This window comes from Manduca sexta, unplaced genomic scaffold (assembly GCF_014839805.1).
Source record: "Manduca sexta isolate Smith_Timp_Sample1 unplaced genomic scaffold, JHU_Msex_v1.0 HiC_scaffold_1188, whole genome shotgun sequence".
In the NCBI taxonomy this organism is placed as follows: Eukaryota; Metazoa; Arthropoda; class Insecta; order Lepidoptera; family Sphingidae; genus Manduca; species Manduca sexta.
This window is the reverse complement of record NW_023592028.1, coordinates 1-54336: the sequence shown is the minus strand read 5'-3', so window position 1 is coordinate 54336 and position 54336 is coordinate 1. Positions and strand designations below refer to the sequence as shown.

Here is a 54336-nt window from a genome sequence, read left to right as displayed (position 1 = left end):
AAAAAGATTTTTTCAGTTTGGACCGGTAGTTCCTGAGATTAGCCATTACTGCTCCGCCCCTATTGGTCATAGCGTGATGATATATAGCCTATAGCCCACAAATAAAGGGCTATCCAAACAAAAACGAATTTTTCAGTTGAAACCGGTAGTTCCTGAGATTACCCATTACTGCTCCGCCTCTACTGGTCATCATAGCGTGATGATATATAGCCTATAGCAGTCCACAACCAAGGACTATTCAACACAAAAATATATTTTTCGGTTCGAATCGGTAGTTCTATTACTGCCCGCTCCTATTAGGTATAGCGTGATTATACATAGCCTATAGCACTCCAGGATCAAAGGGCTACGCAACGCAAAATTTTTTTCAGTTTGGACCGGTAGTTCCTGAGATTAGCCATTACTGCTCCGCCCTATTGGGTATAGCGTGATGATATATAGCCTATAGCACTCCACGAACAAAGGGCTATCCAAGCCAGTTTGGCCGGTAGTTCCTGAGATTAGCGCGTTCAAACAAATAAACTCCTCAGCTTTATATAATAGTATAGATTCAAATTCAAGTTTACACTTAGACTAGAGTTCTTACTTCATGAGTGCCACTCTGTACACAACCACAAACTGTCAATATTGACCATGGTAAAGTCAGTTCGAATGCAGTTCAATTCAGTTGAATACAGTGAATGCAGAACACCAAATCTAGTATATAGTACATATTATATATCGATGATCCAAAACGTTAGCACCAGAAATTATAACCTTCCTTAAATCTGTTATCATATTAGGTCACCTTAATGGCGTATGACCTTAATAGCTCTTCTGTCTGATGCGTTAGTGTTTGGCTGGAGAGCAGCTTGCAGTTTGTAAAACAACCACTTTCTAAAATGTGAAAATTATTTTTCAAGATGTACATTAAAGTTTTACAATGGTCGGCATACTGAAGCTTGCATTAGAGCCCGTCACTAAGGCTTTTACCAACATATGTAGTGACATCTTACAATTAAAATTTTATAATATGCATCAGGTTTGAAAATTGCAATTTAAAGTAAAGCGGCGATGCGTTAATTAGGGTTGGGAATGTATTGCCGAAACGAATGTTCCCAGAGGATCAAGAACCAAGGACACGCATCTCTAACTTGACTATGGTTATATGTGTTTCCTTAGTGAATTATCGCCTGCTTTAATGGTGAAGGAAAGCATCATGAGGAAACCTGCATACCTGAGAAATTCTCTATAAGAATTTTTAGTGTATGTGAAGTCTGCAAATTTGGACTAGGTCAGTGTGGCGGACTAAAAATAAAATACAGTGCTGATATTATTATTAATTAAAGGTTTTATACTAAATTATTTAGCCGAACACATAATTGTGACGTGTTATATACATCTATCTTCTGTTTTTTCTTGACCTTGTGCTTGTCCAGGCATGTATGTATCCTATATATTCGTACTAGATGATATAAACGTTATTTCTCGTGCAGGTCCCAGCGCCGGTGCCAAACGCACAATGAGCAAAATGGACATCGTAATACCCCGAAGAAGCGCATCCGGCATTCTTTCGACTCGTCGTTCCTCCGGCGCGACTCGATCATCGACACGATGTTCGGCGGCGTGCTGATCACGCGTGTCGAGTGTACAGTCTGTCACTCATCATCGCTGTCGCGCGACGTGTTCCGCGACCTGCAGCTAGCGTTCCCCGACAAGCCAGACAGCTCGCAGCACAGCGTGCAGAGCTTGCTCGAGTACTACTGCTCCAAGGAGAGCCTCTCCGGCGACAACAAGTACCAGTGTCGCGACTGCGGCTGCCTGCGGGACGCCGAGCGCAGCGTGCTCATAGAGACGACGCCCAAGTATCTCATACTCGTACTCAAAAACTTCAAGTAAGCATCTAACACTCATCTATACTATTATATAAAGCTGAAGAGTTTGTTTGTTTGTATGTTTGAACGCGCTAATCTCAGGAACTACTGGTCCAAACTGAAAAATTCTTTTTGCGTTGGATAGCCCTATGTTCGTGGAGTGCTATAGGCTATATATCATCACGCTATACCCAATAGGAGCAGAGCAGTAATGGCTAATCTCAGGAACTACCGGTTCGAACTAAAAATCATTTTGTATTGGATAGCCCTTTGTTCGTGAAGTGCTATAGGCTATATATCATCACGCTATGACCAATAGGAGCAGAGCAGTAACGGCTAATCTCAGAAACTAGGAGTTTGAACTGAATAATTCTTTTTGTGTTGGATAGCCCTTTGTTCCTGGAGTGCTATAGGTTATATATCGTCACGCTATGACCAATAGGAGCGGAGCAGTAATGAAACATGATGCAAAAACGGGGACAATTTATTAGTTTTGAGAGCTTCTGTTGCGTGCGCTGCGTAAACGGTTAAAGTTATGCAACAATAATGTATGACGGGATTGTTCCTCTTAAAAGTTCTACAAAAATATATCATAAAACAAAGTCCCCCGCTGCATCGGTCTGCCCGAACGTGTTAAACTCAAAAACTACCCAACGTATTAGGATAAAATTTGGTATGGAGACAGATTGAGACCCTGGGAAGAACATAGGCTCGCGGGAAAATATATAGCGTGACTTTTATAACGGAAAACTTTAGCCCGAAAAACTTTATAACGCGGGCGGATCCGCGGGCAAAAGCTAGTGTTTTATATTATAGTATGGACATTTGTGTAAGAGCTGTGTTTATAATTTGTTAATGCTTGTCAACCGGGTGCGCAGGTTCGAGCCGAAGGTACAAGTGCAGACAAAGCTGATGCAGCCAATGCACCACAACCAGACGGTGAACTTGCCGACGGTGCGCAACAATCACTCGCAGCACTCGTCGTACTCGCTGTTCGCGGCGGTGATTCACAACGGCACCACGCTCGACTCGGGTCACTACTACACGCTGGCTAAGGACAACGACCAGTGGCACATCTATAACGATGAGATCGTGACGAGCGCAGACGAGGCGGAGTTCAGCAAGCTGCACCCTAACTGCACGCCCTACATACTGTTCTACCGGCGAAGCGACGTGGAAGAGGGCACCGCGCCCGCGCTGGAGGACCTGCCGCCCAAGGTGCAAGAGTCCGTCATGGCGCACAATAAACACTACATCGAGAACGTGCGCTCCATACATCTTACAAGGCCATGACGGTTAAGATCGGACAAATCCATAGATTTCTCGGTACTGGATTATCCCGAACTGAAATAAATTGATACAAATCAGTCATCAGAAATGTTTTCATCAGCGTTTCACGAACATGTTGAACGGTTGCGACGGCAACGGTGTCGGTCTAAGAACACTATTTTATCTTACATTCTAAACATATAGCCTACAAGTGATTAAGGATTAGGGGTAAAACCCATTTACAATTTTTTGATTAGATGTACACACGGTGTAACGTGCAAGTAGTTAGTATGCGCAATGGAACCGTTGCGAACCTCATGGACTGCAGAACGCTGCAGCAGAGCGGTTTTGTTATCGACATATTGTGTAATCTCAAGTGTTATATTTAAATATTGGACGGGCATGTCGTCGCTACAAACGGTGGCTACGGATGCAAAACATTCTGATGTAAGGGGAAGGCGTGGCGGATGATTGGCAACATGGTGTGGAGGTGGAGCACGGGACCGCGAGCAGCGGGCCTGCGAGATGTCTAAATGACATTTTAACATGATTCATATATCCATAGGGTTTAAAATATCGAACATAAGTGTTTCATCTTATTATACAAGACTATGAGGTACTATTGTCGTACTAAATACGTACATAGTTTGATATAAAATGATAACAATATGTAAATAATAATTTCTTTATATTTTATTTTTAACAGATATTCTGTAGGAATAATATATTTTATTTATGAAATGGGGCCCTAGAGCAAGGACAAGGAAATATTTTAAATATTTTAATGTTTTTATTTGTCTACATACTTGATAAATTTTACATTTTGCCTTTAGTTTAGTGTTTCTTGGATCGTTCTTGTTCTGGCGCCCTACATTATGGATTCAATGAAGTTTGATATTATATGACACGATTTAATGCAATTAATTATTTATTTATTCCTCTATTGGTACATTTGTGAAAATAAATATTGGATGAATTCATAATTTCTTACATGACAGAACAAGGACGGCCTATGCGCTAAAACAACACGACATGACACATTTTAAACATTGTATTTCTTCATATTTAAATATGTTTATTGCTTGCCTTTGAATTTAGTAACGCTCGGGCCGTTCTTGCATTAGTGAGTTTGATATAAAGTGATTTTAATGGCAATGAATTGAAAATATTTATTTATTCGTATATTGGTACGTTGGCGTATTTACATAATGCAGTGAATAAATAATTTCTTATATAATTTGTTTAGCAAGAAGACTATCATAGTATCTGGTGACACTCAATACATATTTCATCCGTAGTTGTGCACAATCATTACACACTGCTTGTGGGTGTTAATATAAATAGAAGTACATGTTTAATGTCGGAACTATCTTTATACATTTTATTTTAAATATCAGACTCGTAGTCGGTTGTAATTTTAATGTTTGTACACATTTTGAATTTTACATCGTTTGGTAAGAATTTCAAATAGATACATTTGAAAAAGCTAAAGTATTTATATTGTACTATATTTACAATGATTTGAGTTCGTGGTAAATAGTTACGTTTTGGTAAGGATAACTGTGAGAGTTTAGTTTATGTACCGCCCTATAGGGTCGCGTAATGTAAGGATGTACAGTGGTGTCGCGCAACTGACGGCGCGAGTGTCACTTCACACAGAGACCAACTATGCATTGGATTGTAAGTCACATCGTTAGAGTTGCTGTATTTATTTCACGCCGTGGATATTTAAATATCATATACTTAATATTTTCAATTATAGCGTAAGATTGTCTTTGCATAAATGCATGAAATAATCGTATCATTATCGATGTTAGTTTCTGTGTTCGTTTCTGCATGGGTCGATTGGAGCCGACGGATGACACCTGCTGCTGCTGTCGTGGACACCGGAGACGCGGCGGGCTCTCGGTCCGCTAATGACCGATATGGAAACCGTTATATTGGTGCAGTACGCAATGTTTTTTAATGGTTCAAGTAGTTAGGCTTTATGTGACCATCGATGGCGCTCCACTAATGTCTTGTCTACTGTTGGAATGCGGCCGCGACTCACTAATGGACACTTACGTAACCGTACAACTTAATGTTAGTCATCATAACTTTGCCGGAATTGCACTATGACGTCGATAAATGGATACTTTTTATTTAATATGTCATACCTAAAGAATTTCCTCGTTTTAAATCAGCATTATTATTTGTATTGATATATATTTGTACGTTATTATTATTTGTATTAGTTATATTTTTGTTTAATTTTTATGGCATTGTGTAAATATAGCATTTACATTATAAGCTAGTTGTAGGAGCCTGTTGAGAACATGTTTCATTTGTGTAAGTAGTCGACCGAGGTTGATTCTCGGCGAGCTATCGACTCAGTTATTAGTTACAAATTGTTAATTTGCCGATTCTGTTTACAATAAGTTTTTTTTTTGTATTTTTAATGTAAGCCAGAAATATCCGGTCTTGGTTTTCACTTCAAGTTTTATCTAAAACAGCGCATGGATACATTTTGTTACGATTAATCGTAGATATTCGCTTCCGTTTTGTAATATAAACTAACTAAAGTCACTGTGCACATGTTGGCACTGGGACATTTAGCTGGTAAGCCGAATTGCCTTCGTGCATGTCATCATTTTTGTTGCGCGAACATTGTTATTTGTTTGTTGATACATTATTAACATACGCAATATTTTAACAGCCCTCGGTACGATTTATTTGATTTAGTTGTTACGCATTTGTGGAAATTGATCAGTATTTTTTACTGTTATTTACTTTGAAGTAGTTTCACGAATGTCAGTTTTGTCTTTACATGTGCCGTTGAGATTGATATCATGTTCAGCTGAACAATATGTATTGCGCTGGATTTTCCATTTCTACCATCACTTACTTCTGCTATGGATGTAGTGTAACTATCTTTATGGTTAAAAAGAAATAAACTTTTCGGAATACAAATATTTTTTATTTGTTTTTCACATTTTATTAGAAAGAAAGAAAGAAAGAAAGAAAAACGATTTATTATTATTAAATCTATTTACTGTGCGCTTGGTTCAGAAATGTGGAGCAATTATGAAGAATATATTTTACATACATACATACATACATACATAACATCACGCATTTTATCCCCGAAGGTATGCAGAGGCGCAACTAGGGCACCCACTTTTCGCCAAGTATGTTCCGTCCAATGATTTGATATGGGGCGAGCCTATCGACATATCTGGCAGAAATTCCAGACTCCGGGCTGATACTGAGCAGAAAAATCCAAATATCACTTTACCCGACCCGGGATTCGAACCCAGGACCTCAGAGCGCTATTGTACCGGACGTGCAATACAACTACGCCACCGAGGCAGTCATATATTTTCTTAGTGATATTAAATATCTATGAATTTGTCTCAACAAAGACTCGTCAAACTGTAATAATAAAATATCTCTTGAGTCTACCTTAGATTTGGTCATAGATGTCAGCGTACAAAACCTAACCCTCCCAATGATTGTATAAAATGTCCTATATTCTAGATAATTATAAATTATACAAAATATATCTACATTGTACTTAGCGGTTTCCTCTTAATATGATATAAATCATTATAACCCAACGAGTTTCCCGCCCAAATTGTTTAGCTTCTCTGTGGCCACTCTTGAGATCTTCCTTAGGATGGTTCCGGGATCTGTAAATATAAATACTCTAATGAGCACCATAATCGAAAAAAGTCGAGGTATTTTCTCACTAAATATTTGATTTGGGTAACATGTCGAAACATCATAATTAATGTTTGCCAAGTGTCCACGAAAGTACTGTCTCATTTTGAGCAACCATGGAAAAAATATTAGACTTACTATTTTTTATATAAATAAATAGGTTACAAATAAATGTATATCTGTCAATTCTTTTGCTTTACCATAAAATACTATATTTTTATAAAGTATGCTGTGTTTTTATAGCTTATTTTGAAAAATACTATATTGCACCGAAGAAGTATAGGAAATCCTAGTTAGAGTGTCATGAGATCAGAGATATTGCAAAGTAAACAGCAAGGTATTACGCGCCAAGTATTAAAAACAATTTATTGTTAAACGTCAAGTCAACTAAAGGCTCCCTTTTGCTGAGCTTATTGCCTTGGAAAGTACTTGTTTCGAGAGAACTGCCAATAGGTAGGTATCTTATCAGTTGTAAATACGTATACTATATCTACTTGAAAGAATAAATTGAGGATGAATAATGAAAATAATGTGTGTTATATATATACCTACCGATTTCATTGAGGTTTTCTTATTTAGATATAAGAGCAGCAGAGTTTTTTTTTAATTAATAACACCGACTAGAAATGCTTTCATAAATAAATGAACATGGATATTTGCCCCTCTAATTTTGTTTACATTAAGTACTTAAGTATACTTCGGCGGCTTCTTCTTTTGCATTTGTTTAAATTATTTATCAGACTACCTAAATATCTGGTTGCCTGTGTGCAAATCTCATATAAGAATTTACCATATGAACATTACTTGACAATAATATTCTTATATAGGCATTATAGAATATTTTTTTTTACAGCTCCCTTATACCTACAACATTTGAATATAAACGTGCAATAGACAATATTAGTTTTTTTTTCACGCTCGTAATGGAGCAGCTAGAAGGTTACTATTAAACCATTTAAACTAGGTCATAATACTAATTGCATCTATTACGTACATCTAAAACAGAATTCACTATGTTGGATACTCCTTGCGCCCCGCCGACTAACACTTGTCCCGCTCCATAAAACTTGTCTCCAGTGTTACCATACTTTTCAGATTCGCTTATAGTATCAACTATGGGCTTCGGCTGAAAAAAAAAACTATATATTAGACAGAATAAAAGCTGAGGCTGCATTAAAATTAAACGGGCTAGTATGGATTGTTCGTGCGGTAATAACGCACAAACTATTTTTAAGTCATAGCTAATGTGTAAATGACAACAGTTACGTATGCTTCCGCTTCTGGTAGTTTGAAATGACCTGTCAAAGAGCAAATTACCTTCCACGTCATAAGGCATGCGCAATTTAAGCTAGTCCTAGGGTACACGTACGAAATATACACGCATAGGTTGTAGGCATGCAACACACCGACACTGTGCATGTAAGTCTTGCAGTCGCACTCACACACGTATAATAGGTAGGATATGGCTGGGATCATTGCAATGTACACACGGACAATCGCGCAGCTCCCGGGGCTCGTCGGCCTGCGCGGGTTCTAGGGCTTGCACACACACCTTTATACCTATGCGGGTATCAGCGGAAATGCCGAATAAATGCAGATGCCTCTGAGCTTCGAAAGGCAAAACACGCATCGAGGGTCTCTTTTCCTAAGGCCTGAAAGAACACTGACCCTGTTTTACAGCCGCACGGCCACAATGGAATTTCATAAAGATCAAAAGAAAATTTCGTTTGTCGTTTTTAAAAATAAGATAAAAAGTGAAGCGAAGTAGTGTACATACACAGTGAACATTAGTGTAAAGCTGTCGCAAGTCATTAAGGCACTGGAACAGGACCAAGCAGAAGTGTAAAGTAACAGTGAGGGTGAAAATAATTTGTCAATAGCTGAGTACTAAATAACAGTGAAAAACAATTATTGTTCATCACGCATCAACATCTACGGCATTCGAACTGGTATTTACTTCCACTCTTATTACCTATTGGTCGTCTTCTACTGTTTAATCTGAAGTGACCAACTACTCATACCTGATATGACACCCACTACAATAAAAAATAAACTAGTATGTGGTGGCTGCAAATGTAAATTACAACGAAATGAGATTTACCTTGCATGTGCTGTATGCAATATAAAATTTGATTTGTGGTGTGCAGTTATATCCAAGAAGCGATACTTAGCAATGGAAAAAGAAACAAGGGAAAACTGGAAATGCCACGATTGCACTGCCGAAGCGTTGTGTGGATATCATGCTAAGTCACAGAATTCTCAAGCATTTGAAACGCCTCAGATGGCTATGGTACCATACACCAGACGCGAGATGCCACAAAGGTCCGGTTTTGGCTCCGATGCTCCCAAATCTCAAAGTGAAAGATATCGTACTCAGCCGCCAGAGGGAGATGGATCCTAAGCAAATCCAAGGGCGATTCATAGAGGCTAAAAGCATCTGTAAAACAAAATACCTTACGAGCAAACGATGTAAATGATAGGATGGATTCGTTGGAACAGAAGGTTGACCTTATCGATCGCCAAAAGCTGAAGGGGTTAGAGTATACTCTAACACAGCTAAAAAATCATATGCGTGCAATTGATCAAGATTTGTTAGTGAATGATATAGAGATCACGGGAATCCCTGAAGCTCGTGGAGAAAGGATTAATAGTATCGTGCTTGCCGTGGCCAGAAGGCTCAGAGTATCTATGGGAGATCGCGATATCGTGGCCGCTTTTCGCCTCACACTGCCTCGTCCACAGTTTGCTGGCGCCGTTATCACCCGACCACGCCCTATTGCTGTCACGCTTGCGCATCCGGCACTCAAGATGTCCCTGCTTGAAGCTGCACGTGCACGGCCCGATGTTTCCATCGCGGATTTAGGCTTCTATGGATTGCCAAATCATTTTCACGTCAATCACAGGTTGTCCAAGTACAACCACCAGCTGTACCATAAAGTAAAAGAGGCCGCAAGAATCAAGAAATGGCGTTTTGTATGGAGCAAGAATGGAAAGATTTTTAGCAGGGAGGATACAGGTTCGGTAATTCACAGATTATCCTCAGAAGCTGATATTGAGAGGGTTTTCGGCATCACACTTAGAGCCCCAGAGGCACATCGAGCGGCAAATCGGCGTTTCAGACCTTATTAATTTTGAGATAATTTTTTCTTGTTCATTTGTTTTTATTAAGTTTTTTAAGGGATTATATTAAGATTGTTTTTTGAAATGTAAGGGTATTTTAGTAGGATAAGAACATATATTTTTTTAGTACTTATTCTTCTTCAACATGAAATTTATAATTGCGAATAAAGAACATACACTAATAAAAGTTACCCATTGGCTGCTGTGTAAGATTAAATACGGAAAATATTTGTATTCAACGGTTCTGCTACACCTTGAGCAGTTAACATAAAACGTGATGTGGATACCTCACAGCTGTTAGATATTTAAGTATCTACTTAGATCTCTGGCCGATGCGATTGATGTTTTTAATGACTCGGAGTTTTTCCTTTGCACGTAGTTATTTATTTATTTTTACACGTGTTGGTATCACAAAATACATCTTTGGTTTGTCCACAACTGCTTTAGGCCGTGACCATTATGTAATACCTATACGTTCAAAGTTTAAATATCTAATTTATTGGCTTCAAAAATTATAGGTGGGCCGTATACTGTATAGCAATCATTAAAAAAAGCCAAAGCGAAATTTATTTTACTTTCCTGCGCATGCGCTTCATCGAAGAGTCTTTATAGAGATCAACACGAAGTTCGATTCAGTATATCTCCATTAATTACCATAAATAAAGCATAGCGAATTAGAATAACCGAGAGTCCAAATTATGTGGATAAAAAATTGAAATAATTTAAGTTGTTATTAATTTTTCAAAATTTAATTTTGTTGTATTAAGAAATAAAACGCAATTTACGATTCACGATGAGTAAATTGTAATTAGTATTGACAAATAATAATTGTAGAAAATGCAGTGCCAAAACAAATTACTTATTTTCGTAAAATTTCGGCATTAAAATGAAAAAAAAAAATATATATCATACAAGTAATAAAAGTTAAAATAAATCGGGATTCAATGTAAACTGCACTACACGAAGCCCCGGTAAGTGCACGGCTTTTCTTTAGGATTCGGGTACGCAGGTTCCTGTGTCAAGTTTCAATGGATCGAAATCCTAAATCCATCTCAAGGGCCTTAAAAATGTTAAGGTTAAATGACACTTTCGAAACACCTTGTTTGGAATTAAATATTGTCATTATTCCTTCTCAGTAGTAGAGGAGATCCGTGCCCTACAGTGGGACAGTATGTAATACAGGGCTAATATTATTATTATTATTGTTATTTTATTTAATAACAATATTTAAACAATTATGTAAAGATAATTTATTACATATCATGCGATTTATTTTATTTTTGAAGACCTGTGGCCTAAATACAAGTTTTACTCACGTTATTAAATATTTTTTTATTTTACCTTGGTTCTCTTTTAGTACGTATTTTGTTTTGTTTTATTTTTTTAGAATAAGTCACATCATGAGAATGGCTTTTGACTGCTGATAAATCTAATGGAGAATTCTCTTTAGAAAAGCGCGGGAAACGTTCGAACTTGGCGGGTGTTTTATTTTGGCTTAAAGGAAAAAAAAATATTTGTATATAAAATTAGTCAGTTAAGTTGTATATTGTATATATATATTTACTTATTTCTTTTCATTTTACTGTGTATAAATAGAAACACTACTATTGGTAAGTTTTTTTTTTAATAAAATTTAATATATTATGAGCAGGATGAAGGAGCCCCCAGACCCTGGGGTGTTGTTCCTGAACCTTCACAGTTCATAACTGTAGATACTGCCTCTAGTATGGATACTGATTGTTCAACATCCAATGTAAATAAAAGAAAACGGGCACGTCTGCATAGAATTTGTAAAATCTGTAACAAAAAAACGAAATAACCCAATGGCAATTGAATCTGGCAAACATGGTTGTTGTTGTGTGGACAGTGATGAGAAGAACTCTGGTGATCCATCTCCATATTCACAAGTGCAGTCAACCCCAGTTGTTCCTTCTTCGCTTCCAATCGTTTCTGACTCTTTAGGTGAGGTTAAAAGAAAGCAATATTCCAATTCAGATGCAGCACCCTTTGTAGTTCATATTGTAAAATCTTCTGAAGACACAAATAAAGATGTTAGTTTTCATCCAATATGCTTTGGTCGCTTTTTACACAAATATCAAATAGACAATATTGTCCTAGGCAGTGTAAAGCGTATTGGACGCAATAAAATATCCATGGCATTTTCAATTGTACATCGGCTAACACATTTTTAAGTCATACTGCATTAACCGAAAAGGGCTATGAGGCATATATCCCAACATTTCATATCACAAGAATGGGACTTGTAAGAGGTATCCCATGTGATATGTCCCTAAGTGAGTAAAAGAAAATATAAGAGTTCCCTTAGGTTGTGGAGAAATTATTAAAGTTCGACGCCTTAATTATAAGAGTACTGTTGATGGGACTGTGACATGGAAACCCTCACAAACAGTGGTGTTAACTTTTGACGGCCAGGTTCTTCCCACGCGCATATTTATGTGTTATAATGCACTTAAAGTAGATTTATATATATACCCAACTATTCAATGTTTTAATTGTTGTCGATATGGACATACTAAAACTAGTTGTAGATCAAAGCCTAGGTGTTATAAATGTGGTCATGAGCATAATGGCTCATCTTGTAGCTGTGAGGTGGATGACAGTTATTGTTGTCTTTGTGGTGGCCAGCACTTTGCTATTAGCAAGTCTTGTCCTGAAGCAACTAGACAATCTAATATAAAAATATACATGGCGCAAAATTGTGTGTCATATTCTGAAGCGTCTAAAATTCATCCACCAGTAGTAAAATCATATGCTGACACTTTAAAATTGTCTGAACCACCTTCTCTTAATGCGGGAACTGAAGATTTTAAATATCCATTTACTCAATCACCACATAACAAATCTTATAAGAAAACTGTTTTCCAGAAGCCCCGTCCTCCTCTGAAGCCAGGAAAAGGGTATGACCGCGCAGCTCATCAAGCTCTAGTGAGTGACTACAACTCGCATTCTTATTCCAATGGATGTGCTCTCCTTCCAAAGCAGACGATCTCAACTCTTCTTCGTTAGAGTCTCAGCCTTTGATTGATTTAGTTATTTTTCTAATTGAATCATTGTCACAAACCACTTTACCGTCCTACGTTGCCCCATTATTTAAAAAGATAACACAATTAATCAGTAACAATGGCTCACTTGAACAACATCCTACAATGGAATTGCCGAAGTGCAATTCAAAATAAATCAGATTTAATTTATTTATTAAACAAATATAGCCCTAGTTTAGTAGTTTTAAGTGAGACATGGCTTAGACCGGGATTTTGTTTTCGAATTCCTGGTTATTCATGCATTCGAGAAGATAGATCAGATGGGTATGGTGGTGTTGCTATACTCATAAAAAACTCCCAACATTTTTCTCCCTTAAATTTACCTTCTCACCATAATGATTTTTCTATTGTTGCTGCTTCTGTTAATAATATTTGCTTCGTTTCGATTTACATTCCTCGCCCATGCCCTTCTATATTTCGAGAAGTAGATAATATTATTTCTATATTACCAAAACCTTTTTTAATTTTGGGGGATTTTTAATTCACATCATCAGTTTTGGGGCTGTTCAACTACAAAAAATTGTGGAAGAGGCCTCATGGATATTATAGATTGTTATAACTTATGTGTTTTAAACTCAGGCGCTCCTACTCGTCGAACTAAACCTAACGAAGGTCTTAGCGCCATTGATTTATCAATTAGTACACCAAATTTAGCAACTTCACTTACTTGGGAAATCCTTTCTCATTCGTATGGTAGTGACCACTTTCCTATTGTTATTCGGTTTCCTCAAAATAATAAACCTAATATAACTCGATCGCCTCGCTTAAAATACATGCTGAAGGATGCAGACTGGGTGGTATATAAACGATTATTAGATGACAAAATTTCTCAGCTTCCGGATATTGAGTGTAATGACGAAGCCATATGTTCTGAGGCTCTTGCTAAAGCTATGATTGAAGTTGCGGATATAGTTTTTCCCATTAAAAAAAACAGGTCTTCCAAAATCCCCTCTCACTCCATGGTGGGACCGAGAGTGTTCAAAAGCTGCCAAAAAATAGAAAAAAGAAAAGTGAAAAGGGCTTATTGTAAAAATATGACAACTGAAAATTTTGATAACTATGTCCTAGTTTCTAAACAGACAAAAATTTATTTCAAAAGAAGAAAATCGAAAGCTGGAAATTATTTTGTACATCTATTTCCCCTGATACCTGTCCATCAATTGTTTGGAGTAATATTAGAAAGTTTAGATCAGCTTTTAAGGAAAGATCATTTTCTACCCTTTCTTCTTCTTTAACGGAAATCTTTTTGGATAAACTGGCTCCCCCCTTCTGTTCCAGAAAATTTTCCACTTTACAGTACCCCAAGAATACATGACAAACATAACTTAAACTCCATGTTTTCGCTATCAGAGCTTAAAGGAATCCTAAGCAGCGTAAAAGATTCGTCTCCAGGTGAAGACGGAATTCCCTATTCATTTTTTTGCAACCTTAATGATAATGTCCTTCTTTATTATTTAAATATAGTTAATTCTGTAATGATTACTGGTAACATACCTGACTCTTGGAGATCCCAAATTGTGTTACCTATTTTAAAGCCAGGGCATGATTCCTCCCAAAGCTCATCATATCGCCCTATAGCTCTATCAACAGTATTGTTGAAGCTTGCTGAACATCTTGTAAAAACCGATTGGAGTGGTATATCGAAAGCAACCGTTTGCTATCTGATAGCCAATACGGATTCCGTAAAGGGAAAAGTACTCTAGACAGTATCAGTATTTTTGTGTCTGATATCCGTTTGGCATTTTCTCAAAATGACTCATTAATTGCAGTATTTTTAGATATTAAGTCAGCATATGATAACGTGGTTCCATCGGTTCTAACGAAAAAAATGTGTGATCTTAAAATTCCTGACATGCTGTCTAACTTTATTTCTAATTTAATAACAATAAGATATATTTCTGTTGATTCTGATGATGCTACCAAATTTTTAAGAACAGTATCAAAAGGCCTACCCCAGGGATCTGTTTTAAGTCCCTTATTATACAATATTTATACATATGATCTGGAATCATCATTAAATGGATCAGTTAAAATTCTACAATATGCTGATGATCTTCTCCTTTATACATCTGGTAAATTCCATACTGACTTGTGCTCTACCATGTCATTGGCAATGACCTCCTTAGAGTCTTGGATGACTTCAAATGGACTGGAGCTTTCACCTTCTAAAAGCTCTACAGTGTTATTTAGTCGGAAAAATATAACATCTAACGTTGATATAAAATACAATAACTGTTCCATTCCTCTAAAAAGAAGTGAAATTTCTTGGTCTCATATTGGATTCCAAACTCACAGGTTCTTCGCATTGTGATTATGTAGTTATTAAATGTGAACGAAATCTTAATATCCTTAGATGTCTTTCGGGTGTATGGTGGGGTGCTCACCCATATTCATTAAAACTTATTTATAATGCACTGATTAGAAGCCAGTTGGATTATGGGACATTTATCTTAGAGCCGGGTAATTTATCAGCTTTCAAAAGACTTGACTCGATTCAAAATAAGGCTCTAAGAATAATTTCGGGTTCAATGAAATCGAGTCCAATAAATGCCCTTCAAGTCGAGTGTGTAGAGCCTCCTCTTAAGTTGAGACGACAGTTTTTAAGTGACAAATTTTTGTTTAGAGCTTTTCAATTTTCTGGTCATGCTCTCTTTCAAAAACTCCAAACTCTTTCTGAATATATTATAACTTCTCCTTTTTGGCGTAATAAGTCAACTCCTCCTTTGGTTGTTAGTTTTCGTAAATTCTCTAACCTTCAAGCTCCAACATATCGTTCTATATCTCTTCCTCTTTATATGTATGGCTTTCAATCCCTTTTACTTAAACCCGAAATCTGTTACTCATTGGGTATTGAAAAAGACTATCCTAATCCAAATGCTCAATTTAACGAAATAGTAGATACAAAATGGCCTAATTTCCATCTAATATTCACCGATGCATCCAAACATTCTTCCTCAGATTTTTGTGGTGTAGGGGTTTACCATCCTCGTTACAATGTTATTCAGAAAATAAAACTTCCACCAGAAAGCTCTGTATTTACTGGAGAATGCTATGGAATTTATAAGGCATTAGAATACATTCTTCTCCTGAAACTTAGGAAAACAGTAATTTTTTCGGATGCGTACAGCGCCCTTCAGGCCATTGAAAAATTCCCATTCAAAACTAAGCCTTCATCTAGTATAATTATTTCTATAAGAGAAATGCTATATGAATGCCTTTCTAAAGGTTTAATTGTAGTTTTAGCTTGGATACCTGGTCACTCAGGTATAAGTGGGAATATAAAAGCTGACCGTTTAGCTAACGAAGCGACTATGGATGGGGATGTATATCCATACATAAATTACTGTAGCGATCTGGCTACGCTTCCCTCAACTTCTCTGAGAGAATCTTGGGACAAGTATTGGGAAGAAACCAGACAGTTGAAAGGAAAATTTTATGCAAATGTTCAACTAAGCATACCTAATAAGCCGTGGTTTTGCAAATTGAAGCTTGGTAAGCGATCTACTAGTTGTATTATAAGAATGCGCTTGGGACATGTATGCTCGCCAGCTCACCTTGCCAGGCTTCATATTATTGGCAGTAGTGCTTGTGAATGTGGTGAGGAGGTCGGAGACCTTAATCACATTTTCTTCTCTTGTCCACGTTATGATCGTTCTTCATTCATAAATCGTCTCATATCCCATAATATTCCTCTTCCCACTTGTATTTCTAATTTACTCGTATTTAATATTGATATTTACAAAGCTATATCTTCTTTCATTGTAGAAAATGACATAAAACTATAATTTTATTTCAAGTATCAAGTAGTTACTTTCACATTTATTATATACTTTACAATCAAAGAGTCTTTACAATAATTTATTTTATTTTTCAGCTTAACTGACTTGTATTCTAAATTCTTTATACTCTTTGTAACGTTTGTATATGTATAAAAAATCGTTTCCTTAACTTTGTTGTCATTGGCGTAGCACAGCAACCCAGTGCTTGTAGCCATTAAAATAGAAAAAAAAAAAAAAAAAAAAAAAGTACATGTAGTGTCAGACGATGTAAACAAATCTTCATAAATATTGAATTTAAAGTAATATAATCATATTCTCAATTGTTTAGTTTGTTTATTAGTATATTTGTTAAGTTTCGAAAACGACTCAGTGTTGTGTGAAAGGATGCAAATCGAATTCACGCAAGAAAGACACCGAAATATCTTTTCATAGGTTAGTAACTGTTTTTACCGAAAATTTGTAAATATCTTTGTATATTTACTTTTTGGGTGTGTTTTTATCAATTAAACATTTATATGTGGATCTTGTTTGATAAGCTTTGAACCCTTTTAGGCGTGATTTATATCCATTAAAATCATTATGTTTGTTTACACACGAGCTTAGGGATGGGTGGATTTGTTTAGAAATTATTGATATCGATATTTTAACAGACGCCCGTTTATCAATTACGGATTTTGTCTTTGAAAGAATGTTAGAACACACATCAATATTGTATTATCCAGAACGACAAACTAAGTGAAATTAGAATATTTTTTTAGATTACCAAAAAATTTAAATACCAAGGCAAAATGCATTGAGAATATTGGGCGACGTGATTGGAATCCACCAAATACATATACAGGGTCATTTCGACATTGCGTTACTAAATGAAACCACAGGTTCGTGGTGACCTCTGCTAATACCGTGCAAAAGATTATTCATAAGTAACGAATATTTACGTCAATAATCCCGATTTTAGATTTATGGTTTTTGATCACGCTGTCTCTTAGCGCGCTTAACTGAAGTGAATGAACTACGTCACAGCTGATGATATTATTACCGAACCTATAGGGTTCAGAAGGTCAGCTTACAAATGAACTCCCAATACGTTCACTGACTTGGTTGCAGCAGTTCATTGAGTCAATAATTAATTACTTACTACAAAAATATTTCGTTAATTATAAACGTTATTTTCGTTAATAAAATAGTTTTCTTACCAAAAAAGTTACCTACATAATTACTAAAGTTACAAGATTTAAATCTATTGGTATCGTATTTTTTAGATTCTACATGATATTCCGACATTTATTTTAATTCCAACATTAATATTTCGGTTTGTCATAATACCTAAAAGTAGACTACGTACACATTATCGAACGTCATATTATGCTTTCTGTACCATTTCTTTGCTAGATAGGTACACTATGGCAATGCGTCCGAGTCTTTGACCGAGTCCGAAGAGCGCGGGATTATTCAATACAATAGTCGTACTCTTTCTCGCCTAAACTCGCAGTGTTGTCAGTATAAACTTTTTACCAAAAAGCTTGCTAAAACGACACAGCATTTCAAAAATTCTGATATTAGATTTTTTATTTACATGATGTTCTAACAGATTTAAGATACAATTGTATTACAAAATAAAATAAGTAATGATTTATGATGAAATGATTAATGAAAAGTGTACCTAATTAAAATAATACACAGCAATATTTTAGTATTTTTGAAAAATTATTTTAAGTAATAAAGTATAATAGAGATTTTGGATTCAGTGATTCATTTTCAATAGACATACAGGGTATAAAATAAACAAGATATTACACAATAAGGTAATAATAAAAAGTTTGGTAACACTGCGAGGGCACGTGTTAGTTGTAAAACTGTGGCTCGTCAAATATCGTGTACTTCCAGACTAGTGTTGCCAGGTAAAACAAATCGAGATTTAGTGTTGTAGATCGGGACATAAAAAAAGCAAGTATTTTTTTTTAATTTTAGTTTTATATGTATTGCGTTTTACAAAAAATATCACTGCAAGTCATGCTAAAGTTGCGTTTTAATTTGGATTTCTGTTTTAACATTAAAGAACAGATCGCCGGGGAGTCGCATCTCTAAGCAAGAAAATAAAACAAAACTGTACCTTCAGCGCTAGTGAGGTGATACGTGCTATTTTGGTTGCATTGTCGCACTCAACACAGTGATTAATGCGTAGTTTATTATTTCATAATACTTAATGGTTTTAATAATTTATTGGTGCAAAACGGGTCACGTCCCAGAACTCTGAAAATCGGGACGTCCCGCGCAAATCAGGACATCAGGCAACACTACTCCAGACCTTGCCGCTACTTTGTGGAATTCACTAAACTCGTGTGTCGCGTCTTGGTCGGTCAGGCACAAAGAAATTTAAAGTGGTCCCCTAAATGCGACCTTAACTCCTATAAAATAGAGTCTATTTTTAGAAATATTTTTTGTCATTTTGAATATTTTACGATCGCGAAGTTGCATCATTGACGCGTACGCGAAACTGAACTAATCACAATCTATTGATTATGTTTCTATCCGAGGCTGTCATTACGATTTTAATGTGGATTTATGAATTTGCGATAGTTACTGAATGGAAAAATCCAATATCATTTTGTCCGACCCGGGATTCGATCCCGAGACCTTAGCAAAGCATCCGTACTATAATACAACTGCGGCACCGAGGTAGTCACCAATTAACTGTATTAAAAATACTTTGAAGTATGAAACAACTTTTATAGGAACAAGCAATCTACAAATCATCATTAGGTATTGGTAAACACATTTACTATTTTGAATAATGTTTAGATACCTATTAGACGCCGCGCCGCGCCGCGCCGTGACGCATCCCGTCGCTCGACATTTTTACCTCAAATTATTACATTACCTAATTATTATCAAGATTGTAACTTCGTTATTAATTGTTCGTGTGAATTGCCAGACTTGCAGAATGATATTTTATGAGTGTTATAAATCTAACCGTTGAACGTATTTATTATACCTACTTATCTACTAAAATGGATGAACTACCTACATTAGAATGTGTGTGTTTTGATTTAAAAGAATGACACCACTTTAAAATTATGGAAATAATGTGTTATGTGTACCTAACTTATGCATTTGTGGTTGTTTGATTAATGTCGTTTACTTATGATGATAGTTTGTGCATAGAAAATATTGTTCTAATGAAATGTGATGATTAGTGCGTGATGTTTATGTTGGCGTTGGATATCCACCTGCAAGGTGGACAGACGACTTGATAGACGTCACGGGAACATATTGGATGCAGGCAGCTTTCGACAGGTCCGTCTGGAAATCTTTAGGGGAGGCCTATGTTCAACAGTGGACTTTATGTAGCTGATGATGATAATGATGTTTAGGTATGTGTCTTTTTGTAACGTCGGCGTAGCGTCGTCGCTGCTGGTCTAATTGTTGATTGAGTGATGTGGCACGACACAAAACCCTAGGTAGTTAAAGCGACGACATCAGCTGTTCGGTTGCGGCGCGGCACCCCCGCTGCGACGAACTACCCTTGCGCTCCGACTGTATATCACATGTTCGTGTGCGTGAGCATAATATTATCAATGACTGTGTGCGATGTTGCCGCTCCGACGAATTCTAGTATAATAGTAGTGACACAAGGTGTATAAAAATAAAATGACTATTTGAATATTTATTTTGTTTGAAAATTTTACTTTTTTGTTTTTGACCTTAGGTTAGAGTAACTTATAGTAAACGGCTTCTTTCAAGATGACTTTCTCGCAGTTAAATTTAAGTCTAGGGTGACAAAATGACCCTGTATACATACACATATACACACCAAATACATATATTCGTTCTTTACATTTTGAGAAGAAATGCATAAACCACACGTTTAATTAACGCGAGTAAAAGATAACTGTCTTCCAACAATTTTCCCGATAAGTAAAATAGTAATGATTATTATACTTCACCTAATAGTAATATTACTTTAATATATTGCTTTGAATAAAATTAGAATTGTTACATAAAAGAATAGATAAACATAAAAGAAACAACATAAAGATGAAATGTTTTTACAATTGGCGATCTTATGTTTCGAGCAACCTTTGCATGCACGGAAATAGATACATAATCATATTGTTGTTATTGCAAATAATTATTATAATTGATTATCTTAACCACCACCTTTACGCTCATTGATTTTAGTTTGCTGAAACATAGTTATGTTTCTCAATCAAAGAGCATAATAATAAAATAAAATAAAACCAAGCAAATAATTGCTGGCTACGCTATCTTATTCCATTTATCATGTATTAAGTAAATATCTTAATCTGTAACTTAAATTTTTAGCTAGGAATAGTGCAACATACAAATATAGATCAAACACAACTGGATGTTTGTCACAACAGGTACTGCTTTCTTTAACAATTGTTACTTGCTTATAGATCAGTTTCAGTTTGTTTGTTTATATTATGGTTTGTTATATTTATATTATGGTAGAACCTAACCCCTTTCGTATTTGATCTTTTTTGGGCTTGTTTGTCTCTCTTTTAATTCTTCGATGTCGATACAAAATTTTCGGTACTAGCATATCACTATTGTAAGGGCGGAGTCAGCGCCATTTTATGCATTAAATGTGCCGCATGTCACGTGACCATATCACTCATCCTCTATACTCTTTTATCATTGATACAAACACACGGGAGTCGGGACTTTTGGGTGAGCGCTTTAAGCGCTCGCAACCCTTGAAAATAAAGCGACCTTGCTGAGAGCAACCACTAACGGGTTATTCAAACCTCGGCTCAGTCAGATATAGTCGCTTACAACTAGTCCACTTCTAAAAACAATACATGTTTATAGGCACGTAGTATTTAAAATTAGATTTACTATTTGAGTTTAGCAAGATTTTTGGTGAATAAAAGAAATTAAATTCATTACTATGAATGGAGAGACATGTCGAATATGTCAAAAATAAACTTAATTTTTTTAGTGCATGCAACTATATAGCGAAAAATACAATATCAAAACTGGCAGCACTGTAGGGAAGCCAAATGCCAATATCCATATGCCGGATGGATCATTTTCGCGCCCGGCTGACAATGAGAAATGTTTGATACGTTACATAGTGTTGTGAAAACTTTTCTACGACGCGATCACATTGTAATTATATTGCTTCAGTTATTCAATCTATCATTTTAACAACATGTCTCAAACTGAGGAAGCTGTGGACATTGCAGACGTCGGTGATAATTCTGTAAGTACAAAAACATGTAACTGTTACTGTGTTTCTTAACAAGATTTTTGCGATGATGAACCTTTAAGTTATTTTTAATTTGTAAAGTCAATTATATCATGTTTATAGAATGGATCATCAAGCGATACGACATCGTCGAGGGGTAAGGAAGGTGACTTCGAAAGCAAGATTGAGACAGATCGAGCTAAAAGATTCGAGTTTTTGTTGAAGCAAACCGAAATTTTCTCTCATTTTATGACAAATACCCCCAAATCTAGTGGAAGCCCACCTAAAGCGAAAGCTGGAAGACCCAAAAAAATCAAAGATCCTGATTCATCAGGAGCTGGAGAGTGAGTACATGATCACACATATATTTTATAACATATATCATTGGGCCATATTGACATGGTATTAATAAATACTATATACTCATCTTTACCTCTGCTAACATTTTGCCAAAAATCATTTATGAATTTTTCACTAAAAATCCTAGTTTTACTTTTATGATTATTATGTACTTTAGTGGTAATATGGTGTGTTTTCTGAAAGTAGGATGTTGCCACAGCATTCAGCAACAAACTCTCTAAGAGTACTTATAGTGGCATTAGGGTGTTTAAAGTTTTAATTATATGTATTTTATTTAAGCTTTTCTATTCTATGAGTCGAGTAACTTATGGTAAGGTTTTATTTTCAGATAAGTATGTAGTTTTAATTGGGTAACATAATGTCAAAATTACTGATGAATTAATATATTTATGGTAGAATTTTTTTTAACCTTCATTATTGATTAAAAAATACAAACTTTATTGTCATCTTTTTGGAGTCTGACAAAAAATGTTACACAAATACTATATACTACCAAAGCAATATTATAATATTTTATTACTTGAAAATGGTGTTTGAGTATGAAGTTCTGTATGAGTAAATACCACTGGTTTGTCTATTTCTAGATTTTCTTTTGATAAAATTAAAAAATGTGAAATAATTGAGTTATTTATTCAGTGATGTAACTATAACACTTTTTGAAAATCTTATAATTTTGCGTATAAGAAAATGAATGCCTTACTAATAATGTAATATTGTAATATCACATCCAATTGAATGTGTATGTTTAGCAGGAGATATTCCACAGTAAGTACTTATCATTAAGGTATTTTCCTATATTTGATATTGTTCATTATCTAATAACAGCAAATAGATTGAAAACTCATATGTCATATTAAATTAAGACTGACAATTCATTATTAATAAAAATTAATTCAGACCTGTAAAATAAAAAGATAAATATCCATACATACTATCCCCCCTTATCCATAGACATTATTTATCTATGGACGGAGCATTGCTACGGTAACAAGTCTACATAAATTACAGTCATCGCCACCGGAAAACTGAACAAGAAGAAGATGAAGAATTACTTGCTGAAACAAACACAAAACAAAAAACTATATTTCGTTTTGAAGCATCACCGCATTATGTTAAAAATGGTGAAATGAGAGATTATCAAGTCCGTGGTCTGAATTGGATGATATCATTGTATGAAAATGGTATTAATGGCATTTTAGCTGATGAGATGGGTCTTGGTAAAACTTTACAAACAATTTCACTTTTGGGTTATATGAAACATTTTAAGTAAGTATATTAACTATGATCATTATATGAACTGTTGTATCAAGCTTTTATTATAATCCTGTTCTTTTAGGAATGTCCCTGGACCACATATTGTTATCGTGCCAAAATCAACACTTACGAACTGGATGAATGAGTTCAAAAATGGTGTCCTTCATTGAGGGCCGTATGTCTAATTGGTGACCAAGAAACTAGGGTGTGTATCATAGAAATATTATTTTAGTAATGACACTATGTAAGTTTACAAAAGCACCAATAGCCTAGTTGAGAGTGGAATGGACTGCTTTGACGAATGTCTGTAGTTTCATAACTCAAGAACATTTGCCTCTTGCTCTAACAGTGAAGGAAAAATCATGAGGAAACATGCATACTTGAGAAGTTCTCCATAAGAATTTCGAAGGTATCTGAAGCCAACATACACTAGGCCAGGACTAGGGGCTAAAGCCTCTCCATATTAAAGGAGGCCTGTGCCTAGCTATGTGACTGTTTTTAACACAGGAATGATATTATTTTATTATAATTAAGTGGTGTAAAATAAAGAGTTTCCTATCTATGTTCTGTCTTAATAATGGAACATGTTTTTGAAACCTCTCTAGTATTCTAGACTGTAACTGTGAAGACCATGTCTACATAGCACCCTATAAGAATTTACACCCATATTTGCAAACAATATTATTAGGACTCGCTATGGGGCGAAGTGCACAGGGTGGGCAATTTCATAATCTCTTTGGATTTGCTTATTTAACTGCCAACTGATGTGAAGTCGTATTTTAGTATTAACCCATCACAGAACCCCATTCCACCCTATGCATATACACTACAAGAGACTGAGAAACAGACTTATTATCATATCATAATTTCTCTGTATTTAAATAATGTTTGTGAATATGCCAATTAGGGTTGCCTTTGTATGTAAAATTTTTGTGGAAATAGTATAATTCTTTTGACCATGCAGAACATTGTAATTCAACAGCTTTAGGTGTTGTTGCTCCTTATTATAAGTAGTCATAGTAGTTACTGATAAGCAAGCAACTTACTGCTCCATGATTAATTTCTATAAACTGAAAATTCTGGAACAAATAAATCTTATTTGGTATAATAATGATTCATATTATTAACAGAACACATTCATACGCGAGACACTCATGCCAGGCAACTGGGATGTATGTATAACATCATATGAAATGATAATACGAGAGAAATCAGTATTCAAGAAGTTTAATTGGAGGTACATGGTGATTGATGAAGCGCATCGTATCAAAAATGAAAAGTCTAAACTGTCAGAATTACTTAGGGAATTTAAGAGTATGAATAGACTCTTGCTTACTGGCACCCCATTGCAAAATAACCTCCATGAACTTTGGGCACTTCTTAATTTCCTTCTTCCCGATGTGTTCAACAGCTCTGATGTGAGTAAAATTTTACATTATTTTAGGTTTTCTATGAATTAAACATTTTGTGTAAAGATTGTCTACCTTCTTTATTTAAAATATGCAATTAGCTTAAAGGTATTACCAACTACTAAGTACAAGAGAGAGAAATGTTTTCAGGATTTTGACTCTTGGTTTAACACAAATGCAGCACTTGGAGATAACCAACTAGTATCAAGATTGCATGCAGTTTTGAGACCTTTTCTTACTTCGACGTCTCAAATCTGAAGTAGAAAAGAAATTAAAACCCAAAAAAGAGGTTAAAGTGTATGTGGGCTTAAGTAAGATGCAGAGAGATTGGTACACAAAAGTTCTTATGAAGGACATTGATGTGGGTAAGTTTTTTATATGAACTGTTTTACTCTTTTTAACAGCTAGAGAGCACCATCCTGGATATGGATCATATACGTCAGATACTTTACGTGCTATGTCGCAATAAAATGGTTAATGAGCTGTCGCATTGCAAAACCCTCAAAAAATATTTTTACTAAATAACAACATTTATTTATATCAATATTAAAGGCTATCCTGGGAAACAATATCACTATGTCTGTTTATACACTTTCTTGTACTCGATGGCAACACACTGAGTTGTCTTGAAATTTCATGCTGCTCAGAAATAACTTAGGCTCTACACAGTGCAGTTGTGCCTACGCAGACTGCATACTAGATCCAGTTAATTATTTTTTTCTCACAATTACAAGATACTTTACTAAATACAGCCATTTGAACATTAAACTTTCAAACCTCATCTACTGCTTGATGTGTTCTATTTTTCACTTTACATCAACAGTGAACGGCGCTGGTAAAGTAGAGAAAATGCGGCTGCAAAACATTTTGATGCAGCTCCGCAAGTGTTGCAATCACCCCTACTTGTTCGATGGCGCTGAACCAGGACCACCATACACTACCGATGAACACTTGGTCTACAACTGCGGGAAACTCACTATATTGGACAAGTTACTCCCAAAACTAAGGGAGCAGGGCTCAAGAGTGCTCATTTTCTCTCAAATGACAAGAATGTTGGATATATTGGGAAGATTACTGTCTGTGGAGGCAGTATAAGGTAATATACTAATATCTGTATGATTTCTGTTAAACACAAATGGAGCACTAGTTTAAATACACTTTTCTTAAAATTAAATATGTTAACTAAGTGGTAATAATGAAGAAAATATTTTAACAAATAAAGAAAACTGACGGCGAACATATTTTATGGAGTAATTTAAATTACCAGCTTAACAAAGTAAATATATGAATAGAAATAACAAAAAAGTTCAATTTACATTAGGCACCAACTCCAAAATACTAAAACCATCTCTGGAAAATAAACATAAGACTAGTAGTCTGAGAAAATCTCAGACATACATACATATACATACAATTGAATAATATGGGACAAATACTGAACCTCTTTTTTTAATTCTTTTTAAAATAGGAAGATAATTATATTCTTTTTTCTTTTTAGTATTGTCGGTTAGATGGTCAAACGCCTCACGAAGATAGAAATAGGCAAATTGAAGAATACAACATGGAGGGTAGTGAGAAATTCGTTTTTATGTTATCCACACGCGCTGGCGGTCTCGGTATAAATCTCACTTCAGCTGATGTGGTTATCATTTATGATTCCGATTGGAACCCTCAAATGGATCTGCAGGCTATGGACAGAGCGCATCGAATTGGTCAAACCAAACAAGTAATTTGAAAATATGTATTAAGTCAAAGTACACTATAAATGGTTTCCAATAATTACGAAAGTCAAATAATATTTTTCACATCGCAGGTACGAGTTTTCCGTTTAATCACAGACAACACAGTTGAGGAAAAAATAGTAGAACGAGCAGAGGTGAAACTTCGACTCGACAAACTAGTTATACAGTCAGGTCGTTTGGTAGACACCAAGAATCAGCTCAATAAAGATGAAATGCTGAACATGATTAGACATGGGGCCAATCACGTGTTCTCGTCTAAAGACTCTGAAATTACTGATGAAGATATTGACACTATATTAGCCAAAGGAGAAGTCAAGGTCTAATTTTTAATAAGCACATAAGAAATATTTGGTACCAAATCACATTTGCATTAATTGCAGCTTATAAAAAAAATTAAAATATTAAAAGTTCAATTCTAAAACTTTACATTTTTTTTAATCATTAATTATTTTTGTGTATGCAGACCGAAGAATTAAAACAAAAGTTGGAAAGCCTCGGGGAATCTTCATTGCGTGCATTTTCAATGGACACTCCTGGTGCCACCACAGATTCGGTGTATCAGTTTGAAGGTTTTATAACAAAATTGCTTATATTTTACGGTTTAAATAAAAAAATACTACCGCTTCTATCACACAATGAAAAAATTTTAAGTTCGCATCGGTAATTGGGAATAACTTCATAAGAGCAGCCCCGGATCTTGAATTTTTTGGAGGCGGGGCAAAATCTGGATAATGCCGCCCCCGACCACCTATATTTTTACTTTTGTCATCATCATTATTTCGCGCCCCGCGGGAAATCTATACTATTATATAAAGCTGAAGAGTTTGTTTCTTTGTTTGTTTCTTTGTTTGAACGCGCTAATCTCAGGAACTACCGGTCCAAACCGAAAAATTCTTTTTGCGTTGGATAGCCCTTTGTTCGTGGAGTGCTATAGGCTATATATCATCACGCTATACCCAATAGGAGCAGAGCAGTAATGGCTAATCTCAGGAATAATTTATATGTGTAATGTACTGGATGTCTCAGTAGTCAAAGTTGCGTTAATTATGAGTTTTGTATTCGTCTGACAAGTTTGAATTTGCCGCCCTCTAAATTCGCCGCCTGGGGCACGGGCCCTGGCTTGCCCCCCTCTAGATCCGGGGCTGCATAAGAGCATTTGAAGTCATCAGTTTACTTAGTAAAAATATTATCGAGTATGCAAATCAGCCAAAAAGGGACGAAATGATTATAGAAAAAAATTATAAATATTTGAAAAGATGTTATCAACTCTACAAAAGTTTAGGGAAATCTCAACAAATTATTAAAAATATCCATAAATTACAGAATTTGTGGCATGAATAAAAAGTATAATTTATATATATGCCATTAATGCTTAAGCATCGCATAATTACGGCGTGTGGAATATTTTTTATGCATTAATTTTTGGTGAAGCGAACTTAAAAATACGCGCTCGAATTTCATAAAAGAATGTTAAGTGCTAAACTAAGTTTATAAGAATACTATAATAACTAATTACTTCTTAACTTTTGTATTTAGGCGAAGATTACAGAGAGAAACAAAAAGTGATACCAATCGGTAGTTGGATAGAACCTCCAAAACGCGAACGTAAAGCCAATTACGCAGTGGATGCTTACTTCAGAGAGGCATTGCGCGTCTCTGAACCGAAGGCGCCAAAGGTACAGGTAAATAAGTGTAAAGAGCTAAAAGCGAAGGCTGGCGGCGACTGTGACGGATTGTACACATTATCATCTAACCATTTATTTAAATTTATTAATAATTAGCTCTTTATACTGGCATTAGCATTATTTTATTATTTATATTATATAATCGTACACATGTAGTGTGGAAGACTATTTGTTATTTATTAATTATAATTTCTCATCCTGCTTCATAAGTATCATACCATTAGTTGTCATGTAGTTTTTCACAATATATTATTACTACTTAAAAGAATATTTGTTTTCATTTCGTAAACTACTGCTATTAATTTACAGGCCCCGCGACCACCAAAGCAGCCGATTGTTCAAGATTTTCAGTTCTTCCCACCGAGACTTTTCGAACTATTGGATCAAGAAATTTATCATTATCGTAAAACTTTGGGGTAAGTTGTCTATACAGACACAGAAAGACTACATAGGAAAATTAAATAGGTAAAAATTACTTTGTTTTGTATGGTCCTTCAACCGCACCATGGTGACGTGCACCGCTTGTAATAACTGTTACTTTTTCCGAATTTGAAATGGCTGTAGATTAAAACATTCACTGATATTTTTTCTTTTTGCTACAGCTGATTTCAAGAATTGCCTAAATTTGTTTTTTTTCGTTAACTTAGTAGAACGGGCAACATGCTTTAAAAACATTGTTCTAATAGACAATGGTTGAAAGTCATAACTCGTTACTTAGGCCTCAATTGACACCTATCACGCCTTTATCTCTCGCTCAATGTGCTTTCTCACCTAATAGCTAGCCAACATACTGTTCGACATCTCGAGTTGTGTTTGATTATCGTTTTTATACATAGATACAAGGTCCCTCGTAACCCAGAATTAGGCCCTGATGCAGCTAAAATTCAGCGAGAAGAACAAAGGAAGATAGATGATGCAGAAGCGCTCACTGAAGAAGAAATACAAGAGAAAGAGCAGTTACTTACGCAAGGTACGCTCATATATGTGAAACATATAATTTATTGACCATCGTTGCCCCTTTCTTGTGGCCGTACTACCAGAAACACCTCTGACAAAGTTATTTTCCATGGCACTCTGAAGAGGCGCGTGGCTGTCTCATCAATATTTTAATCTTGTATTATTGTAGTTTGACCTTCGTCTTCCCTGACTATGGCTAGATATTGAACACCCGACATCAATGGGTTATTTTAATTGAATATTTGCAGGTTTTACAAATTGGACAAAGCGTGATTTTAATCAGTTTATAAAGGCCAATGAAAAATATGGCAGAGATGATATTGAAAATATTGCAAAAGATGTTGAAGGAAAGACACCGGAAGAGGCATGTGTTATATTTGGCACTATAAATATTAGCAAAATAAGTCGCAACCTCACATATAAATAATTAGAAAAATAATATTTCAGGTCATGGAGTATTCCGCCGTTTTTTGGGAAAGATGTCATGAGTTACAAGATATTGACAGAATAATGGGACAAATCGAAAGAGGCGAGGCAAAAATCCAGAGAAGAGCTTCAATTAAGAAAGCCTTGGATGCAAAAATGGCTCGTTACCGTGCGCCATTTCATCAACTTAGGATTTTGTACGGAACGAATAAGGGAAAAAATTACGTAGAAGAAGAGGATAGGTAATTAAATAATCCTACACTTTTATTGAAATATAATAAATGTTTTTTTCATCTATCAAAATTTAAGTAAATTGCAACATTGAATCGGTTTAATATGTACTATCTATACTGTACAGGTTTTTGGTGTGCATGCTGCATAAATTGGGATTCGACAAAGAAAATGTTTACGAAGAACTCCGCGCAGCCGTGCATGCCGCACCACAATTTCGTTTTGACTGGTTTTTGAAATCTCGTACAGCTGTTGAATTACAGCGCCGGTATGTGATTCTTTTATTTATATAGGCCTATACCTATTATTTAATTATTATATTTCGACTTTAAACAAAAATTCCAAACACGTATTCAGTAGAAAAAACCCATATAACTTTGCCCAACCCGGGCCGAACCCGAGACCTCAGCACTGACGTATTACCGTAATACAACTACGACTCAGAGGCAGTTAGTCGAATAAAAATTAAATTGTAAAAATGTGTGTGACAAATATTTACAATAATGGTTTATTGTGTTTATAGGTGTAATACACTGATTACTTTAATTGAGAGAGAGAATCAGGAGTTAGAGGAAAAAGAACGTGCAGAGAAGAAGAAAAAGAGTGGCAACGCTAATCAAAATACACCAGGAGGCAATGCTACTGGCAAGGGAACCAATGCTGGCAAACGTAAGGCTGATGGCGCCCTAGACTCTGCTCAGAAACACAAGAAGAAGAAGAAATGAGATTTGGCACCGCGCATACGCTATAATCAACGCCCCAGTAGAACCGTGAACAAAATCTAGTAACTTTTTTATCTTAATGTGATTCCGATACTGTTGATTTAGCAATAGTATAATTACATAAATAAAACTTCTAGTGAATCCGAATTGTGTCAATTTGGAGACTGGTTCCATGTCAATGAAACAATGTTAGGTGATACATTTAAGTATTATGTGCGAAAATAGTAATATTTATTTTATTATAAGAATACTTCGTGTGCCCTTTTACTATTCTTCACAAAGTAAATTTATGGGAATATTACAGTTTTGTACAAGGTACAAGTCGCACTGCCGCGACAGTCTTCGAGCCCGCACTAGCCTACCATGCAACTCCTCCACGGTAACACTGCGGAAGGAAGCCAAATGAGCTCTGATCTTCCTCGAGGCCACTCTTTGCCCGAGACTGTCTGGAATCCCGACAATGGCTAGATTTGGCTCTCGTGAGAGCATCTTTAACCTGACCGCTCAGTGTCAAAAAGCACAATATAATACATTATTTTGCCCGCGCGATTTTTTTTTCTCGCCAAATATATGCCCCCATATATTTTTTCGCATGCTATGAAGACTCCTAGTCCTTCCCAGGATCTCAAACTATTTCTATACTCAATTTTATTGAAATCTGTTGGGTAGTTGTCGAGTTTATCGTATTCAGACTGGGACGGGGCAAGGGCCGTCGTATTATAATATGTACAAATTATACTAATGCAGTACAATAATTAAACTACTATGTAGTATACATACAGTACGCGGCTAACACGTATTGCCTAGTAGTCCGGTCAATTTAGCCCAAAAATAGGGGTAACCTTGCATTAATTCCCAGAAAGCTGACAATTTACATAGATGTTAGGGACACCATTATTATGAAATTGTGAAAAGTCCCCATCGATCCCATGTCTGCAAAATTTTTTATTCAAGGTCAAAGGTTACAAAAATGTGTTTTCGAATTTTTCATCGAAATGGTTAGTTTTATGAAAAAAATTGTCAGACAAAAATTGTAGATCATGCAATTATCTAAAAAATTGTCCTTACACATTTTTTCATAACACTAACCATTTTTGAGAAAAAACAATTACAGAACTTTCTTACGCTGCATTCTTCATAATAAGCATGTCTAAGCTGCCTATGATATCATTGGGCTTGTAATATAAGTAAAACTAAGTCTGCGTGACTAATACATTCATATTGACCGATAATTCTGAAAATATGATTTGAATTTTAAGGGACCATGTGCCATTCCATTGTTCGCGTGGCCGTTCCGTCTACCTGTTTTTGTGAGGTCGCACCTGAATCACAGTTAGTCTTGGAAATTCCTTCGTAGTGAAAACACGTAGTTATTTAAAATATTCTCTGCTAACGTTTGAACAATTTTTGTCAAACATTCATAATAAGTCTCGGTTATTGGAACCAATCCACATGCTTCTTCCACCTGCACCAGAAAACCTCCTTAATTCTATTTTTTGCAACTGCAAAAAGGGGTGTAACTCAAGATACGGCTGCAAAAAAGTAGGCTTATTTTGTTCACTAGCGTGCACCACTTGTCAAGGCCAATCGTGTTCAAATGTTGAATCTCCAATAGAAGAAGATTTTCACATCAACGACGAAACAACTGATGTATCGCTGTTAGTACAATTTACGTCAACTCAAGAAGATGAGAAAGAAGAAAGAAAAATGGAGAGAGAGAAGAAGATGGAGGGGAATGAGAAGAAATAATTAATGACGATGATGATGAATAAAATATGTTTATAACCAAGTATAACGGAACTTGTCGCTCGAGCTGTACCTGATCGACAACGAGCACTCTGACAAGAGTATAACGACTGAAAGGAAGAAGAATAACCAAACATTCATTAAATTTTACTGTAATAGACCGTGGAATAGACCTACCGGGGAAACCACATTAAAAAAACGCGCTAGGTACACTACCTCATAGGTGGTGTGGAAACATGTACATATTATAGACAATACAGCGTAAGAAAATTTTGTAATTGTTTTTTCTCAAAAATGGTTAGAGTTATGAAAAAATGTGTAAAGACAATTTTGTAGATAATTGCATGACCTACAATTTTTTTCTGACATATTTCATCATGAAACTAACCGTTTCGCTGAAAAATTAAAAAACATTTTGCAACCTTTGACCTTAAATAAAAAATTTGCAGACATGGGATCGATGGGGACTTTTCACAATTTCATAACAATGGTGTCCCTAACATCTTTGCAAATTTTCAGCTTTCTGGGAATTTTTGCAAGGGTCAATGTCTAAATTGACTGGACTATAGTACCTATTTTGTAAGAAATTTTCGTTGTACCACACGCAACACGTAATGTACGCGCCGGGGTCAGCTACCTATTAGTCCACCCAAATAAAAAAGTCCGAGCAACTAAATTCCTTAGTGGTAACTGATACAACTGTCCATTATTTTGATGGATAATCCTTTACTTTCTTCTGTCACTATTGCGGTATTGCACTTTCCCCGACTATCGATGCATAGTAGGGCGCGTCTTCTTGGATGAAACGATCTATACTAATCTACTGAGAAAATATAACAATTTTAAATAAATGCGCTGCATGCCTTTACGTTAACTTATTATTTTCGTTATTTACATGAAACATGCAGAAATAATAAGTTCCAATTTTCCGTAATTTAATTGCAAGTTGCGACACGTATCCTTCCATCTCTCGCCAACATAAAACTAGTCAGTTTGATCGAGTATCCCTTCCCATTGTGTGCTGTGCCGCGCCACACTAGTGCATTCGCTGCGGGGGCAGCGGCGGGCACTACCACTTTTCCTTCACATCTTTATAAACATTGTACATTGCCACATGTTTGTGTTTTCGCGTGCGATGACAAGACCTGCGGTATGCGCCGCCGCACCGTAAACGGAAAAAACATCCAACACGTCGCAAGTCTCCATGCTACACGCGGTGCGCGGCGCCCCTCGTCTACGTAAACGGGGTCTTAGACATAAGAATAGTTATTTACTTTTTTCAATTTTAACTATAGCAAATACTTCATACGAAAAAGAACTTTGAACACTTTGTGTCGAATCGCGGTTACAAATATCGCGTGGAAAGAACACTCTCTTTCCGACACACAGTACCGCCCGAGTCCCGCATGGCTGCGTTCTCTCTTTTCTCATCTCGCTTTATACAAGCAATATTACTAAACTATAATGGCGCTCTTCGCTAACGACACGGCGATCTACGCTTCACGTACTACGAAGGTCCAAAAATTTTCGGCCTACCCACTTTACATGAATCGGAGACTTGAAATTTTTGTCATTATATTACACGAGGAGGAGAAAGTACTGGAAGACAGACGACTGAAGACTAGAGAATTATCAGCAATGACTGGGCTTTCCAAAACTACAGTGCTTAGAATCCTGCATGAACATTTCAGAATGAATAAGGTCAGTGCAAGATGGGTCAGTAAACTTCTTTCCACTATTCAAAAGCAAGAAAGAGTGAAGTGCAGAAAGCAGTTTTTATCCCTTTGTGAAGGTCGTCAGAAAAAAGAATTGGATTCGATTGTTAGGTACTGGTGACGAAACTATGGTCCTTTACTGTGATCCACTCTCAAAAAAGGAATCGATGGAGTGGCGTCGTCCAAGTTCACCACAGCCATAAAAGCGAAGGTGACCCATCTCAGAAAAAGATTATGGCCACAATTTTTTGGGATTGTCAAGGAATTTTATTGATAGACTTTAAAGAACGCAACACCACAGAGACTGGCGAGTACTATGCTCTTCTACTTCGTTAATTGCGAGACTCTATCAAAGATAAACGGCGAGGGAAACTGTCACGAGGAGTGTTGCTACTAATATTGAAAAATAATAATAGTGGTTTGATATCAACCCTTCATTTTATAGCTCAGGCCAAAAACTTTTGGACCTTACTACGTAGATACCCTGATCAGAAGTTGACCTTCGTCCCACACGTAAACGCGGTACGCGCGCGAGCCGCATTCGCAGTAGGTTAATAACCATATCTATACTATTATATAAAGCTGAAGAGTTTGTTTGTTTGTTTGAACGCGCTAATCTCAGGAACTACCGGTCCAAACCGAAGAATTCTTTTTGCGTTGGATAGCCCTTTGTTCGTGGAGTGCTATAGGCTATATATCATCACGCTATACCCAATAGGAGCGGAGCAGTAATGGCTAATCTCAGGAACTACCGGTCCAAACTGAAAAATTATTTTTGCGTTGGATAGCCCTTTGTTCGTGATGTACTATAGGCTATATATCATCACGCTATACCCAATAGGAGCGGAGCAGTAATGGCTAATCTCAGGAACTACCGGTCCAAACTGAAAAATTCTTTTTGCGTTGGATAGCCCTTTGTTCGTGGAGTGCTATAGGCTATATATCATCTATACTATTATATAAAGCTGAAGAGTTTGTTTGTTTGTTTGAACGCGCTAATCTCAGGAACTACCGGTCCAAACCGAAAAATTCTTTTTGCGTTGGATAGCCCTTTGTTCGTGGAGTGCTATAGGCTATATATCATCACGCTATACCCAATAGGAGCGGAGCAGTAATGGCTAATCTCAGGAACTACCGGTCCAAACTGAAAAATATTTTTGCGTTGGATAGCCCTTTGTTCGTGGTGTACTATAGGCTATATATCATCACGTTATACCCAATAGGAGCGGAGCAGTAATGGCTAATCTCAGGAACTACCGGTCCAAACTGAAAAATTCTTTTTGCGTTGGATAGCCCTTTGTTCGTGATGTACTATAGGCTATATATCATCACGCTATACCCAATAGGAGCGGAGCAGTAATGGCTAATCTCAGGAACTACCGGTCCAAACTGAAAAATTCTTTTGCGTTGGATAGCCCTTTGTTCGTGGAGTGCTATAGGCTATATATCATCTATACTATTATATAAAGCTGAAGAGTTTGTTTGTTTGTTTGAACGCGCTAATCTCAGGAACTACCGGTCCAAACCGAAAAATTCTTTTGCGTTGGATAGCCCTTTGTTCGTGGAGTGCTATAGGCTATATATCATCACGCTATACCCAATAGGAGCGGAGCAGTAATGGCTAATCTCAGGAACTACCGGTCCAAACTGAAAAAATATTTTTGCGTTGGATAGCCCTTTGTTCGTGGTGTACTATAGGCTATATATCATCACGTTATACCCAATAGGAGCGGAGCAGTAATGGCTAATCTCAGGAACTACCGGTCCAAACTGAAAAAATCTTTTTGCGTTGGATAGCCCTTTGTTCGTGGAGTGCTATAGGCTATATATCATCACGCTATATTCAATAGGAGCGGAGCAGTAATGGCTAATCTCGGGAACTACCGATTCAAACTGCAAAATTCTTTTTGTGTTGAATAGTCCTTTGTTTGTGTAGTTTTCAAAGTTATATATCAACACGCTATGACCAATAGGAGCGGAGCAGTAATGGCTAATCTCAGGAACTACCGGTTTCAACTGAAAAATTCGTTTTATGTTGGATAGCCCTTTATTTGTGGACCGCTATAAGCTATATATCATCACGCTATGACCAATAGGAGCGGAGCAGTAATGGCTAATCTCAGGAACTACCGGTTTGAACTGAAAAAATCTTTTTGTGTTGGATAGCCCTTTGTTCCTGGAGTGCTATAGGCTATATATCATCACGCTATGACCTATTGGTCACATGTTTCATTACTGCTCCGCTCCTATTGGAGCGGAGCAGTAATGAAACATGTTGCATAAACGGGGTAAATTATTAGTTTTGAGAGCTTCCGTTGCCTGTTCTGCGTAAACGGTTAAAGTTATGCAACAATGATGTATGACGGGATTGATCCACTTAAAAGTTCTAAAAATATATTATAAAACAAAGTCCCCCGCTGCATCTGTCTGTCTGAACGTGTTAAACTCAAAAACTACCTAACGTATTAAGATGAAATTTGGTATGGAGACAGTTTGAGACCCTGAGAAGAACATAGGCTCCCGGGAAACTACTACTTTTATAACGGAAAACTTTAGCCTGAAAAACTTTATAACGCGGGCGGAGCCGCGGGCAAAAGCTAGTATATTATAAATCTCTTTGTCAATAACATTGGCTCATAAATAAAAATGGTAAAATATCACTAGCAACAAGATTCAGATCTTTAATCTTAGCCGATTATGACATACACGTCGCCTGCGTTCGCCCATATACCGCCTGCTCGACATTTTAATTTATTTGCTCAACTCTCGAATGCGAGAAATTGACCACATCGTACAGTTTATACAAGGGGCAATTAGGTATATTAAAAAAACAATAGCTACAAACAATGATGTTTATTCATAAAACATTATTTTCAGGCAAATTTATTAGCTAGCATATACGGGTTTATCACAGTTTATATAAATATTGTAATTGTTTGCAAATAATCAGGTACAAAATATTAATTATCATTCCTCCACGAATTGCAACACTTATCACTGTGTTGTATCCTTCACTTCAGGACGAGCTGTTATTGTCAATATTATCTTGGAAATTATTAACATTATTTGTGAATGGAGCTCCCAATCCATACAAATGGCCACTGGTACTTTCTATGTTTCCATCAAAGAAAATCTGCAATAAAGAATACGAAGGTCGTTAATACCAGCTGATTCGATGGGAAATTAATCATTGTAACATGACTGCTGAGTACAAGTTTTCTAGAGTGACTAAAAACCATCAGTCTCCGGTAGCTTGAATTTATTTCCTACCGACATAATTGCTTCCTTGTTAGGTGCATAATTGCTCCTCCCATTACGCGTTTATCTAGTTTCCATCCATGGCGGGTAAACACCTATTGTCACGTTATGATATATGTAGCCAGATTATTACGTATGCTTACTAAGTATTGACTCAAGTAGAGACATGATACGAAGCCGAAATAATTTTTACTACGTTGTCGTTGAACTTACGCATATAAAAGAATGTTATCGCGATGAACTTAGCCAACTATCGCCCGCTTCCAATAAACTATTCCAACCTAAGATGTTTTTATGAAAGCAAGGTAATTGCCCGACTTGATGGCCCATGAGCGTGCGGCACTAACGTTGTTACGTAACTGTCGATGTATATATATCCCTTTCTAACGAATGTATGCTAACATCTTTTTATTCCTTCTTCGAGCCAATTTGTAATTATATGTATAGGTACGTGACTATAGCAAATAGTGCGCTGTTTTTTGTGCCATTTTGTTTGTGCATGACGCGTCTATTTGTAAAACGTCATTGATTCCAACCGTTAACTACGTGTGATAAAAATAGGCCAATCAAAATAAATCTGTAAACTTGTCTTTTTTTTTTCAATTAATAAATTTTTGCTATGGATCTAAGGGTAACGGTTAAAATGGTTTATAAGAATTAAGAATCAGCCTTATATAAATCGACACACACACGAATAATAAAGTGATGTCGGTGCACAAATGTTACAGTTTTTACGCATGTCGCAGATGCGATTTAGCTCAGTTTATTAACTAGCGTTGTAATATGTATACTTTATAAACTAACTTCCTTTATTTTAAAAAATGCCATGCCAGTAAGATGAGAATCAGAACCAGCTTGGTGTTGTGGTCCAACCCTTCTTATCTCCAATTGATCTGCAACTTCCTGAAGTCCTCCTTTAAGATTTTACATAATTTCATCAAGTACTGAAAAGAAAGTAATAAAAGGTATTATTATATTTTAATAAATTAAGAAGTAGAGTAATTGCCTTTTTTATAACCTATACTTTTTTAATCATTGCTTAAGAAGACATTAGTAAAGGACATACCTGTACAAGTACCATATCTATTATTCAACAAAATGGAAACAAATTAAAGTTAATCTATATCTGGTGACAGAATTATCAAGTTATATGAACAATTTGTAAAAGCTCAAATATAATTGGATTAAGTACAAATTACTTCAGAGTGTGGCTCCCACTCTAAAATGAAACCCCAGTCTAGAGAGATAATTATACTTCTTTAGTGGTCCCAATAACGACATTGGTTGGATTAAAATAATAAAGGTAAAGGATAAACAAACATATCTATATTTTTACTTTTAAAAGGATTTTTTTGTGTCAAAGCCAATTTAAGTATTTAATTTTATTTTTTGTATAGATATGTTTTACTTGATTTTATAATGCATACTCACTTTAACATCATACACAGTAGGAAAGTACAGTCTTAGACTGTCAAAGAAATCATTTTCTTCTTGTGGTAAATTTTGATCAGTCAGAAGCTTCAGTAAATACCCAAAGTCATATCCAGAATGAAAACTTAACCAATTTATGTTATCCATTAGCACAATACCTAAAAATAATTTATTATTTTAGAATGTATAGAAGTTACTGCGAATATATATTGAACATGACTACATCAACAATACCTGAAGACATTAAAAGTTCTGCAAACTCTAAAGGCTCTATACCATGCTCTTCATGCTCCCTGAATTGAAGACCAGAGTTTTGTAGTAAATCAATTGAATCTTGCGCATACATATCTTCCCTGATAATATCAAAGTACAGTTTATATCATAAGAATCTAACTATTTTTATCCATCCCATAAAAACCTTAAAATATTCTAGCACTTCTTACTCTCTTAATAAGCACAACTTAAAACCCACTGGGTTAGTATTGCATGTGATTTAAAGGAGAGCCATTTAGCTAGCCATAATTAACAAAAGTTACTAAGTTTGGTAAATAATTTTAACATTTATTTTAATACTGACGGTAGATATCTTTATCAGATAATTTTACTTATACAACAATATGTTATATCCACAAGGCAAAATTACTGCATACAAAACAACACTCAGCACATTTGATAAACAGTAGATTGCTTGATGGTGCATGTAAGACACAGTGTCAATAATGCATCAATAATATTATTCAAGCAAATATCACATATTGTTCAGAAATAAACTTACTGCAAATTAAATTTGAAGTTGAATTGCCAAGTTGTACATCCAGGAGGAGTTTTGCCATTTTCATCCATAAATGTAAGACCCAACTGTATTATCCGGAGTAGGTCTACATTGCATCTGGATAGAATAGGTCTTTCAAAAATATATTCTTAATTTTTATAACTACACTTAATATTTGACATTAGTTACCTTAACAATTGATACTGATAGTCTGCTGTAGATCTGAATTCACCTATGGGACGAGCTACTACCCCAGGGAACTCTGTATCCATTGCTACCCAATGATATTTCTGTACTATCTGAAATATAAATTTTAAAGAATGAATTTTATAAAAATATATATTTGTATTATTAGTCATACGGATGCACGAGAATACAATAATTCTGAACTACCTGCCGTATAACATGAAATTCCTCGTGGAGGTTATGATTCCATACATTTTTAATAGCACAATCTTCTTTTAATGTACTTGATAAAATTGAACCAAAACTGGCTGTCGGCATCTGAAATCCGTAATATTATTTTCGCGCAAGTAATTAATTGGTTTCACTCGAAATGTAAAAAAATATTAAAGATGTTTTTACCTTATGTCGTAAAATATTATCTTTAGTAAAGTGATCTTCGTTCTGCATCGGCGTCGTTGTCATAAAATCAATATAATTCCCTTTGAAACTTTATAACCTTATATGCAAAATTACAATGAACGTTTTCTTATTTTACAAGAAGAGTAGGTTATAAATTAATCTGATTCATTGATATGATTATTACGGGATTTTAACGAAAGGTATATGACAACTTATTTTCATTTCAATGGACGACACACGTCTTGTCAAAGCTCAAATTTTAAAAATGCCGCCTTACTGGCACAGGTTATAACGCACAGCCTATGTTATTATTTTAGGTAATTGTTGACATATAGATGTTAGAAGAAAACGCAGAAGCTCCAGAATTTATTTGGATGTTTGGTACAAATCGTAAAAATACTGTCATAACACGTGCGCTATTTTCTATCTCGAGAAAGTTCATATAACATAGCATGATGCCTTATTCGCATTTTAGGGGTAGACTAATACATCTGTGGAGTAAGCACTAAGCAAGGTATATAATATGTTAGGTGTAATTCAGATGTAACACGCCTTTATTTTACCAACTTTACTCTAGATATCATGTAATAGGGGTCGAGTTTATTGTTTGAAATAATTGTGACCGCACAATTGCTTCAAACAGCCGATTTATACTGAACAGAAAAAAGCCGGGCTTATACATCGAGCTTTGCATGCTGAATCCAAAATCGCAATTCAGAATCTGAAAAACGGATGCATGCCCCGCGCCTTTTTAAAAGCAGAAGCGTGGCTATTATATGTTATAAAGAAAGGTGGACTCAATGATAGTTTTAAGCTAGATCACCTATAAAAAAAAAATATTACGATAAAGAGTGAAATAATTTGGAAAGATAATTGCCCGAGTAATTAAATCGAAGCGTTCCCTTTATGAAATGTCCATTAATTTCTTAAATAATTATCTTATTCATACTAATATTATAAATGGGAAGGTCTATAAAAATGGTTTGGATGTTAGAAGTAAATGCAGTAACCGCTGAATAGATTGAAATTTGGCACATCTATAGAACATGACTAACATTTAGGCTACTTCTTGGCCTCCTGTAATTTGTTTCTGTACGAATCAATTAAATATTTTAAGGATTTTTAAGCAGATGACGCTATAAATTTGTACACTGATTTAGAGACTTTCGTTGTGGAAAAGGCTTAAAACTCGGACGAATCCGCTAGTAACACCTAGTAATCAATAAAAGTCAAAAGAAGTTGAAAATGTTTTATGCTTTTACAAAATAATGTATAAACTTATAAAATAATAGTAAAATAAATTTAATAAAATTTTAAGAATACCTACCATAAAATACCTACTTTATGCATAAACAACACGTATTTATTAGGCAACAGTTACCTAATAGGGGACCGGACAGGTATTACCAAAAAATCTGAAATTCAGTTTAAAGTAAAGTTTGTAATATTAAAAATATTATCTCATATTTGTTTTTGTAAAAGAGTTGTGATTTGTATTTTTAAATCAATAAATAAAATACAATAATTATAATATTTTTAGTCTATTCTTTACGGCAAATGAAACACCAATCACGGCGCATGACGTCACACGTGGGTAAAATGTAAACAAACAGACGTCATCTGGATGTCATACCGCGTTGTGTTATTTTAATGCTTTAAATGTGTTTTTTGACACAGAACTGCTCTAATAATTAATATTCATTTATACGGGACGTTGTTACTATCTTCCAGCTTAACGTTTACAGATTGTTTAATCGTTAATCATAATGGACCGCAAAAAATATCGTTGGTGCGTCGTACCTGAATGTAATAATACTTCTATATCTTTACCAAACAAATTATTTATTGATGTACCACGAAAAACAGATATACGAATAAAGTGGTTGCAGTTAGCAAGACGAACCTACGACGGAATGTCTGCAGACTCACCGATGTAGTTCTGTGAGGATCACTTTGATGTTAGTAAATAAAAAATAGTGTTTCGGTTTAAAATAAATCGATGAATATTTCAATTAATTAAATCATTTGTACACCCAGGGAGGTTATGGTTATGAGATGTATTTATTTATGTTTTAGCTGCCACATGATATGGAATAGAATATTTATTTATATAGAATTCTGGTTGTTACACAGTAACCTGAGATTGCCTGAGATTAACACGGTCTATGCAGTGTTGCCAAATCATAATTTCTCTTTACCCCAGGATTATTTGGAATTTAAAATTTTACCCAACAATCATAAATAATTCGGTACTTTTATTTCTATATCCTTATCTATGCAGACGCCACTTCTTTCTTCACTTCCACTTCAATAATTATTAATTTAATTATCTCATTTTATTAGGAACAACTAGCTGTACACGAAAATTGTATTGAATAAAAATTATAATTGTTTCATGGCCTACAATTTTTGTAGGAAACATCTTTCTCTAAGCTCAATATTTATTACAATACCGTGAAATAATAGCTTTAATACCTTAACTCGTAGAATTACCATAAAAAAATACCCTGCTGATTCAGTTTTACCCTAAATCTAGGGTAAATAACCCTAATCTGGCATTATTGAATCACTGTTCAAATGACAAGACTTGTCAAGTTGCTTTATCCACGTATGACGTCACACGAGACGAAATGACATAATGTAGCGTTTGCGCGGGAATTATAGCTATTTAACATTTAGGCATGGTTTTATGTACTTTTTAAGCTTTATTTGTGCAAAATACTATTTTTCTTGGCTATTTATATCCACAATGATCAATTTAAAACACCTTCTGAAAATTTGTCCGGTCCCCTATTATAATAGATGCGCAAAACGAAATGATCAACTTGGTAAGATAGCAATATTGGTATCTTGGCGTAGCACAGCAACTCAGTGCTTGTAGCCATATAATAGAAAAAAAAAAATATTGGTATCAATCCACGAGGTTGTTGCGAAACGTGGCCTTAATGATTTGGTCAAACAACGGACGGTGCGGGACGGCGATGCGACATTGGTCATTGTAATGTAAATTAGTAATATAGAAAATGTCACACACCGCCCTGAACGCTGTTTGACGAAACCAATAATGATTACCAAGTAATTTTAATAAACTACAGTTGGGTACGCGGTATTGTACAACTGAAACACATGGAGCATCACGTTTAGCGTTTTAACTGCTGCTTAATAAATACAATATATTGAATATTGTACTGACGACAACGACAGAAAGATTCGTAAATTGAAACCAAATATTAAAATGAACTATGTGTACTGTAGATAGTATATTGTGCACAAATTCACGATACTAAATAGTTCTAAATACCTAGATCAATAATAAATCTAGCTTCGTTACTAACATACATACATCCTGTCTGTGCACCCTGTAAGGCGAACATATTTATTGAAATAAGCCACTGAATAAACAAGTATAAAAAGCATTACACTACAGTAAAACCCAATTAATACGAACAGATTTAAAACGATTTGCCGCATAGTACGCCATTTATCGTCCATCCCTACGTCTTGATATATTACGTTTTCATACATATATCACGCTAAATTTAATATGCCATCTATACATGCGTGCTATTTCACATAAATCCTATGTCTTCAAGGGAGGTACGTGACATGTTGGCAAAACAAGTAAACAGCGACTAACTGTGCTGGCCTGTGCCATTTCTGATAGATCAGAAAAGTTACATTTGTTAGGGATTCTGTAAGGCGGAAAATTAATGTATCTTCAAAACTAAGTAAATTCGCTCCCTATGACATAATAATACACAATCTCAAGCTTGATGCCTAGTCTTCGTTTCATCGATTGATTAAATTATAAGATGATGATTTCCTTTAAATTAATGTATTTATAAATAATACTATGATGTAACATAATTTAAAAATACATACATAACACGCATTATAATAACAGAAAATTGGAGCATAGTACATTTAATTTGTTAAGACGTTCAAGACGCGTTTTTGCCTAGGTCCATTTAAAATCGTAGTAAAAGGGTTTCACAGCATTTGGTTTCTTATTTAAAAAAAATTAAACTGAAATAACAATGTAATTAGGCTCTGCCTCCACAGTAAAAAACGGCATAAGAGCAGATAATATATTTCGTGTCTAATTTTCATTAAATACCGAGTATGAAAACCTAAAGAAGCATTAACTAATTCCGACATAATTTGTTGTATGCTACTTTGGTGGGCGGACGGGCTTTCATTGCGATTGACGAAGTTGGACAGAACTTCAAATTACAGCTCCAAATGGCAGAAACAACAATCATAGTCATCAAATATGAATAATTTAATAACAATTTTAAATAAAGTGAATTCCTTAGATATCCATAGTAGACTACATACCAAATCTGCCCTTGGCGCCTAAAGCTCACATGATTTGGAATATTTAGTACAGGTGCTGTATATTATTGAAATAATTTTTCCAAGTAACACATTATTCGACGAGAACATGCAAGTATAGGACTTGGCCGCAAAAATAAGCTGAGATTTGCAACATTAGAACTTCCATCCAAAGTACATGTAGCACTACAAAGTATGCCTGATGTCGATGTCGTCATCATTTAAAACTGAATATTAAAAGGGCGGTGACGCTGCCATTATGATTTAAGAACAATATTTCTAAAAGTAATTTAAAATAATGTATACATCAATAAATATATCTGTCCAATTCATTTCCATAATTATTTTACAATTCCATTTACAGAATGCATTGTAATTTTTGTCACAAATTATAACTTATACAACATAATATTACTTCCAAAAAGGAAACATAATAATCACGTGTTTAAAATCTAGTTCTTAAATATAAATATGTACAACACACCACACTGAAGTGAATCTTCACTCTGTGAGATGATACAGTCGCGAAGGCGGCGGCGTGAGACTGGTCACGCACGCGGACTCGCCTGATCAAGATGAATTCCCATTTTCTCCATTATCTTGAAAGTTGTTAACATTTACAGAAAATGGAGCACCCAGTCCATATAAATGTCCACTTGAACTCTCTATGTTGTCATCAAAGAAGATCTGTAAGATTTAAAACAACATGGTACATAGTAATGATATATTATGATAGGGATTGGTATTGTATTGTTGAAAAAAAGTACTTATGACATCTTTTTTGTTGTATATGAATTGTGATATAGACACTCCAGGAGGATAGATGCAGTGCCCTGGGGTCAGGGGCATCTAGAGAATACTATTATAGTATTTAAATTAAATATAATATTATAAATATTAACTTAATATATTTTTAATCTATTTACAAACCTCTTTGATTTTAAAGAATGCCATTCCTGTGAGATGGGAATCAGACCCAGCTTGGTGTTGCGGACCAACACGCCGCAGCTCTAGTTGATCTGCTACTTCTTGGAGGCCACCTTTTAAATTCTTGCACAACTTCATCAAATACTGTAAACAAATAAAAATATGGAACAGCATTTTAGGCCAAACTAGAAATAATTATATTGTTTTAGAACTACTTTTGGAAGTGACTATGAAATACTTACTTTCACATCATATACAGTTGGGAAGTACATCCTCAAGCTGTCAAAGAAGTCATTTTCATCTTGTGGCAAATTTTGGTCTGTTAATAATTTAAGTAAGTAACCAAAATCATATCCCGAGTGAAAACTTAACCATTTAATGTTGTCGATTAGTACTAAACCTGAAACAATATTGGTATCTATATGAATACTAAATTACAAGTTATACAAACATCAAGGTGGAATAAATAATCTCAGACTACATAGTGTGGGCATCACCGTTAAAGAGAATTATGAATTTTAATGATACATTTAAATAACATTATTATATTTGAAATGTATCATTAAAAAACACCCTGATAGCCTGACTGATACACATTGTCAATTACCAATGTTCTTTTAAGCAAAGAAACATGTTTTATGTGTTATAAGAATAAAAAATTTCTCTGTTCAAATTTTCTGTGAGGTTTATCTAATCAGAAAAATAGTATCAAGAAAAACACAGAAGTAATAAAGTCCCTTTTTAAGTAGCTTTGACATTTTTTTTTAACATGGGGAAATCCGTTTACCTATTCCTGTGGGACTTGCCAGTATAAACCCTCCGACTAACTAAAACCCAAAGCTCTGACCTATCTGAATTCAGTGATGGTGGATGATTAATAAAATATAATCTATACCTGATGACATTAACAGCTCTGCAAATTCTAAAGGTTCAATACCATCCTCTTCATGTTTTCGAAATTGTAATCCTGAATTCTGAAGCAAATCAATGGAGTCTTGTGCATACATATCTTCTCTAAAACAAAATATTTATATTAGGACATTTGACTTTTTTTAACTTTATTTTCAATTGAAGTCATCAATCTAAAACTTACTGTAGATTAAATTTAAAATTAAATTGCCATGTAGTGTAACCAGGCGGTGTTTTTCCATTTTCATCCATAAATGTTAATCCAAGTTGTATAATTCTTAAAAGATCAACATTGCACCTGAAAATATATTTTTTGACAAATATAATTTAAAAATATTATTAAAATTGGTGTCTTTAGTGAGGTTATAATATTATGTACTAGTATTCAAACTAATAAATTTACAGGGTGTTACAAAATGGCAAGTATCCATGATTATTTTGATTACAAAGGATATTGTTGGTTATCTTCCTATATGATTATTTTACTTGTGGAATGCAATTCTAAAATATAACTGACTACCCTAACAACTCCAATTATAATCCTTATATAATTATTATGTGTTATTAAATCACTCTTTTTACAATATGCAGTGTATATATATAGATTACTAGAAATTATCAGAAGTTTTTCAAACTGCCATTGACACCACATAAGGTTAATTCTTTTTTAAGGAGTAAAAAAATATTCATAAACCATTGTGCTTGACATTTACAATAATTAGTGTATGAAAATTATTTTCTAGCTGCTACAAGATGGAGTATTAAAAAAATAGCATTTTAATTTATCTAATATTTTAGTCCTTACCTGAGTAGTTGGTATTGATAGTCTGCAGTAGATCTGAATTCACCAATTGGCGTGCCACAACACCAGGAAACTCTGTATCCATAGCCACCCAGTGATACTTTTGCACTACCTGTTAATAGGAGCAGACATTATAAAAATATTATTATTCAAAGTCCATGTTTGATGTGAACTATCTTTGATGGGCAGGACAGGTATAAATTCATATTTCAAATCATCTCTATCTCATAATTTAAACCTATGTCTTTCTTTTAATGAGTTTAATACTATTGGTAAAACATTCACCAAAATAAGCTTTAGGTATCTTTGAATCACCTACAAACTTAATCAGGATTCTCATTTTAGTTTTTGGATCAGTTTTTAGTAAATATAGATCATAATGATTCTTTATGTTTACGCGTATGTTAGACATATAAACAAAATATAACTATTTTTAGTATTTATAGTAGTTTTTTATACTTTAATTTTCCCCTAACATTTCAGATTTTGCAGCCTTCATGGCTCGACCCGTGATATACCACGAAAAAAAAACATGGTAAAAACCGTAAAATAGTTTTATTTGATTTAAAATTTTGATGATGTTTATGAAGTTAGAGGACTTTAACACAATATATACATTCAAAATTTGTCCAATGGCGATACATAATATACCTGTCTTATTATTTGAAATTCTTCATGTAAATTATGGTTCCACACATCTTTTATCCCACAGTCGCCATTTGGGGGAGCTTGTGATATTGAACCAAAACTTGCTGCAGGCATCTGGAAAGTGCAGTTGGTGAATATTTAGATGTAATTATATCAATCATAATAACATGGGATTTAAAGAGATGTTTTAAGTTTGTTGATATTTACCTCAAATGAAAATGCTGTGGTGCTCATTGTTTTTATAAGCTTACAATTTTTTTTGCAATAAAGTGTATGTGTTTCACAATTTTGACAATGTTGAAGTTAAAATATTTTTGGTAAAAGCAAAACAATCCTCTTTCCCCACAATAAGGGCAGAACTATATATATTTTTTTTTCATTATAAATATGCACTGCCTGTGTTCATTCATTCGTTCATTTTCGGGCAAATTGTGAAGAACTGAACGCCAGTGCTTCGGACTAAATACTTGTTGCTTTAAAAAGGTTACCAAAAGTGTTTATAAACAATTAAATCATTTTTCCACTAAAAGTAATAAGCTTTCCGAATATATAATATTTTATCATATTTTAAAATAAAGAATAATGTTAAACATGGATATCCGGTTAATAACTAACGAAAGAACAGAAAATCCAGAAAATTAATACAACGCAACGAAAATTGATGTCGACTTTAGGGATGTACAAAATTACATTAATATATCGATTTTTTTATAACGATGCGATGCTATATATCGATATATCAATTATAACATGAATTACTTAAGAAACCGAATTAATTAAAACGGCTGATGTAGTATCGCAACCAGTAATTTCATGTAAAAATAAAATATGAGTGACATTTTGGATATGCAGTCATACTCTGATGAATATATTGTTGATTGTACTTGAGCTTTCCCAGGTTTCAAGAAGTAAATAATTTTATCGATTTGTTTACTTCCTTCAAAGAAAAGACCCTTTATGCTCGGACAATGACGTAGTGGGCAGATATTGCTCAAGGTTACGGACAAAGGGAATTAGGGACTGACATTATAGATTATAGTTTGTTATTTTTACTTATATTAAACGTGTATGAAGAATATAAGTATTTCTACTTTTAAAATCGTACGAAAAAAAAGAACAATTGTTGTAGAGAATTGTATGATCTACAACTTTTGTCTGACTTATTTTTACGATAATACCTCCGGTTCGTAGGAAAATAGATTTTTTTTTTACCTTTGACCTTGAATAAAAAATATTGCACATAGGATCGATGGGCACTTTTTGAGCATTTATTGGTAATGACATATTTAATGTCTATACCAATTTTCAGCTCTATGCGAATTTTCCTAACGTAAATGTTAATTTGACATTTACTCTCGTATAGAAACTGTAATAATTATCTTAGATGAATAAGATTGATGTTTCGCAAGTTTTATTTTAATATATATTTAGTTATTAATCTGAGGGAAGCATGTAAAGCCGCTGGTCATGCGGACACTCTTTACCGATTGTCGTCTCATCGGTTTATGCACATCTAAGTATTGCATACTTAGTTAATCTTCGTTGCCATTCGCCTGTGCTCGAAATTCGTCTTGAAGAAATAATATTTTATAATTAAAATTTAGGAATATAACATTATGACTATCATAATAATAGTAAGTTATATGATATCGTCAAGCTTGTTTAGGCAATCGAAATGAAATCGTAATTTAACGTACTTAACTGCTTTTATTACAAATAGTTAAAATGTAAGTCCATTAAATACCGATACTTTATAACTTTAAACTTCTAACGTTTCTGGTTAATAACTTATTTTTGTATTTACAGTTTTACAAGGGTCTGGTTCAACTTCATTTTCGTAATCTTTCAAATTTTTCCTCTTTGATGCGTAATAGCTTTCTTCCACGTATTTATACAACATTAAGGCCATTATCACAGCTGAAAATAAATATCGCTAATATATTAAGTTATTATAATAATATAACAAATATCGAATATGAACATAATATATAATGAACATAATGGTAATAATAGCAAAATATCATCGTCACAATATAATATCACAAAGGCAAGTCTGTCCAATATAGCTATTTTATTTAGTAACATTTTTGGCGAGAAATGTCCTCGTCATTTAACTTATTTGAAAAGAAAGGAAAGGGGAAAGAAATTTAATCAAATGAAATGATTTAAATATTCCAAAAATATATTTCAAAATTTAATATGAATAATTTCCGAAGACCATAGTACAATCTCTTTAAAAAGTGGACAGAATTGTCCTTTGCTAACATTGCACTGTCAGATTTATAACCATATCGGGAATATAAGATTAAATCCTCGTCAATGGCTTCATTACGCATTATTATTGATTATATTTTACTTACGCGGCAACCAGTAAGTGATGGTTGATGTCATCCTGGGTATCATATTGGGAGCTCCATGTGATATGGCTCCTGCAGAATGGTTTTTTGTTCCATGAGGGTGAGGAGTCTGTAATAAATTATACCTCGGATAACAGCTAAGTCTCCAAAATGTCTACCCATTTTAAAAATGGGTTTATTAATATCAAAGAGAATATAGCCACTACATTAAATTAATATTCAAGATGTACACCGAAATACACATGATACACACAATATTTTTAAAATACTAGTATTTTAAAAAATAGAATAACACACACGCACTTAATACTTTGACCAATTAAAGAGTATTTTATACGAAATATGAAAAGCTTATATTTTATTTTTTACGGCCACGGTAAAGTGACCACACTGTACCGGATGTTAAGTGGATTTAGGTCCAATAACATGTCGATTGAAGAGAGGGCCGAGGGTTAATCATCATTACTCCTCGGCAGTCGACACAATTAAGCCACTCTATTGGAACCGGATATACTCAGGTTGATTCGGAACACTACACACTTACATGAGCCACTATGGCGGGTTGTAACACTTTGTGTACGGTGGTCGCTATCCGGGCAGATATAAAATAAGTATATCCAACCATAACAAAAATTGGTTTCGACAATCAGCGGGCGGGGCGAAATGCTGGATAGTTGTAATGAAGAATTATAATGAAGAATTGTAATAATTGACGATATCTTATAACTTGATTTACTATTATTCTTAGTTGATTTAGTTCGTCTTCTACAATGCCCCAGTACATTTTCTGTGCCTGATTTCATTTATTTGTGTGGCAACACTAACATTTGTTCAGCTGTTTCTTCTGTACAGAAAGTTTGGTAAACTTTAAAGCTTGCCAAACTAATTAAGCTTATCAGAGATGCGGTTGCATAATACTCTAAACACTGATCTATTTATCTCAGCGACCACACAACTTCACACATATAGGTCTATAAATATAACACATAATATCTAAGTATATCTAGAGTTATACAATCTATTATCACTGATAAGGATTACTGTTCTATGGACGGGGCAAAGGGTCAAAGAGAATATAATCACTACGTTTTAAGAGACAGGACTTAATACAAAGAAATAAAATCAATTTACATGGCGTATCAATACCAATATCACGGAAAAATACGTCAGGAACGTCAAATAATAATACTACCAACTGAACAAAATACATAGTAGTGAGCACCTTTTATCGATATCGATAAATTCTACTGGTGGGAATCGACGCTAATGCTATTTTGATAAAATTCATATAATGTATTTTCGAGTCCACATTATCAATCCATCTCACAATATACAGTGAACATTTTAGCACTATAATTACAAGGGTGGACTAAAATGAGGACTCGAAATAAAATGAAAAGCTTTCACATGTTGAATAATAATTGTATTTTTAAAATAAAATCCTTTATTCACCATGTAGGCGAATATAGTTGCACTTATGATAGGTCAAGGTACAATGAGAATATTTAATTATAAAGTCAAAGGATGGTGACACTTCTTTGTCGCACTTCTCTTGAAAGATATTATCATTTGTGCAATAATTGTTTATAAAAACATGGCACGGAAATTCAAACATTTCATCAGGAAGTGGATCAGCTTCCAAATTTTTCGATGGTATGGCTGAGTTTCTAAGGCGATTGTTCTTTTTATTAAAATCTTTGTTATTAAAGTGAGAACCACACACATATTTCAAAGTATGCAGCTTTTCTATTGGAACATATAACAAATCTTCTTTTCCCACAATCTGAACTCACTTTCGGCATCTGGAAATATTTTTTAATTGTAAATAAATTGCTTATTAAATTATATTTAAGCCTAAAATCATAAACAGTGACCAGGCACATTGATTGCTCAACGCATTTTAAGTACACACACACAGACACACACACACACACACACAGACACGACTTTAGTATTTTTTGTCCTGATGATCAGTCATCATCTTACTAATATTATAAAGCGTGTGCATGCAATTGTATGTTTATTATTCGTACCCGCAAAAATCTAAAATGATTGCGATTAAACTTGGTATGTAGATAGTTAGAATTACTACTTTTTATCACTATGTTCCCACAGAATCTGGACCTAAATGGGTGAAACCACGGAGGGCAAATTGATTAATAAATTTAAACAGGTATCGATATCGATAATCATAACATCATCACTAGTAACATAATGGTAATTAGAAAATGAGAATTTTTATTATTTCTAAGCTACTTTATTTGCGCGATGACTAAAAACATCTAATTAATGCTTACCTGACCTCATCCAATGGAAATTTCGCCATAAACATTCTGCTTTTGTGATTTAATCGACTGGCTCGATCTCCACAAATTTCACACGTAATGAAACGTTTTTGGTGGCATGTCTTTAAAACGTATTCACTTACACCAACAAAAACACTTTTGGTATATTTTTACTTGTTTGAATAACAAATAATACAAACATAAATCAATAAACACAAATGTATTCCAAAACGTCAGGAAGTAAACAAACAATAATAATGGCGGTGAGGAATAGAAAGAGAAACTGTACTGAGAGAGAGAGATAGCAGTATCCGCCATTAAATGCCATGTCAATTCCATACAAAAGATTTTTTGTTCCTTGTTGCGCTAGGCTGCAAAGGGTGCAAAGCAAAGGATATACTTGTATTCTGAGATTCATGTAATTTAATTCTATGACTTGTACCTTGAGTACGTTAAAATATCAGTGTTGGAAACCTGATTTTATAATACTTTGAATATATTCCTTAGAAACATATTTGTGTCAAGTATTTGATAATCTTATTTTCATTTTAATTTATTCGCTTGCAAATCCCGACTATGAAGTATGTATCTATTACAAGTACGGAATTTCGCAGTAGGCGTATAATACTTTCAAGTAAAAATATCTCGCTTGCCTGCACCGTAAGTACTTAAGCTCACGAGTCGCGATCCCGTATCGCCAATATGAAGTTACGCAGTGTGCAGTAAAAATACTTGATATTAAAACTTGCCCACTACCTAGTCATGACGGGTTCCACCAGTGCAATGGGTAGGAGAACGGGGGCACTACTGGAGATTTAATTATTTCCTTCTATAATATAAACATGTGTATACTGTACAAAAGCTAGAGTAATTGTTAAATTAATTGTTTAAAAATGCAACATTTGCTTAGGAATTATCAATTCTTTTGGATTTATAGCCTTTGTCTTTCTGCCCCCATCTTAAACTCCTTCCTTCTCCCCAATTTTTTTTAATCTATATATACTATTATATAAAGCTGAAGAGTTTGTTTGTTTGCTTGAAGCGCTTAATCTCAGGAACTACCAGTCCAAACTGAAAAATATTTTTGAGTTGGATAGCCCTTTGTTCGTGGAGTGCTATAGGCTATATATCATCACGCTTTACCCAATAGGAGCGGAGCAGTAATGGCTAATCTCAGGAACTACCGATCCAAACTAAAAAATCTTTTGCGTTGGATAGCCCTTTGTTCGTGGAGTGCTATAGGCTATATATCATCACGCTATACCCAATAGGAGCGGAGCAGTAATGGCTAATATCAGGAACTACCGGTCCAAACTGAAAATTCTTTTTGCGTTGAATAGCTCTTTGTTCGTGGAGTGCTATAGGCTATATTTCATCACGCTATACCCAATAGGAGCAGAGCAGTAATGGCTAATCTCAGGAACTACCGGTCCAAACTGAAAAATTCTTTTTGCGTTGGATAGCCCTTTGTTTGTAGAGTGCTATATGCTATATATCATCACGCTATACCTAATAGGAGCAGACAGTAATGGCTATCATCAGGAACTACCGATGCGAACTGAAAAAATATTTTTGTGTTGAATAGCCCTTTGTTTGTAGAGTGCTCTAAGTTATATATCATCACGCTATGACCAATAGGAGCGTAGCAGTAATGGCTAAACTCAGGAACGACCAGTTTGAACTGAAAAATTCGTTTTGTGTTGGATAGCCCTTTATTTGTGGAGTGCTATGATGATATATAACTTTGAGCACTCCACAAACAAAGGACTATTCAACACAAAAA

The 54336-nt window shown here is 34.8% G+C and overlaps 4 protein-coding genes and 1 long non-coding RNA gene across 5 annotated transcripts; 2 read left to right on the top strand and 3 right to left on the bottom strand.

Moving 5' to 3' along the window:
- Nucleotides 1-1475: 1475 nt before the first annotated feature.
- Nucleotides 1476-6068, top strand: LOC115453716 (ubiquitin carboxyl-terminal hydrolase 46; the record flags this gene model as incomplete). The annotated part of the gene is made up of 2 exons (XM_037445110.1): nt 1476-1874; nt 2732-6068. Coding segments are annotated over 2 exons (814 nt in total), but the record flags the coding sequence as incomplete, so codon positions are not given.
- A 15687-nt stretch (nt 6069-21755) lies between these two features.
- LOC115453752 (chromatin-remodeling complex ATPase chain Iswi-like) lies at nt 21756-30841 on the top strand. Its single transcript, XM_037445106.1, is given in 20 exon segments — nt 21756-22012; nt 22121-22341; nt 23366-23623; nt 23694-23758; nt 23761-23816; nt 24742-25029; nt 25171-25251; nt 25253-25385; nt 25844-26085; nt 26087-26116; nt 26519-26746; nt 26834-27079; nt 27226-27331; nt 28299-28438; nt 28757-28863; nt 29284-29417; nt 29653-29768; nt 29852-30072; nt 30189-30329; nt 30585-30841. Coding segments are annotated over 20 exon segments (3066 nt in total). The 5' UTR covers nt 21756-21961; the 3' UTR covers nt 30787-30841.
- A 6241-nt stretch (nt 30842-37082) lies between these two features.
- On the bottom strand, nt 37083-40549 carry LOC115455226 (CCR4-NOT transcription complex subunit 7). The gene is given in 9 exon segments (XM_037445108.1): nt 37083-37377; nt 38307-38428; nt 38431-38446; nt 38934-39091; nt 39168-39286; nt 39709-39822; nt 39895-40004; nt 40099-40209; nt 40291-40549. Coding segments are annotated over 9 exon segments (930 nt in total). The 5' UTR covers nt 40354-40549; the 3' UTR covers nt 37083-37260.
- Nucleotides 40550-44533: 3984 nt separating this feature from the next.
- Nucleotides 44534-48052, bottom strand: LOC115455194 (CCR4-NOT transcription complex subunit 7). The gene is given in 8 exon segments (XM_037445107.1): nt 44534-45312; nt 45556-45696; nt 45795-45952; nt 46448-46566; nt 46646-46759; nt 47267-47318; nt 47321-47375; nt 47915-48052. Coding segments are annotated over 8 exon segments (867 nt in total). The 5' UTR covers nt 48026-48052; the 3' UTR covers nt 44534-45195.
- A 1691-nt stretch (nt 48053-49743) lies between these two features.
- Nucleotides 49744-50357, bottom strand: LOC119191206. The gene is made up of 2 exons (XR_005113396.1): nt 50272-50357; nt 49744-49828 (listed from the first exon to the last, which is right to left on the bottom strand). It is a non-coding gene; the product is annotated as an uncharacterized LOC119191206 (long non-coding RNA).
- Between the last annotated feature and the right edge of the window lie 3979 nt (nt 50358-54336).